The following is a 72,089-nucleotide window of genomic DNA, read 5'->3' as shown; positions in this document are numbered from 1 at the left end:
ATTGAAACTTCCTTACCACAAACAAGATTGCAAAGACCACTTTCTCCATTTCAGTGTATCCCTTCTCGGCCGGAGTCATCACCTTGCTTGCAAAATAGATCGGCCTCATGTATGATGTTTTAGGATCTTTTTGCATCAAAACAACACCAATTGCTTCGAAACCTACACTTGGAGTGACATAGTAAGTCTCCTTTGGATCTGGTGGCATTAGGATTGGGAGAGAGCTAAGAATGCCCTTCACTTCCTCAAAAAATTTTGCATATTCCCTCCCCCATTCAAATGTAGATTGGCTTGCCAACCTATGCAAAGGGGCGATGGCTTTTGCTAGGAGATGGATGAAGCGAGACATGTACCTCACTTTGTGGTTGAAGGTCATTAGCTCCTTAGTTGTTGTTGGTGGAGGTAATGACAAAAGGGCCTCTACTTTAGAGGGATCCACTTGAATTCCTTGTGAAGAAACCACATGGCCTAGAAAAACCACCTGAGATTCACCGATATGACACTTCTCTGGGTTGAGTTGTCCCCCAAATTGATGGAGCCTCTTAAGCCCCTCTTCAACCTTTTGGCAATGAAGTGATCTACAACTATAAATACAGAAATCATCCATAAAGACTCTTATAGATTTTCCAAAGAATGGCTGAAATACAAATATTGTGAATCTCATGAAGGTGCTAGGAGCATTGGTGAGCCCAAAAGGCATTACTCTGAATGCAAAACATCCCCAAGGTGTGATGAAGGTGGTTTTTGGTTGGTCCTCTTCTGCTATTCTAATTTGAAAATATCTTGAATACCCATCACACACAGTGTAGCATTCGTGACCTGCTACTTCATTCAAAATTTCATCTTGGAAAGGGAGAGGGAAGTGGTCCCTCTTTGTCGCAGCGTTGAGGGGTTTGTAATCCACGCAGACCCTCCACTTACCATTCTTCTTGGGAGTGACTACAATAGGTGATACCCATTCGGAGTTGGATACTGGATAGATGAAGCCAGCCTTCAAGAGTTGATTCACTTCTTGTAGGAGAGACTTTTGTTGCACAGATCCTAGTCGCCTTAACTTTTGAGCCACGGGTTTGGTCCCTGGTTTCAATTCAATTCGATGCTCTATTACATCTACACCTCTTATTTAAGAGTAGTCAGTGATAAACAAATTGGGATACCTCCTTAACATATTGATGTAGGACCTCTTCTCCTCACAAGTAAGATCTTTTGCAAGAATCTTCTCAAATCCTTCTTCAAGGTGGTGGCATCTTTCATCCCCTCGTGTGTGATTGTCTGTTGGCTTTTCTTCTACAGGAACATCTTGAGTGTTGGCGTTGAATACAATTCCCATTACCTCCAAAGAAGACTCCTCTTCACTGGTTGATGCACTGGTTGATGCTTCCTCATCACTTGAGTAAGGAATCTCCTCCTCGCTCTCTTCATCTGCCGTGGTTTCATAGTTGATATCTAGTTGCTTTCCTTCTCGCCAATCATACACCACCGGTTGACCCTTCTTAATAATCAAATGACCACTTCCCCATTTTTGATCTGCATTCACAGCAATGAGCCAAGGCCTCCCTAGGATGATGGGATAGCCCTCCCCCTTAGCTGGCATGACATACATATCCACTCGTGCATCTATGTTACATACAGAGACTTTTACATTTTCAATGATCCCCAAACACTTCACACTTGAGTTGTTGGCTAGCCTAGCTTGACAATTAGAGGACTTTGTAATTTCAAGTCCTAACCTATTCATTGATTTTTCCGTAATCACACACATTTGAGCTCCACCATCAATATATACATTAGACACCTTTTTACCCCTTATGTAAGCATCCACAATGGGTTCCACATCTTTTTGTAGCTTTGAGGCCACAACCTTAATGGAAAGATTTTCTTTCTTTTTTGGAATTCTTGTACTTACCAACTTTGGCCATTGCCTTCTTACTTTGGCTGATAGGTGTAGAAGTTGAGGCCATGAAATGTTTGGCTTTTGGGTTTGTAAATCCTCCAGGATGTTGTAGGGCTCTAGCTCCTTTCCCAATGGGAAGTCGTTGATACCAATTTCCCTTCGCCTTGATCTTTTCTTCCTGCTACTTTCAGCTTCTTCCATCTTTGACTTCTTCTTCTTGTCCCTTCTGGCTGAATTTGTTCCTTCACTTCTCATGTCTTCATCCTTATCATGTGCTCTTGTGTGTTTTTCTGCCGGCATAACATCAAAGTTTAGAGTATGCTCATCTATTACCTCTTCTAGATTGATGATGTTGACTCCTCTTTCTTCCTCCTCATGTGGGACGGGAGGTATATTTGCTGGTGGTGGTGGTCGACGAAGGATTTGTGGGCCTTGAGCTAGTTCTTGCTACACAGTGAGAGGAGGCGGTCTGGGGGGATATATGTCTCCCGGAAGTCACCTTGGATGTGGACAATTGTACATGCCATGGCCCATTTCATTGCAATTCCAACATCGCAACTCTTGAGCTTGTCTTCGTTGATTGCGATTCCCTTCTCATGGTTGTCGTTGTTGAGGTAGGCCTTGTACTAGATTCAGAGTGAGGTTCTCAAGCTGTTGAGTTAGCCTTTGTAAAACCTCTTGTTGAGAGTTATCTCCTATTTGTGAAGATTGTGTAAGAGGGGCCCTAATTGGTGCTTCCATGGTTTGTGAAGACTCCCTCTCACTCACTTCATTCAAACCCCTTGCTCTATGTGCTTGGAAGTGTAGTTTTCTAAACTTGATGATGGCTACCTCACGTGCTTCTTCGAAGGTGGATGGGAATTTTAGCTCTACTTTAGCCTTTAAAAGTGGATACAAGCCAACCATGAATCTCTCTTTTTTTAGAAATTTAGGTGCACCACCATGATTTTCTAATGTAGCCTCCCACCTACCCCATAGATTGACAAAGGTTGCTTCATAAGAGGGATAGTCTTCAAGTGATACCTGCTTATGTTCAATAAGACATTTTCATAGTCCTTCAGAAGTATCACCTTGCCCGAACTTGGAGAGGAAGCTTGCTCGCAGTCTCTCCCAATTGGACTTGATTTGGGGTTGCAAGGTCTCATACCATGCTTTAGCTTCTACTTTTAGAACCAACGGGAAGGCTCGTAGCTTTACTTACTCTTCATCCCTCCCGGATATGAGATGTGCCATCTCCAAGTTGTCAAGAAACTCTTGCGCATATTCCCTACTTCTTGCATAGAACGTGGGAAAAGAACTTGACATTTTGTTTAGACTTGTTGAAATTTCTTTTTTTTTATAAAACTTTTCTCTTACGGGCTGCACAAGATTGTTGACACTATAAATCTGATTACATTAAAATGAAGATGTACACATCCATTGTTAATTCGTACTTTATCATAGGTAGAATAAATGGATTAATTGAAGCATTGATTTCATTGAGGAGAGTGGATCCAAATATCCTCCTTATGATAGATAGAAACCTAAACTTAGTTGCAATGATTATATGAATGGATTGCCGAGCAATAGGCCTAAAAGGTTCATTGTTTTGATCGTGATTCATATGCTACTCCTCGTTGTTGGTTTGAAGACCTCGTTCCTTCATATGGCCCTTGAGCACCCCTTCACCACTCCTTGTTCCTGCCTTTAAAACAAAATGAAAACGTGAACATCAAAAGAAGTTTCATAATTGATGATTGGAAGTATAATTGGATTGGGTGATGCCAGTATTTCTCTAAGTCTTTCTGCACCAAACATAAAAACAATGTGTTGCTGGAAAAAGACTTTTCTATCTATGTGAACATTTACTCTAATGTGTTGTGCAAAATGAAATGGATAGATGGGAATTCCATTGTTCATCACTAAAAAATTTGAAGGTAACTTGGAAATATGTTCCTCAGTGGGGGCACCACTTTATGAGGGCGAGCTTTTTGAAATGGGGCCTCTAAACCCAAACCAATGGGCCTACCCTCACAAAATGTTCGTAAAGAGGTACGCACACTACTTGGGGCACCACCTTCTTTTGGGAGTGGAGAAGGAAACCAATCAAAATAACACTTGCACTCACCCACTCAAGCAACACACTTTGAAAACCCCCTTACTCTATATACACTTTGGACACTTGAACACCATCAACGATTATGCAACCCAATGCCGTGCATCAAAATGAAATATGCAATTTGTGGAATAGCATTCACCTTCTCCCCATAAGAATACCCATAATACATCCAAACTCTTCCTCTCTCAAGCACTCATCAAAAAATCATGCGCACAAGACTTGCCTCTCAAACACACAAGAGAATCACTTACATCAAACTAACACACTTTGCATAGAGAGCTCATCTCCATCTATGCAATGCCGTGACACAAATAAAATCACCATGAGACGTAGCCACATGCATATGTAATGAAGCAAAAGAGAGTTGGAGTGAGAAATTTCTTTAGACCAATTGAATAAGTGTGGAGAAACAAACCAATGGTAGATTGGGAATAGAACACTTACTTGATTTCTCGCACACCTTTTAAGGGGAGGACAGACGCTGGCTAACCATCACGAATTACGAAACTTGAAAGTTTTGAAGATGATTTCATGATCATTAACATAACCATGAGAGAGATCATGATGTATTTACAAGTTATTGAGGTGCTAGAAATGATTTATTGGGTTGATGGAGTAAGAGATTGTAGAATGGAAAGAGTGGAGAATAGAGTTGCACTTCCTTCAAAGAGGAGGGTTAGGAGGGAGGATGTGAAAGAGGGAGAGTTGGGGTTTTCTCTACTATTGATCAAGAAAACAACATGAAGTTGAAAATATAGGTGTGTGTCCTTGAGTCTCTCCAAGGGGGGCTATTTATAGTTGTGTAGGAGTGGGATTATGCTACACTTAATTACAGTAAGTGATTAGACCTAATTAAGTGTCCTTTGACCACTCATTGAATATTGGACATAAAAGGGACTATTTATTCACCAAAAATATCATTTTAGACCGTGAAGGCTCCATAGGGGTGCATAATGTAGGTGGGCCCCACCATGAGGCCCTACGGGGGGCTCCTGCGGGGTATCTCCACTTGTCTGTCTTGGCATTTAGAAAGCATCTTTAGGTTGGTCCCATCACATGCAAGTGACCTTGAACACTCATTGCTCTTCTAGAAGACGAGCAGGGGAAAAATAAGATCTCACCCTCTTGATTTACTTGATTTACAGTTCCCTTTTGCTGCGAATTTGACAGATTTACACTATTTTGACCATAACTTTTTACCTGTAGCTCGGAATGACATGCTTCAAAAGGCAAAATTGACCTTCTCAACATGTTTGATATGAATTTGGACTATTCTTCACACCCATGCACCAAGGAATTCGGGGTTGGAAGGTCCACACTAGGCTAGGGAACCTTTTGCTTCCAAGTCTTCTTGTATGGGCCCTTTGCTTGTATGCATCCAAGGGGAATCATGCTTTTTCAAAAGGCTATGATGCTTAAACAAATAGAGGAGGGACCAATATTATTTTATTGTGAAAAGAATATACAATTGGAGTCTTTTTGAAAGGAGAAAAACTATATGTATATTCTTAAGAGATATTGGGCCACCTATGTAGGGGGCATAGAAGACTTGTAGAGAGGGACCATAATCTTTGGTAAAGACAAGTGGAGAGTTGATTTCCATGGGAATTTATCTATATGGGGTGGATTGTGGATATATTATTTTTCTACTACTTATTCACAAGAGGTAAGAAAGTTTGGGGGTATATAGTTGGTTATTATATGCTTATTCTATTTACAAAGCAAAAAATAAAAGGGTGGTAATATAAATATATGACTAAGGTTACATTTTTGGGAAGAGTATAATGTATGTGTCGCCACAAAGGTTAAACGAAGAGGGGGAATTTACTCTAGATAACTTAATAGCGTAGAAAAATATATACACATATGAGGAAGAGGACGTTGAGTAGGCTAACAAATGTTGCAAAAAGATGGTTACCATTTTATGACACTCAATGTTATGTATGCATATGCTAATACAAATCGAGCTCTTGATAGCTCGTAGGTGATGGATTCATGGGTATACTGATAGGAGACGGTTTTGTCTTGGACAAGTTTATGCACTTTTTGTGAGAACTCACAACAATGTCTTGCTTCTATTCATTGTGTTTCGAGAGCATTTGATCCCTTTTGATCGGTGTATGACATTTGTGGATGAGAGGCTTAGTCTCTCGTTTATGCAGAGTGCCTAGTTGGATTAATTTATACTTCAATGATTTTTTGGCATGCCACTTTGAATGACTAAGTTGTATTTGAGATTTTACTGAAAATATAAGAGAAAATCTATTCCCAAATTATTGCCATATGTTGCATGTATTTGCAATTTGATTCTAGGATGGTGTAGTGGTTAATTTACTCCCATTTTTATAGTGATCAAGTATTTACTCTCACTTTTATAGATTTTGTTAGCTTGGATATGGATTTAGTGCTCTTGTATCCACTGTCGTACGAGTGAGATTTATGGTATGCTCATAGTGGCTATAGGTAGATCTATGGTATACATTCTTTTTGATTGACGAACATTCTAATTATATTGTGAGTCTAATGCTTACATTTTACAAATAGTCATTGGTTATAGGTTCTACATGCTTACAAGTATAGATTTATGCAATTGTCAGATTAACATCACTACTTGTGAGATGTGATTTGAGCACAATGTTTTCTCACCACTTGTTCATAAAGTTATGAGTTTTATGCTCAGCTGAGATCTATTTATCTGAGTGTTGAGTTGATACTCTTTGTGCTTGCATTATCCCTTGGCACTTGTTTATGCATGGATTCTAACTGATTCCAACAAGATTCGAATTTCTCAAGGAAAATAGAAAAATCCTTACTTACTTCTTGGTGTACCACTTTCAACTTAGCACCAGCCTCTGTCGAGGCAATCACCTTTCCCAACTGCTCCAAAAATTACCTCCACAATTCGTGTCATGAACTTTGATCATCACCCTTCAAATCATTGTACCAAACCTTTGCTTGTCTGCGCATCAGCAACGACACCATTTGCAGATTTTCCGCATCCATCTCAACATATGAATCAATATCATCCACAATTCAAAATTTGCCAACCAATCTTCAGGGTCTTCAACACCTCCAATTATGGGGCCAAAGCTTGCCTCCATCATCTCTCCTAACTTTAAACACAACTGCTAAATATTTTGACCATCCGCTAACCGTTTGTTGGCTTCCAAACACCACTTTAAACTTCAAATCGGAGCATCAATGCTCCTCTGTGGGGCACTTGAAGATGGATAGGGGGAAGGGCAACACACCCAAAACCCAAGTAATTTGCCTCTCTATAGCCCAAGACAATCACTACACACCCCAATCCACTAGAGTCCACCTTCAAATTAAAACTCACACGACTCACCGACGAACCACCGTTTGCAGACACTCAATATGACACCACCAACAAAGCCAAATCATCTTGTATATCTCGAGTCCATCCCTTCACCGCACACACAACCTCTCTCAACCTTTCTGTGCAGACCATCAGGGGGGCACAACTACCTACACACGCCCGGAACCACATGCACACAACAAAGAAGACAAGGGGTAAGGGGAATCAACACCAGATGCACAATAATGATGGATTTCTTTCAACAAAGACGACTATATACAGCTCTAGCTCCTAACCAACATAAGCATTGGCAAGTAGAACACAAAAATTTGACTGCCCTTCAGCTCCACACCAACTCCATAGCCACACTTTGGCTCAAGAATCCCTTGGTCCTCCCGTCTCACTGACCGCGGGAAAAAAAACCCCCACATGGAATAACGGGTTCCTCTTGGGCGTCGGCACTCCCCTTTTCTAGTTCCTCGTCTATTTTTGGTATACCTTGCATGTGAGGCTGCCCTTCTTTTCTTCGCTTTACTTCCTTTGGGAACCCAAGGCACGACTTGGCCCTTACGGGCGCGTGATCGGCCTCTACCACATCATCATGCCACTGTAGAGTCAACAACCATCGATAACGGGTCTATCCGCCACTTGCTTCAACAAAACCACCAGGTACCGCTCCACGTCAACCACAACAATGTTGTGCGCATTGTGGGCACCATGACGAACAGTCCTCGAAGCTCAACTCCTACCCGACAACACATAAGTGCACGTCTCCCTTGCGCTTATGTACTCTACCAAGTGAACCTCGTACTTATCGTGTGGGATTAACCCCAAATACGTGATAGATCCACTTCAAATCACCCCCCAATGGTCAAAACTTCACCAACTCTTCATTTTAATTGCATAAAAATTCTCCTCCTCTCACCATTTCAATCCGATGCCATTTGGTGCACACCAACCCTGTGATTGAGCCTCAAATTCCAACCAATAGATCTCTTTGTTGGCTACGAACTGTACAAACCTCACTACCATTTTGGCTTTGCTGATCCCTCAAATGATGCGCCTAAAAAACCCGTTTGCTACCACCTGACCGACAACTTCCATCATTATCAAACTTTAATATCTGACCGACTCGGTGCCCGATTGACAAGCCGTAAACTCCCATGGCCTTTACCTGCTGCATATAATTCATAAAAAACCTAGAAAAGCTTCAAAAATCTTAGATGGCACATCTATTGATGCGACCAAACCGACACAGAACAGGCCCTGGACAAATATTTACTTGCTAGAATCTTTACTCGCAAAAATACCTTCAACTTTGAATAGCCATGGCTTTCGCTTTGTAGCTCCGTTTGATGAGCCGTTTGGAGTTGCTCCTTTAGCACTTCAAGATGTAAATTTTTGAGCTAGAAACCATCACCTTGAGCCTCCTTCACCTACCACCTTGTCTGGCCCATCTTGTAGCCTTTAGGGTCTAAAAACCCACATAAAGCATATATCTCTGTTTCCAGCTATCTGTCCAGGCTCTTCCCTTATGTTCTAGCCCTCTGTCATGCATCTATAAGCATACAAATCACTACCTATGTCCTCTGCTAGGGTTGACACACTTTGGGTGCACCAATGCCTACCAATGAAGACACACTCCACACAATTGATAGACAACACACCATCATGATTTTAATTTGCCCGTTTTTAGCAATCTTATAGCACACACCTCTCTTTCTTTCTCCCTCACACAAAAATGGCCCGGGAGGCACACACAACTCACACAGTTGGCACCAAAAACTTTGAGGAAAGGAAATGCAAGAATGGGGAAAGGGGAAAGAAATGGCACAAGATTTGGCTATGGTTTGCTCCAATTATGACAAAAACACCGCTTACAAACACCATAAGACCTGCTACCATCAGCTCCATTAGTACGACCTCGAAGAGCATAATTTTTTTTTGGCAACCCTCAACTTCACACATTATGTCTATTTACAAGGCGGACATTGACGAAGCTCTTCACCAAGCGATGCACTACTTTCTCAAACAACGCCCAATGTTGAAAATGGATGATGATTTTAGTCTTCCACTTTACTTCATTTGTATGTTTGTACCCCAACATTAGATAAGATCCACAAGGAGTTTATCGGATTGGTCTCATGAGATATTTTGGCATTTTGAAGACATTAAATATATCATTTCATTTCATTTCTCTCTCTCTCTCTCTCTCCTTTCTTTATCCCTCTTTTTAACCTCTCTCTCTCACACACACACACACACGCACGCGCGCACACACACACAAACACACAATGTGTGTGTGTGTGTGTGTGTGAGAGAGAGAGAGAGAGAGAGAGAGAGAGAGAGAGAGAGAGAGAGAGAGAGAGAAGAGAGAGAGGGGAAGGGAACATAAGAGAGAGGAGAGGGAGGGAGCATAGCTCTCTCTCCCTCATCTCCTCGTGTGTGTGTGTGTGTGTGTGTGTGTGAGAGAGAGAGAGAGAGAGAGAGAGAGAGAGAGAGGGGGGGGGGGGGGGGGGGGGGGGGAACATGAGAGATAAGAGAGGGAGGGAGCATACTTGGCTCTCCCTCCTCTGCTTGCGTGTGTGTGTGTGTGGGGGGGGGAGGAGGGGGGGGGGGGGGGGGGGACACGTATACCAATTTTGCAGAGAGCACCAAAACTCAAATCTATAGATCTGAGTTTCTGGTGCTCTCAAATTATTTTTAAGGGTCGGCGTCACGATGAACATCACTATAAGCTTCTCTATGAGCGTCTCTATAGTCTTTGTTACATAGCGACGCCTATAGCGAGGCCGAGCTTTTCCCCATATTAGTGTCGCACTACGAGCATCGCTACATTAAAGACGTCTTGTAGTGCTTGTGTTTTACTTGAAATCGGGGAATCTTGTTGGGTCGTGATATCATTGTGGAAACTCACGGTATTTTTCAGAAAACTACCCTACAATATCTACTACCTCTCACCTCATCCCATATTATCCGGGGAGCAAAAATATGGTCCCGAAAGAGCAGATCTTTGGGAGAAATGTCTCCAAAATTGATAGAGGAAAAGTGTCATAACCAATAACAAGCAGGTGGATCATCCCCACTTTGTTCATCTAGTGGGGGGAGTAACATTCCATCATATTCAAACAATCCAAAACCAATAGAGAAAGGCAAGATAGTGGTAGATGGGAATGGTTTCACGACTGCTACCTAGGAATTATTTAAATCAAGGGGCTTCTCCTTGGGGTATATCTCACATAATTATAATGAAGCCCTCATGGCGGACATGCCATCTCGTTAAACCTCAGTAGCCATAGAAAACATCATGTAAACCCATGAGTTAGCCAAGAAACAAAAATATCCAACAATGAAACCGACCCATGAGGCATTCATCTAGAAGTTCATATGCAAGAAACAGATAGTGAGGAGGAAACACACACAATTCATAACAGTATGAAGTTTGCAAACTTTAATGTAAAAGGGTAGAATGACCCCTCAAGGTTGCACAATTTCAAAAAGTGGATGTTTTCTAGTCAGATTGATGGGTATTTAGTTCAAGAGCATAAAAGGAAAGACAAGGCAAGGCAACTTATGCACTATAGAGGTATGGAGTGCTTCTATGGAGGAAAGGAAGGGGGATTCCCAGGAGTGCTTATTTGCATTAAGACATCTCTTCATCCCATCTGGATTCTAGATCATCCAAATGGTCAATGCTCAGTTTTTCAGATATCCACTCAATGGGGCAAAATGATGTTGATTAATGTCTATGCAGACAATAACCCTAGACTTAGGGGTGATCTTTGGCAATGGATAGTAGGCTTGTAGCTATCTCATGGAATTATGGCTTGGGACTTTAACATGGTATGTGCAGGGCAAGATATCACCTCTACTGGCTCTCTTATTAACAAGCTAGAGAGTAATTCTAGGGAGAGGATGGTGAGTGCAAGTAATTTACAGGATGCTTGTCTAGAAACTACATACCAAAACCAAGGATATACCTTCCATTCACAGTCTCATCTGTCTTCTTGGTCCTGGCTTGAAAAAATTATTTTTGTTCTACTCACTGGCTGCCTATTGATGATGATTTGGTTGTTGATTTTAAAATACTCCATGGCAGACCACATCCCTCGTGTATTTTCCTTATTTGATGTGCTTAATTTTGAGTTTAATAATGCTCGTCTCCAACATTCACTTATGGTAAATAACTCTTTGTTGAGGAATCCTATGTTCAAGCTATTTATGAGTAGACTTATGCAGAAAATTAAAAGATATGTTGAGACTGACGTTGTTTATGCATGTTTTTTCTTGACTGATTAAATGCAACATTGCATAAAAAATGTGGAAAATCATGTAGCTAATCAGAAACATTAGAGATTCATAGATGCTTGAGAGTTCATAAAACAAACTGTCTCAAGGGATGTATCTAGAGTTACTGAAAAAGAATTGGGAACCCTAGCTGTTGATGCAAGAAGAATCATTAAGGAATTTGAATAAAAAATGGCCATCAGGGAGAGGTTTCTACGCAGTGAGTTCTTACCATGTAACATTTAATGGCCTAAAAACTTACGTGTAGTGGAAATTAGCATGAGCATAGTGGGCATTTCATTAGAATAGATTCCTAATGAGAATTACAGGAGTGCTTGGGTGGAGAGAGAAACAAAAAGCATAACACCTAGTTAGATAGCATCGACAATACTTTCAAACGAGAGAGAAATTAAGCTAATGAGAACAGTTGAGGACTGGATTTGCATGGATCCGGTCCCGCCTCCAAAAGGCTTTGTATTATGGTTTCTCCCATCAAGAGAGACATTGTACAATACAGTTCTTTGTGTTCCTTCAAGACTAGCTAGTGCAATGAAGATGAAAGATTCATGCACTAAGCAAACACTTAGAAAACACAACTTGAATTATCCCCGTTCTCAGACCCAAGACCTCACACACCTTCGAAGATGGTGAGAGCCAGCAGGGTATGAGAGTAGATTGAGAGGAAGAAGGAGTATCTTACGAGAAAGATGTACATCTCCTCACATAATCACTCATATTAGCATAGCTTAGCTTAGTAATTAGCTTGGTAGAGGAGATGAGCATGCATTGAAGCTTGGCTCTTGGTTGGATTTGCATCCACATGCCAAGAGTGTGTTGATGTAGGCTTCTATCTTACAAGCTTGGAGTAGGTGATGAGCTCTCCATTAAAGCTTGGGAAGAGATAGTCTTCTCTTTCTTCACACATGAGATTGTGTGAGTGTGTGTGTGATAATGCCTTGCAAAAATCAGCCCCCTCTCTCTCTTGGGCGAGCCCCCTTGCTATTTGCTCTTGCTCCTGCCTCATTGGACCTCCCCAAGTCAAGCCAATCACAATTAAGCAGCATAAGTGATAGCCTTTTGACATGTGTCCAACTTTCCCCTTTTGTGAGAGCTTTAGGTAATTAAATAATTAAACTAAACTCTCATTGGACCCCTTTGCCTCCTGGCCAATAGGAATCAGGCAAGCCATTGGGCTCCTGAATGCTCATTGGACCCCTTGGGAGACTGCCCAATAGTCTTCTAGAAGACTTAATTCTCATTGGTTTCTTTTATTAAATGTTTTTAAATTAATTAAACTAGATTTACTCTAGCTTAATTCTCATTGGTCCACTTCAAGGGTCATCCAATAGAAATTGGGCACACCTTGTGGGCATCTGGCCTAGGAAGCTGACATGTGTCCCTCATTCCCTTTGTGTAAAGGGATCCTGTGTGTGTGTGTGGCTTTCTCTCACATCCCCTAGAAGAAGGGCTGGCCCCCTCCCATGTAGGGATGTGTGTTGACTTTGGAGAGCACACAAAGCATCCAATTTCCCACTAAGCTTTAACCCTTTGTACACAACCTTTGAATTTTGGAACCTTAGCATGTTGGAAGTCTTAATGGGCTGAACCTTAGGGTCTTTTTAGCCCATTGTTGCACATGGCTCTTTTGCAGATGGCCCCCCCTTTGGATCCGTATTTTCCCTCCTTTGGATCCCTATTGTGGCCGGTCTGCTAGCTTAACCAATATTCTAGCCTTTTCTCCCCTGGCACTTCCCCACATTAAATGATCAGTTTAATATGAGAAAATCATTTTTAACATTTTATACATTTGCTTACTCTTGGGAAGCATTGTAAGCATTGACAAGGTTTAGGTTATCCTTTAATTTTATGCCTTGCATCCATCTAGCATCTTCAAAAGGATAATTCTTAAACTTAATAAGATATCGTCGGAGAGTCTTACCGCCTCTTAGTACCTTGTCTTCATGTCAAAGAATGGACTCGGGCTACAGCACCTCCTCGTGATCCTCGATCTCTGGTGGGTCTTCAATAGTTGGTTCTTGAGGTGGCTCTCCTTTGTAAGGCTTTAATAGGCTCACATGAAAAGCATTGTGTATGAGCCAATGATTGGGCAACTTGAGTTGATAGGCCATCTCATTGATTGGCCTAAGAATCTGAAAGGAACCATAGTACCTTTTTGCTAGTTTAGCATAGTACTTTTGGTGGCCCGTAGGATTCTTGCCCGTCGTGTGCCTTAATCGAGCCTTGGGAAACTTTAACAAGACCCGATCATTTTCTTTAAAGGCTTGGGCTCTTCTGTGCTTGTCAGCAGCAACCTTTTGCCATTGCTGTGAGATAGAGATAGCATCCTTAATCTTTTGGAAAGATTATTGTAGGTCTCAGCTATACTCATTTGCACTGAAGATCTTCCCATGTATTTTAAGTAGCAAGGGACTTTTTGATCTTCCCTCAATAACCTCTAAAGGTGATTTTCCCGTGGAAGTATGTACAGTGTTATTGTAAGAATACCCCACCAAGGGGAAGTACTTCTCCCATTGGGATCTTTGATCTACTTCCGTTACATAGGATTTTAGTAGATCGAGAATGGTTAGGTTAGCTATTTCACTTTGACCATCCGTTTGAGGATGATAGGCCGAAGAGAAGTTTAGCCTTGTCCCTAAATTCTCAAAGAGACCCTTCCAGAAATTACTGGTCATTCTAGGATCTCTATCCGACACTATGGACATTGGCAAGCCATGGTACTTGAAAATTTGTGAAATGAAGAGGGTTGCCATTTGATGGGCTTTGATAGTCTTCTTGACAGGTATAAAATGAGCTTGTTTACTGAACCTGTCTACTATCGTCCATATTCCCATATTCCCATGGATAGACTTAGGCAATCCAAAGATAAAATCCATGGATATGCTCTCCCATGTTGAATTAGGGATTGGCAAGGGTTGAAGCAATCCAAGTTGCTTCCCTCTATCAAATTTTGTCTTTTGGCATACCACACATTTAGAAACATACTCTTGTATGTTCACTTTCATGGTAGGCCAATAGAAATATGTTTCAATTCCCTTTAAGGTAGACTGAATCCCTCTATGCCCCGCATAAGGTGGAGCATGAGATTCATACATTACTTTCTCACGTAGTGAGTTAGTAACGCATAGTCTATTGACATAGAGAAGATAACCATCTTGTAAGGTAAATGGTTCTTCTTTCTTTCCTAATGCAAGGGCTGAAATCACATCTCTAAAATCGGGATCAATAGCATACTCATCTATCATTGAAGATAGATCATTGTGAGTTTCTATGGAAACCGCAATCACTCTCGGCCGTCTTGAGAGTGCATCAGCTACTTGTTTATGCTTGCCAGCAATGTGAGCATTATGAAAATGAAATTGCGAAAGGAAATTTGCCCACTTCATTTGTTTGTCGGAGAGCTTGGGCATGCGTCATGAAGTACTTAAGACTTTGGTGATCCGTTCGCTGAATGAAAGGAGTCCCCAATAAATAGTGCTTCCATGAGTCTAAGGCATGTAGAACTGCAAGGAGTTCCTTTTCATATATGCCTAGAGCTTGCTCAACAGGGTCGATCCTTCGACTCTCATAGCCTATGGCATGCCCTTCTTGGAGTAAAACAGCTCCAAGGCAATCACCACAAGCATCACATTGGACCTCAAATGGTTTTGAGAGGTCCGGTAGTGTAAGCACAGGTTGAGAGATAAGCTTTTCTTTAAGATTTTCGAAATCATTGTTCTCCTTAGCAGACCATGTATACCTAACGCTTTTCTTTGTTAGGTCATGTAATGGTCCCGCAATTTGTGAGAATTTTTCTATGAAGCGTCTATAGTATGCACACATACCTATAAAGCTTCTTAGTTCATGAAGATTCCTTGGTTTAGACCATCCTTTTATTACCTCTAACTTGGATGGATCCATTTGGATGCCATCTTGAGAGATAATATGACCTAAATACTGAATCTCTTGCAAGAAAAATTCACTTTTCTTTCGATTAACATAAAGTTTATTCTCTCTTAAAACTTGAAATATTACCTGAAGGTGTTGCTTGTGTTCCTCCAATGAATTAGAGTAGATGATAATATATTCAAAGAACACTCCAGTGAAGGTTCGATGAGGCCTGAACAGCTTCTCCATCAAGCGGTTGAATGTGGCTGGTGCATTGGTCAAGCCAAAAGGCATGACATTGTATTCGTAAAGACCAAATGTGGTGCGAAATGCGGTCTTTACAATGTCTTGATCAACTATCCTTATTTGATGATAGCCCCGTTTTAGGTCAATCCTAGTGAACTAGGTCGATCCTTGTAGCTTATGAATAGGTCTTCTACCTGTGGAACGGGAAACCTATTCTTGATAGTGATCCTATTTAGTGCTCTATAGTCGACACACATACGATATGTGCTGTCTTTCTTTTGCACTAATAGCACAGGTGAGCAAAATGGAGATGAGCTTGGCCTAACCATACCCTGCTCAACTAACTCATACACTTGCCACATAATCTCCTCTTGTTGCGCTTGAGAAACTCTATAAGGAGGTTTGTTAGGCGGTGAACTTCCTGGAAGAAGTTCAATTGCATGGTCATCATTACCTCGTTTAGGAGGTAGCTCACAAGGGATGTCGTCAATAAAAACATCTTGAAACCCCTTGAGAAAATTAAATAACTCTAATTCCTTTTTGTTGCTTTTATTTTCTTTTGTTAAAGCATTAGGTTCATTTTGAGAGTCTTTAACAAAAATCATGTACACGGAAATAGAGCTCTTTATTGACTTGTTGAAAGCTGGTGTATGTACAATGGGGATGGTGTTACCCATTTTCTTAGCATCTATATACATGTCTTTTTCCCTGAACTTAAAGGAGATTCTCCTTTCAAGAAATTTAACATCGGCAGCTAGGCGGTCAAACAATGGTGCCCCTAGGATTACATCCTCATGCTTGAGAGGAGAGATAAAGAAGTCCTCTTTGTCCACATAGCCTTGGACATGAAGCCTCAATTTCCCAATTAAGGGAGTGACTGAAGCTTCTTTCCCCTTGAAGGCACTATCTGCGGGTACGACATCTCCCATCTGGTAGGATTGTATGCCTAGCTTGGTGGCTAACTCCATAGATATAAAATTGAGAGTAGAACCAGGGTCAAAGAGAATAAAAGCATCATGTTCTCTTACCTTTCCCCAAGCATGGCATAGAGGAGATCCTTTGTGGTGAGTTTGGTGAGTCTCCTCCTCTTGGATTTCAACCAAGGAAGCTCTAGGAGGATCTTGGCGGTTGTTCTTTTGGGGACAAGCACGATACGCATGCCGTTGTTCGTCGCACTTGAAACACCGGTTATCCTTATGATAACGCTCAAGCTCTTGAGGAGAGAGTTTATTCTTACCTTTGTAAACTCCCTTCTCTTTAGCTTTGTTGGAGTTGCCCTTAGGAGACTTTTGGACATTGTCCTTCCCCTTAGGCTTATTGGAAATCTTGTTTTCCGGGGGCTTATTATTTCTTTTAGCCCCCGTTTGGAAATTGATTCGAGAGGCCACCATAGTGTGGTGTATTACCGCCGATATGGTACGTACGTGGCCTTTGGGAGTTGACATACTCCGCCATTTCTTCGGTTAAGCCTGCACAAAATTGTTGCTTTTGCTCTCCAAAAACTTTTTGAAGACAATGGCTTTGAGTTGTAGGTGTAACATTTAATGGCCTAAAATCTTATTTGTAGCGGAAATTAGCATGAACATAGTGGGCATTTCATTAGAATAGATTCCTAATGAGAATTACAAGAGTGCTTGGGTGGAGAGAGCAACAAAAAGCATAACACCTAGTTAGATAGCATCGACAATACTTTCAAAAGAGAGAGCAATTAAGCTATTGACAACAGTTGAGGACCGGATTTGCATGGAGCCGGTCCCCCTCCAAAAGGCTTTGTATTATGGTTTCTCCCATCAAGAGAGACATTGTACAATACAATTCTTTGTGTTCCTTCAAGACTAGCTAGTGCAATGAAGATGGAAGCTTCATACACCAAGCAAAACACTTAATCAAACACAACTTGAATTATCCCCGTTCTCAGACCCAAGACCTCACACACCTTCGAAGATGGTGAGAGCTAGCAGGGTATGAGAGTAGATTGAGAGGAAAAAGAAGTATCTTACGAGAAAGAAGTACATCTCCTCACATAATCACTCATATTAGCATAGCTTAGCTTAGTAATTAGCTTGGTAGAGAAGATGAGCATGCATTGAAGCTTGGCTCTTGGTTGGATTTGCATCCACATGCCAAGAGAGTGTTGATGTAGGCTTCTATCTCACCAGCTTGGAGTAGGTGATGAGCTCTCCATTAAAGCTTGGGAGGAGATAGAGTATTTTCCCTTCACACATGGTCAAGTGTGAGAGTGTGAGTGTCAATGCCAAGCAAAAATCAGCCCCCTCTCTCTCTTGGGCGAGCCCTAGCTGCTAAGTTAGTCTGGCTTTTGCCTCATTGGACCTCCCCAGGTCAAGCCAATAGGGATTAAGCAGCATAAGTGATAGCCTTCTGACATGTGTCCCCCTTTCCCCTTTTGTGAGAGCTTTAGATAATTAAATAATTAAACTAAACTCTCATTGGACCCCTTTGCCTCCTGGCCAATAGGAATCAGGCAAGCCATGGGGCTCCTGAATGCTCATTGGACCCCTTGGGAGACTGCCCAATAGTCTTCTAGGACACTTAATTCTTATTGGTTTCTTTTATTAAATGTTTTTAAATTAATTAAACTAGATTTACTCTAGCCTAATTCTCATTGGTCCACTTCAAGGGTCTTCCAATAGGAATTGGGCATACCTTGTGGGCATCTGGCCTAGGGAGCTGACATGTGTCCCTCATTCCCTTTGTGTAAAGGGAGCCTGTGTGTGTGTGTGTGGATTTCTCTCTCATCCCCTAGCTTTGGGGCTCGCCCCCTCCCATGTAGGGATGTAGAAAGACTTTTTGGGCACACACTAAGCATCCAATTTTCCCTAAGGTTGACCTTTGGACACAACCTTTGAATTTTGGAACCTTAGCATTTTGGAAGTCTTAATGGGCTGAACCTTAGGGTCTTTTTAGCCCGTTGTTTCACATGGCTCTTTTGCAGATGGCCCCCTCTTTGGATCCCTATTTTCCCTCCTTTGGATCCCTACTGTGGCCGGTCTGCTAACTTAACCAATATTCTAGCTTTTTCTCCCTTGGCACTTCCCCACATTAAATGATCAGTTTAATATGAGAAAATCATTTAGGAGAATTAGATATTGATTATTATGACATTACCTCTCTCTTGAAATCATAGTCGTCCTCGACTATGGTGTAGAGAAGATAAAGCATATGCATGAGTCCTTTTCTTAGCGGGTAGAGGATCCCTATGTTACCCTACGACATCATTCCATAATGGATGACTAGTCCATTTGGCGCTTGAGAGCCTGAGGCTGCCGCAAGCATGTCTGCACATTAGTCCTATCAGTCTTCCATAGTAGAGTGACAAGCTCTAGTTGGTGTTCGGGAGACATCGTCTCCGCAAACTTGATCTAAGCATGCATACTACTTCATTTTTGTGCACAAATAAAGAAAAAGAGAGTCTTATAAGACAAAAATTTTTGTTCATATTTAACATTTTGTACATTTGCTTACTCTTGGGAAGCATTGTAAGCATTGACAAGGTTTAGGTTATCCTTTAATTGTATGCCTTGCATCCATCTAGCATCTTCAAAAGGATAATTCTTAAAATTAATAAGATATCGTCTGATAGTCTTACCGCCTCTTAATACCTTGTCTTCATGTCGGAGAATGGACTCGGGCTGCAGCACCTCCTCGTGGTCCACGATCTCCGGTGGGTCTTCAATAGTTGGTTCTTGAGGTGGCTCTCCTTTGTAAGGCTTCAAGAGGCTCACATGAAAAGCATTGTGTATGAGCCAATGATTGGGCAACTTAAGTTGATAGGACATCTCATTGATTGGCCTAAGAATCTGGAAGGGACCATAGTACCTTTTTGCTAGTTTAGCATAGTACTTTTGGTGGCCCGTAGGATTCTTGCCTGTCGTGTGCCTTAATCTAGCCTTGGCAAATTTTAACAAGACCCAATCGTTTTCTTTAAAGGCTTGGGCTCTTCTGTGCTTGTCAGCAGCAGCCTTTTGCCTTTGCTGTGAGATAGAGATAGCATCCTTAATCTTTTGGAAAGATTCTTGTAGGTCTCGGCTATACTCATCTGCAGCGAAGATCTTCCCATGTACCTTAAGTAGCAAGGGACTTTTTGATCTTCCCTCAATTACCTCGAAAGGTGCTTTTCCTGTAGAAGTATGTACAGTGTTATTGTAAGCATACTCTACTAAGGGTAAGTACTTCTCCCATTGGGATCTTTGATCTACTTCCGTTACATAGGCTTTTAGTAGATCAAGAATAGTTAGGTTAGCTATTTCACTTTGGCCATCAGTTTGTGGATGATAGGCCGAAGAGAAGTTTAGCCTGGTTCCTAAATTCTCAAAGAGACCCTTCCAGAAATTACTGGTCATTCTAGGACCTCTATCCGACACTATGGACATTGGCAAGCCATGGTACTTGAAAATTTGTGAAATGAAGAGGGTTTCCATTTGATGGGCTTTGATAGTCTTTTTGACAGGTATAAAATGAGCTTGTTTACTGAACCTGTCTACTATCGTCCATATTCCCGTATTCCCATGGATAGACTTAGGCAATCCAAAGATAAAATCCATGGATATGCTCTCCCACGGTGAATTAGGGATTGGCAAGGGTTGAAGCAATCCAAGTTGCTTCCCTCTATCAAATTTTGTCTTTTGACATACCACACATTTGGAAACATACTCATGTATGTTCACTTTCATGGTAGGCCAATAGAAATATGTTTCAATTCCCTTTAGGGTAGACTGAATCCCTCTATGCCCCGCATATGGGAGAGCATGAGATTCATACATTACTTTCTCACGTAGTGAGTTAGTAACGCATAGTCTATTGCCATAGAGAAGATAACCATCTTGTAAAGTAAATGGTTCTTCTTTCTTCCCTAATGCAAGGGCTGAAATCACATCTCTAAAATCGGGATCAATAGCATACTCATCTATCATTGAAGATAGATCATTGTGAGTTGCTATGGAAACCGCATTCACTCTCGGTCGTCTTGAGAGTGCATCGGCTACTTGATTATGCTTGCCAGCAATGTGAGCAATATGAAAATGAAATTGCGAAAGGAAATTTGCCCACCTCATTTGTTTGTCGGAGAGCTTGGTCTGCGTCATGAAGTACTTAAGACTTTGGTGATCCGTTCGTAGAATGAAAGGAGTCCCCAATAAATAGTGCTTCCATGAGTCTAAGGCATGTAGAACTGCAAGGAGTTCTTTTTCGTATATGCCTAGAGCTTGCTCAACAGGGTCGAGCCTTCGACTCTCATAGCCTATGGCGTGCCCTTCTTGGAGCAAAACAGCCCCAAGGCAATCACCACAAGCATCACATTGGACCTCAAATGGTTTTGAGAGATCCGGTAGTGTAAGCACAGGTTGAGAGATAAGCTTTTCTTTAAGCTTTTCGAAAGCATTGTTCTCCTTAGCAGACCACGTATACCTAACATTTTTCTTTGTTAGGTCATGTAATGGTCCCGCAATTTGTGAGAACTTTTCTATGAAGCGTCTATAGTATGCACACATACCTATAAAGCTTCTTAGTTCATGAAGATTCCTTGGTTTAGGCCATCCTTTTATTACCTCTAACTTGGATGGATCCATTTGGATTCCATCTTGAGAGATAATGTGACCTAAATATTGAATCTCTTGCAAGAAAAATTCACTTTTCTTTCGATTAACATAAAGTTTATTCTCTCTTAAAACTTGAAATATTACCTGGAGGTGTTGCTTGTGTTCCTCTAATGAATTAGAGTAGATGATAATATCATCAAAGAACACTCCAGTGAAGGTTTGATGAGGTCTGAACAGCTTCTCCATCAAGCGGTTAAATGTGGATGGTGCATTAGTCAAGCCAAAAGGCATGACAATGTATTCGTAAAGACCAAATGTAGTACGAAATGCGGTCTTTACAATGTCTTGATCAACTATCCTTATTTGATGATAGCCACTTTTTAGGTCAATCCTACTGAAGTAGGTCGATCCTTGTAGCTTATCAAATAGGTCTTTTACCCGTGGAACGGGAAACCTATTCTTGATAGTGATCCTATTTAGTGCTCTATAGTCGACACACATACGATATGTGCTGTCTTTCTTTTGCACTAATAGCACAGGTGAGCAAAATGGAGATGAGCTAGGCCTAACCATGCCCTTCTCAATTAACTCATGCACTTGCCGCATAATCTCCTCTTGTTGAGCTTGAGAAACTCTATAAGGAGGTTTGTTAGGCGGTGAACTTCCTGGAAGAAGTTCAATTGCATGGTCGTCATTACCTCGTTTAGGAGGTAGCTCAGAAGGGATGTCGTCAATAAAGACATCTTGAAACCCCTTGAGAAAATTGGATAACTCTAATTCCTTTTGGTTGCTTTTATTTTCTTTTGCTAAAGCATTAGGTTCATTTTGAGAATCTTTAACAAAAATCATGTACACGGAAATAGAGCTCTTTATTGACTTGTTGAAAGCTGGTGTATGTACAATGGGGATGGTGTTACCCATCTCCCTAGCATCTATATACATGTCCTTTTCCCTGAACTTAAAGGAGATTCTCCTTTCAGGAAATTTAACATGGGCAGCCAGACGGTCAAACCATGGTGCCCCTAGGATTACATCCTCATGCTTGAGAGGAGAGATAAAGAAATCCTCTTTGTCCACATAGCCTTGGACATGAAGCCTCAATTTCCCGATTAAGGGAGTGACTGAAGCTTCTTGCCCCTTGAAGGCACTGTCTGCGGGTAGGATATCTCCCATCTCGTAGGATTGTATGCCTAGCTTGGTGGCTAACTCCATAGATATGAAATTGTGAGTAGAACTAGGGTCAAAGAGAATAAAAGCATCATGTTCTCTTACCTTTCCCCAAGCATGGCATAGAGGAGATCCTTTGTGGTGAGTTTGGTGAATCTCCTCCTCTTGGATTTCAACCAAAGAAGCTCTAGGAGGATCTTGGCGGTTGTTCTTTTGGGGACAAGCACGGTACGCATGCCCTTGTTCGCCGCACTTGAAACACCGGTTATCTTTACGATAACGCTCAAGCTCTTCAGGAGAGAGTTTATTCTTTCCTTTGTAAACTCCCTTCTCTTTAGCTTTGTTGGAATTGCCCTTAGGAGACTTTTGGACATTGTCCTTCCCCTTAGGCTCATTGGTACCTTTGTTTTCCGGGGGCTTATTATTTCTTTTACCCCCCGTTTGGAAATTGATTCGCGAGGCCACCATAGTATGGTGTATTACCGCCGATATGGTACGTGGCCTTTGGGAGTTAACATACTACGCCATTTCTTCGGTTAAGCCCGCACAAAACTGTTGCTTTTGCTCTCCAAAATCCAACTTTTTGAAGACAGTGGCTTTGAGTTGTAGGTCCCAAAACTTGTCTACATATTTGTGGATGGATTCATTGGGAGAGAGCTTTAAGCTTCGCCATTCGGTGAGTACTTTGTCTTTGGCATCGGTGGCCAAAAACTGCTTCATAATGGAAGCTCTTAAAGCCTTCCCTGTTCGTGGAGCTTCACCGTTGGCTCGTAGGCTAGACCACCATTGTCTGGCGGACTTTTGAAAGTGCATAGCTACATGGCATAGCTTAGAGGACTCCGTGAAGCCCTCATCTCCAAACGCCGCATCGAATTGCTGGATAAAGGCCAAAACTTTGTCTGTAGCACCGAAGGTGCCATCATAGGTAAGGAAAGAGATGCTCTTCCCTCCCTCTTTGAATTTCTTCAGCTTGGACGACCTCTTCCATGCGGCATAGGATTTCCTATGGCCTCTTCTTTTTGATGGTTCAAAAGTTGCACCATCACTTTCTTCAGAAGATGAAGAATTTGAAGAAGGTGGAGAAGAGGGTGACCTCTTTCTCGCCTTTTTCTTGTCTTGATCTTTGTCGTCTTCACCATAGCTTTCATAAGAGGAAGAGGATGAAGAAGATGGAGAAGAGGGTGTCCTCTTTCTCGCCTTTTTCTTCTCTTGATTTTTATCATCCCTCTTTGAATTATGGCGTGGAGAAGAGTGTGAGGGTCTTCTCCGCTTTGGTGGTGATGGAGAGCGTTTAGCCCGCCGTCTTCGTGGAGCCATCTCCGCCGAGGTGGCGGGAGACTCGCTTCTTTCTCGTTCCTTCGGTGGAGGCTCTTGAGTTCTCCTTTGGGAAGGAGATGCATCATCAAGAAGTAAGTTCTTGAGCCCCTCATATGGATTCTCTTCTTCTTCATGAATCGGAGAGAGACCTCTTTTGGTAGTCTCACAAGGAGGCTTCCTAGGTGTTCTCTCGTCATGGTGATGAACTTGGAGAATCCCGTGAGCACGGAGCTGCCGTTGCACTTCACTTTGGAGAGATGGATTGCCCATGGCTTGTTGAAGCCTAGAAACAAGATAATTAACAAGCATTGAAGCATCATTAGTAGCTTGCTCATGAGCAAAATCAAAGTTATCAACATTAATTTCACTCTCTTTAATATTGTCAGCCATTCTAACAACTTCTAGGTGTAAACTTTTTAGGTGTACTTTGGCACTTCAAGCCCTAGTTGCTACTCCTCTTTACCCCTTTAGAAAAAGCACTCAAGCTACTGTACCCGCGGCTCGAATACCATTAATTGCAAGGAATAGAAGAGAGGGTCTTTCGACACCAAAACAGCACCGGCTCCTGTCAAGCTTCTAATAGCTCAATAGTGGTTAAGCCGTAGGCAAGCCCCGTAGGACTCCACTATTAAGACCATAGCTCTCGACGGTGATGCCCCGTTAACTGCACAAAGGCAGGCGCACTGAAAGGCTGAAAAATCCCTATTCTACTTACTCACAGGCAATTAATAATACCAACCATTTGTAGCTAGCTTGAGGACCTCCCTTCTTGAGCAAGAAAAGAGAAACCTTGAGCTCTGATACCAATGTAACATTTAATGGCCTAAAATCTTATTGTAGCGGAAATTAGCATGAACATAGTGGGCATTTCATTAGAATAGATTCCTAATGAGAATTACAAGAGTGCTTGGGTGGAGAGAGCAACAAAAAGCATAACACCTAGTTAGATAGCATCGACAATACTTTCAAAAGAGAGAGCAATTAAGCTATTGACAACAGTTGAGGACCGGATTTGCATGGAGCCGGTCCCCCCTCCAAAAGGCTTTGTATTATGGTTTCTCCCATCAAGAGAGACATTGTACAATACAATTCTTTGTGTTCCTTCAAGACTAGCTAGTGCAATGAAGATGGAAGCTTCATACACCAAGCAAAACACTTAATCAAACACAACTTGAATTATCCCCGTTCTCAGACCCAAGACCTCACACACCTTCGAAGATGGTGAGAGCTAGCAGGGTATGAGAGTAGATTGAGAGGAAAAAGAAGTATCTTACGAGAAAGAAGTACATCTCCTCACATAATCACTCATATTAGCATAGCTTAGCTTAGTAATTAGCTTGGTAGAGAAGATGAGCATGCATTGAAGCTTGGCTCTTGGTTTGATTTGCATCCACATGCCAAGAGAGTGTTGATGTAGGCTTCTATCTCACCAGCTTGGAGTAGGTGATGAGCTCTCCATTAAAGCTTGGGAGGAGATAGAGTATTTTCCCTTCACACATGGTCAAGTGTGAGAGTGTGAGTGTCAATGCCAAGCAAAAATCAGCCCCCTCTCTCTCTTGGGCGAGCCCTAGCTGCTAAGTTAGTCTGGCTTTTGCCTCATTGGACCTCCCCAGGTCAAGCCAATAGGGATTAAGCAGCATAAGTGATAGCCTTCTGACATGTGTCCCCCTTTCCCCTTTTGTGAGAGCTTTAGATAATTAAATAATTAAACTAAACTCTCATTGGACCGCTTTGCCTCCTGGCCAATAGGAATCAGGCAAGCCATGGGGCTCCTGAATGCTCATTGGACCCCTTGGGAGACTGCCCAATAGTCTTCTAGGACACTTAATTCTTATTGGTTTCTTTTATTAAATGTTTTTAAATTAATTAAACTAGATTTAATCTAGCCTAATTCTCATTGGTCCACTTCAAGGGTCTTCCAATAGGAATTGGGCATACCTTGTGGGCATCTAGCCTAGGGAGCTGACATGTGTCCCTCATTCCCTTTGTGTAAAGGGAGCCTGTGTGTGTGTGTGTGGCTTTCTCTCTCATCCCCTAGCTTTGGGGCTCGCCCCCTCCCATGTAGGGATGTAGAAAGAATTTTTGGGCACACACTAAGCATCCAATTTTCCCTAAGGTTGACCTTTGGACACAACCTTTGAATTTTGGAACCTTAGCATTTTGGAAGTCTTAATGGGCTGAACCTTAGGGTCTTTTTAGCCCGTTGTTTCACATGGCTCTTTTGCAGATGGCCCCCCCTTTGGATCCCTATTTTCCCTCCTTTGGATCCCTACTGTGGCCGGTCTGCCAACTTAACCAATATTCTAGCTTTTTCTCCCTTGGCACTTCCCCACATTAAATGATCAGTTTAATATGAGAAAATCATTTAGGAGAATTAGATATTGATTATTATGACATGTAGGTCCCAAAACTTGTCTACATATTTGTGGATGGATTCATTGGGAGAGAGCTTTAAGCTTTGCCATTCGGTGAGTACTTTGTCTTTGGCATCGGTGGCCAAAAACTGCTTCATAATGGAAGCTTTTAAAGCTTTCCATGGTCTTGGAGCTTCACCGTTGGCTCGTAGGCTAGAGCACCATTGTCTGGCGGACTTTTGAAAGTGCATAGATACATGGCGTAGCTTAGAGGACTCCGTGAAGCCCTCATCTCCAAACGCCGCATCGAATTGCTGGATAAAGGCCAATACTTTGTCCGTAGCACCAAAGGTGCCATCATAAGTAAGGAAAGAGATGCTCTTCCCTCCCTATTTGAATTTCTTCAGCTTGGACGACCTCTTCCATGCAGCATAGGATTTCCTATGGCCTCTTCTTTTTGATGGTTCAAAGGTTGCACCATCACTTTCTTCAGAAGGTGAAGAATTTGCAGAAGGTGGAGAAGAGGGTGACCTCTTTCTCGCCTTTTTCTTGTCTTGATCTTTGTCCTCTTCACCATCACTTTCATAAGAGGAAGAGGATGAAGAAGATGGAGAAGAGGGTGTCCTCTTTCTCGCCTTTTTATTCTCTTTCTTTTTATCATCCCTCTTTGAATTGTGGTGAGGAGAAGAATACGATGGTCTTCTCCGCTTTGGTGGTGATGGAGAGCGTTTAGCCCGCCGTCTTCGTGGAGCCATCTCCGCGAGGTGACGAGAGACTCTCTTCTTTCTCGTTCCTTCGGTGGAGGCTCTTGAGTTCTCCTTTGGGAAGGAGATGCATCATCAAGAAGTAAATTCTTGAGCCCGTCATATGGATTGTCTTCTTCTTGCCGAATTGGAGAGAGACCTCTTTTGGTAGTCTCACAAGGAGGCTTCCTAGGTATTCTGTCGTCATGGTGATGAGCTTGGAGAATCCCGTGAGCACGCAGCTGCCCTTGCACTTCACTTTGGAGAGATGGATTGCCCATGGCTTGTTGAAGCCTAGAAACAAGATAGTTAACAAGCATTGAAGCATCATTAGTAGCTTGCTCATGAGCAAAATCAAAGTTATCAACATTAATTTCACTCTCTTTACTATTGTTAGCCATTCTAACAACTTTTAGGTGTAAACTTTTTAGGTGTACTTTGGCACTTCAAGCCTTAATTTCTACTCCTCTTTACCCCTTTAGAAAAAGCACTCAAGCTACTGTACCCGCGGCTCGAATACCATTAATTGCAAGGAATAGAAGAGAGGGTCTTTCGACACCAAAACAAAACCGGCTCCTGTCAAGCTTCTAATAGCTCAATAGTGGTTAAGCCGTAGGCAAGCCCCGTAGGACTCCACTATTAAGACCATAGCTCTCGACGGTGATGCCCCGTTAACTGCAAAAAGGCAGGCGCACTTCAAGGCTAAAAAATCCATATTCGACTTACTCACAGGCAATTAATAATACCAACCATTTGTAGCTAGCTTGAGGACCTCCCTTCTTGAGCAAGAAAAGAGAAACCTTGAGCTCTAATACCAATGTAACATTTAATGGCCTAATAACTTGTGTGTAGCGGAAATGAGCATGAACATAGTGGGAATTTCATTAGAATAGATTCCTAATGAGAATTACAGGAGTGCTTGGGTGGAGAGAGCAACAAAAAGCATAACACCTAGTTAGATAGCATTGACAATACTTTCAAAAGAGAGAGAAATTAAGCTTATGACAATAGTTGAGGACCGGATTTGCATGGAGCCGGTCCCCCCTCCAAAAGGCTTTGTATTATGGTTTCTCCCATCAAGAGAGACATTGTACAATACAATTCTTTGTGTTCCTTCAAGACTAGCTAGTGCAATGAAAATGAAAGCTTCATGCACTAAGCAAACACTTAGCAAACACAACTTGAATTATCCCCGTTCTCAGACCCAAGACCTCACACACCTTCGAAGATGGTGAGAGCTAGTAGGGTATGAGAGTAGATTGAGAGGAAGAAGGAGTATCTTACGAGAAAGATGTACATCTTGTTGAGATGTCGAGCTCTACACCTTGAGCTGGCATCCACTACGGGTCTTGGCCGCTTACGGCATTTACTCACTGGCGCGTTAGGTGACCGACACGGAGGGTCTCTGCCAGTGATTCTACAGCTGGACTACACTTATAGTGCCAGCCTAGTGCGCTTCTAGCGAGTTCACACTTAGTGACCGCATGTACATATGTGCTACTTTTCAGCTTTAGCACTTAGTCATTTTGTACTCTCTTTTCTGTAATGAAGAAGAAGAATCTTTCCATCTCTGTGTGCTTTGTTCTTGTGTTGTGTAGCTCTCTTGCATCCTCATTCTTTACATGGTATCAGAGCCTGGTGCAGGCAAGAGAGGCTAAGAGAGCAAGAGCATCACAATCCCTTCGTTCGCAATCCATGCCCAGATGCCGTTTTTCGCACAAGTTTATGAACAGGTCTCCAAAGTGCAGTATACAGAGATTTACTGTACAAGTACAGTGGTTGTATGTACGCTTGATTGTGGACACTCGTTGAGTGTAGAAAGTGTTACAGGTACCACGATAGCAGGTTCAACAGATTTGCAGGTTTTTGCAGATTGCAGCTTTTTTGTCTTAGTGCTTCAAGATGTCTGACGGTTTCAGTTAGATTGTTACTGAGAAGCTTGAGAAAAATAACTATCTTGCATGGAAGTTCAGAATAACAAATTTCCTAAAAGGAAAAGGTTATTGGGACTATGTAGAAGGAGACAATGAAAAGGAACCAGAGATTCCCGAGGAAAATGCTATAGCAGAACAAAGGAAAGCTTTGAGGGATTGGCAACAAGGCCAGAGCAAAGTGATGTATTTGCTTTCTATGAGCATCACAGATGGCATGATGGGCTATCTACAGGATGCTGAAATCCCCGCCATTGCATGGAGAAACTTAGGCAGAGTGTTCGAGGTGAACACCAAGGCCAGGAAGCTTCAACTAAAGTCGGAGCTAAATGAGGTTAAGAGGAAAAACCTCTCAATCAATGATTATGCCTTGAAGATCAAGAGTATCATTGAGGCTCTTGCATCTATTAAAGTCTCAGTGGAAGACGATGACATTGTCTGTGCATGCTTGGATGGTCTAGCAGATGAGTATGTACATTTTAGGTCTTCCATGAATGCAAGAGACGACATCCTCGTGTTCCAAGATTTGATTTCTATTCTTATTCTTGAGGAGAAGAACCTTGAAACATCTTCTTCTCATGGCAGAAATCATTCTGAACAGGCCTTCTATTCTAACTCCAACAGAGGTAGAGGTAGAGGTCATGGTCGAGGCCCAAGGGGTTGCAGGGGCCAATTTCTAGAAGGTCAATCAAATCAAAACAATACAGGTGGCAGGGGAAACCATTCTCAAGGCAGGGGGAGTCAAAGAGGTCGTGGTGCAGGATCAACCAGGCAGCAACATACTCCAGATAGCAGAGAATGTTGGACTTGTGGTGAAAGAGGTCACATGTCACATGACTATCCAAAGGGAAAAGCAAGTAGAAAGAGAGAACAGGGCAACTATGCATCTACTAGCAGAGATGCAGATGACAGCAAAAACGAGCGCATGTTTGTTATGCAGCATGTAATGAATACAATGACTGCAGAGAATTCCACCCAAGATGATGTTTGGTATGTGGATTCAGGTGCCTCTAATCACATGACGTCTCATGGAGAGTGGTTTAGAGATATGCGCAAACCAGATGTGTCAGGCTATGTGCAGATAGGAGATGACACAGCTCACCCCATTGCTCATGTAGGGGACATACCTCTAAATACGAAGAGTGGGAAATCAAAGTAGTTAGCAGATGTACTTCATGTCCCAAACATTACAAAGAATCTTGTTTCTGTTGGACAAATGTTTGAGCAAGGTTTGCAGGTTCGCTTCAATCCCAATGGCTGTAAGCTGATCACAGAGGGCAAATGTGTGGGCAGAATGCTTACGCTGAATGTAGACATGCCTGAGGTAAAAGCTGCATTATTTGCACAGGGCACAGGTGTTGTGGCTGATGTTGACATTTGGCACAAACGCATTGGCCATGTCAATGAGTAGAGATGGTATGCATAAAGTGTGTGCAGCATGCCAGTTTGGAAAACAGTCAAAGGGCTCATTTCCACATGAGCGCAATGTATGTAAAAAGCCACTTGAGGTGGTGCACACAGATGTTTGGGGTCCAACCGATACTGCAAGTATACATGGTTGCAGGTATTATGTCTCTTTCATTGATGACCATACAAGGAAAGTATGGGTCTACTTCATGCGTAACAAAAGTGAAGTGTTTGGTCACTTTCAAGACTTCAAAGTCATGATTGAGAAGGAGACAGATATGCAAATCAAGACATTGAGGTCAGATGGAGGGGGAGAGTACTTCTCCAATGATTTTTCAGATTTTCTGCAAATGCATGGTATAGCAGGCAGTTTACATGCAAATATACTCCACAACAGAATGGGGTCGCAGAAAGGAAAAACAGGCACATTGCAGAGGTTGTACGTGCATTGATGAATGAGAAGAACATGCCTCATCATTTCTGGGCTGAAGCCGTAAATATAGCTGTGTACATTATGAAGAGGACACCTACAGTTGTGGTGCATGATGTAACACCTGAGGAAACGTTTACAGGTACAAAGCCTGATTTGGCACACTTGAAAGTGTTTGGCTGCATAGCTTACGTACATGTACCAGATGAGTTGCGTAGGAAATTGGATCCTAAAGCAGAGAAATGTATTCTTGTGGGATATTCCCTTGAACTAAAGGGGTACAGGTGCTACAATCCTACTACACGAGAATTACGAGTGAGCAGAGATGTAGTCTTTGATGAGATGAGCAGCTGGTACAGTAATGCACATGGCACTATTGGGGCTGATGTAAAAGATGATGTGGTTGTACAAAATGTGAGGCCACAGTCACAGGTTTTGAGTGGACCACAAGAGTCCTCTTCTCGTGGCTCTGTTGAGAAACCATGGAATGGTAGACTACGTACGCAGGTTACTCCACCAACAGGTACAGGGAATGTATCACGAAAAGGAAAGGAAAAGGTTGATGAACCTCCCTTTATGGCTGATGCATCATCAGGTTTTTCACATGTAGACATGGATTCAGATGGTTCTGAACAAAGTCTTGATGAGAAATTTGGAATTCCGGCTGTCAGGACACCTGGTGTAAGGAAAGTACAAGAAGATGCTAGAGGGCAAAGGAGTGACCCAGGACCACGCAGATCTAATAGAGTCAGAAATCCAGTTCAAAAATTGACTTATGATGGGTATCTAGTGCATCACCAAGCCTACATGGCTAAGGTGATACAGGATGTGGAGCCCACATGTTTTGAGGATGCAGTTGGAAATGTGCATTGGGATGATGCAATGAATGAAGAGATGGCTGCATTGGAAGCAAACGACACATGGGAGTTGGTGCCATTACCAAGTGGCAAGAAAGCTATTGGCTGTAAATGGGTGTATAAAACCAAGCATAAGGCTGATGGTAACATTGAGCGTCACAAGGCAAGGCTGGTCGTAAAGGGTTATGCACAGACGTATGGCATAGACTATGAGGAGACCTTTGCTCCAGTGGCAAAGATGACGACTGTGAGATCTGTCATAACAGTGGCTGCATCTAGAGGATGGATTATGCATCAAATGGATGTAAAGAATGCCTTCTTGAATGGTGAGTTGCAAGAGGAAGTGTATATGGATCAGCCACCTGGTTATGTCGATCCAGGTTACCCAGATTATGTATGCAGACTTCTCAAAGCTTTGTATGGTTTGAAGCAGGGCTCTAGAGCATGGTATGACAGGATTGCAAGTATCTTGTCAATATTGGTTTTAGGAGAGCTCATGCTGATCATTCACTCTATGTACGTGAGAGTGATGTGGGGATTTTGTTCATTACCATATATGTAGATGACCTTATTATTGTTGGTGACAATGCTATGGAGATTGACCATGTGAAGGGTCTTCTCAAACAGGAGTTTGAAATGAAAGATTTAGGCGAGTTGCGCTACTTTCTTGGCATTGAGGTGATCAGGACTCCAGAGGGTGTATGGCTATCACAGAGACAGTATGCTTTGGACATGTTGTCAAAGTATGGTATGGCTGATTGTAAGCCAATTTCTATTCCCTTGGATGTGAATGCAAAGCTGAGTGCAGAGAAGGGTGATGTTGTTGAGGATGTCAACATGTACAGGAAGATTGTGGGTAGTCTAATCTACTTGACTATCACGAGGCCAGACTTGAGCTACACAGTAGGCTTGGAGAGTGAGTTCATGCAGATTCCGAGGAAGCCACATTTGGATGGAGTACGACGCACACTTAGGTATGTGCAAGGTACTCTTGACTACGCATTGTTCTATGCAGCAGATGCACCATTAGCATTGTATGGGTATACAGATGCAGATTGGGTAGGTAGCATTGTTGATAGGAGATCTACGAGTGGCTTCATGTTCTCTTTTGGGAGTGCTGCTGTTACTTGGAGCAGCAAAAAGCATCCTATGGTTGCTTTATCGAGCACAGAGGCCGAGTACAGAGGTGCAGCAGTTGCGACGTGCGAGGTAGCTTGGCTATGCACATTACTTGAGGACTTGGGAGTGCAGGTGGACCAATAGATTTTCATCCATTGTGACAACCTCAGCAGCATGCAGTTGGCTAGGAACCCAGTGTTCCATGCCAGGACCAAACACATAGAGGTCCATTACCACTACGTTCGAGAGCGAGTGTTGGCGGGCGACATCGACTTGGTCTACGTCAGCACAGAGGAGCAGATAGCGGATATCTTTACCAAGGCCCTCGGAGCTGAGAATCTTCGACGTTTCCAGACTATGCTTGGACTCTGAAACATGCAGAGCTCGAGGAGGAGTGTTGAGATGTCGAGCTCTACACCTTGAGCTGGCATCCACTACGGGTCTTGGCCGCTTACGACATTTACTCACTGGCGCGTTAGGTGACCGACACGGAGGATCTCTGCCAGTGATTCTACAGCTGGACTACACTTATTGTGCCAGCCTAGTACGCTTCTAGCGAGTTCACACTTAGTGACCGCATGTACATATCTGCTACTTTTCAGCTTTAGCACTTAGTCATTTTGTACTCTCTTTTCTGTAAAGAAGAAGAAGAAGCTTTCCATCTCTGTGTGCTTTGTGCTTGTCTTGTGTAGCTCTCTTGCATCCTCATTCTTTACACATCTCCTCACATAATCACTCATATTAGCATAGCTTATCTTAGTAATTAGCTTGGTAGAGGAGATGAGCATGCATTGAAGCTTGGCTCTTGGTTGGATTTGCATCCACATGCCAAGAGTGTGTTGATGTAGGCTTCTATCTCACAAGCTTGGAGTAGGTGATGAGCTCTCCATTAAAGCTTGGGAAGAGATAATCTTCTCTTTCTTCACACATGAGATTGTGTGAGTGAGTGTGTGATAATGCCTTACAAAAATCAGCCCCCTTTCTCTCTTGGGCGAGCCCCCTTGCTATTTGCTCTTGCTCCAGCCTCATTGGACCTCCCCAAGTCAAGCCAATCACAATTAAGCAGCATAAGTGATAGCCTTTTGACATGTGTCCACCTTTCCCCTTTTGTGAGAGCTTTAGGTAATTAAATAATTAAACTAAACTCTCATTGGACCCCTTTTCCTCCTGGCAAATAGGAATCAGGCAAGCCATTGGGCTCCTGAATGCTCATTGGACCCCTTGGGAGACTGCCCAATAGTCTTCTAGGAGACTTAATTCTCATTGGTTTCTTTTATTAAATGTTTTTAAATTAATTAAACTAGATTTACTCTAGCTTAATTCTCATTGGTCCACTTCAAGGGTCATCCAATAGAAACTGGGCACACCTTGTGGGCATCTGGCCTAGGGAGCTGACATGTGTCCCTCATTCCCTTTGTGTAAAGGGAGCCTGTGTGTGTGTGTGTGGCTTTCTCTCTCATCCCCTAGAATAAGGGCTCGCCCCCTCCCATGTAGGGATATGTGTTGACTTTGGAGAGCACACAAAGCATCCAATTTCCCCCTAAGCTTTAACCCTTTGGACACAACCTTTGAATTTTGGAACCTTACCATTTTGGAAGTCTTAATGGGCTGAACCTTAGGGTCTTTTTAGCCCATTGTTGCACATGGATCTTTTGCAGATGGCCCCCCCTTTGGATCCCTATTTTCCCTCCTTTGGATCCCTACTGTGGCCGGTCTGCTAGCTTAACCAATATTCTAGCCTTTTCTCCCCTGGCACTTACCCACATTAAATGATCAGTTTAATATGAGAAAATCATTTAGGAGAATTAGATATTGATTATTATGACAGTTTTGAAGGTAAGTATATGGAGATTACTCTCATCTTTGGCGTAAAAAATTGACCTTTGGCTCATGACATAAAGTTCCACTTGATACTCTATTTCTGATTGGTAAGTATATGGATGCGATTGTTAGTGTAAGCATAGCTACCAAGCTATGGAGAAAACTTGGGAAGTTTGAAGGTAAGTATATGACTGGTACCCTCAAAACTTGGCATATATACCGATATATGGCTCAATAAATGAGGTTCCACTTGAAAAAATGGAGTCTTTTGTTTATACTCTATTGATTAGTAAGTATATGTTTGCTACTATGGACTCAAGCATAGCTACCAAGCTATGGCTTAAACTTTTTGGACTTCACCACACAGATTAGAAGGTGGATTGTACCACTGATTTTTGAAGGAATATGTAAAGACTACTAAAAAAATATAATAACCTAAGCATGGCTAAAGTAGTTAAAATTTATAAGATGGACATGGATAACAACTGATATGGTCCATTGATACCTATAAAACACATCCAAGGCTAACTGATTGTTGTCTTGTTTGGATGGATGTAGGCAAGGACTCTATCTTATCTTACTGTGATGAAATACCCACTCAGGAACGGGGAAGTTTTTTTACCAATTGAATAAGTGTGGAGAAACAAACCAATGGTAAATTGAGAATAGAACACTTACTTGATTTCTCGCACACCTTTTAAGGGGAGGACGGACGCTGGCTAACCATCACGAATTGTGACACTTGAAAGTTTTGAAGATGATTTCATGATCATTAACATAACCATGAGAGAGATCATGATGTATTTACAAGTTATTGAGGTGCTACAAATGATTTATTGGGTTGATGGAGTAAGAGATTGTAGAATGGAAAGAGTGGAGAATAGAGTTGCACTTCCTCCAAAGAGGAGGGTTAGGAGGGAGGATGTGAAAGAGGGAGAGTTGGGGTTTTCTCTACTATTGATCAAGAAAACAACATGAAGTTGAAAATATAGGTGTGTGTCCTTGAGTCTCTCCAAGGGGGGCTATTTATAGTTGTGTAGGAGTGGGATTATGCTACACTTAATTAGAGTAAGTGATTAGACCTAATTAAGTGTCCTTTGACCACTCACTGAATATTGGACATAAAAGGGACTATTTATTCACCAAAAATATCATTTTAGACCCTGAAGGCTCCATAGGGGTGCATAATGTAGGTGGGCCCCACCATGAGGCCCTACGGGTGGCTCCTGCGGGGTATCTCAACTTGTCTGTCTTGGCATTTAGAAAGCATCTTTAGGTTGGTCCCATCACATGCAAGTGACCTTGAACACTCATTTCTCTTCTAGAAGATGATTAGGGGAAAAATAAGATCTCACCCTCTTGATTTACTTGATTTACAGTTCCCTTTTGCTGCGAATCTGACAGATTTACACTATTTTGACCATAACTTTTTACCTGTAGCTCGGAATGACATGCTTCAAAAGGCAAAATTGACCTTCTCAACATGTTTGATATGAATTTGGACTATTCTTCACGCCCATGCACCAAGGAATTCGGTTTGGAAGGTCCACACTAGGCTAGGGAACCTTTTGCTTCCAAGTCTTCTTGTATGGGCCCTTTGCTTGTATGCATCCAAGGGGAATCATGCTTTTTCAAAAGGCTATGATGCTTAAACAAATAGAGGAGGCCCCAATATTATTTTATTGTGAAAAGAATATACAATTGGAGTCTTTTTGAAAGGAGAGAAACTATATGTATATTCTTAAGAGATATTGGGCCACCTATGTAGGGGGCATAGAAGACTTGTAGAGAGGGACCATAATCTTTGGTAAAGACAAGTGGAGAGTTGATTTCCATGGGAATTTATCTATATGGGGTGGAAGATGGATATATTATTTTTCTACTACTAATTCACAAGAGGTAAGAAAGTTTGGGGGTATATAGTTGGTTATTGTATGCTTATTCTATTTACAAAGAAAAAAAGAAAAGGGTGGTAATATAAATATATGACTAAGGTGACATTTTTGGGAAGAGTATAATGTATGTGTCGCCACAAAGGTTAAATCAGGAGGGGAAATTTACTCTAGATAACTTAATAGCGTAGAAAACTATATACACATATGAGGAAGAGGACGTTGAGTAGGCTAACAAATGTTGCAAAATGATGGTTACCATTTTATGACACTCAATGTTATGTATGCATATGCTAATACAAATCGAGCTCTTGATAGCTCGTAGGTGATGTATTCATGGGTATACTGATAGGAGAGATGTGGAGTTTCCAAAGAGCTACTCATGTGGGAATGAGCTTATGCCATGCTTATGGTGTATGTATGCCATATGTGGATTTTTGATTGAGACGGTTTTGTCTTGGACAAGTTTATGCACTTTTTGTGAGAACTCACAACAATGTCTTGCTTCTATTCATTGTGTTTCTAGAGCATTTGATCCCTTTTGATCGGTGTATGACATTTGTGGATGAGAGACTTAGTCTCTCGTTTATGCAGAGTGCCTAGTTGGATTAATTTATACTTCTATGATTTTTTGGCATGCCACTTTGAATGACTAAGTTGTATTTGAGATTTTATTGAAAATATAAGAGAAACTCTATTCCCAAATTATTGCCATATGTTGCATGTATTTGCAATTTGATTCTAGGATGGTGTAGTGGTTAATTTACTCCATTTTTATAGTGATCAAGTATTTACTCTCACTTTTATAGATTTTGTTAGCTTGGATATGGATTTAGTGCTCTTGTATCCACTGTCGTAGGAGTGAGATTTATGGTATGCTCATAGTGGCTATAGGTAGATCTATGGTATACATTCTTTTTGATTGATGAACATTCTAATTATATTGTGAGTTTAATGCTTACATTTTACAAATAGTTATTGGTTATAGGTTCTACATGCTTACAAGTATAGATTTATGCAATTGTCAGATTAACATCACTACTTGTGAGACGTGATTTGAGCACAATGTTTTCTCACCACTTGTTCATAAAGTTATGAGTTTTATGCTCAGCTGAGATCTATTTATTTGAGTGTTGAGTTGATACTCTTTGTGCTTGCATTATCCCTTGGCACTTGTTTATGCATGGATTCTAACTGATTCCAACTAGATTCGAATTTCTCAAGGAAAATAGAAAAATCCTTACTTCTTGGTGTACCACTTTCAACTTAGCACCAGCCTCTGTCGAGGCAATCACCTTTCCCAACTGCTCCAAAAATTACCTCCACAATTCGTGTCATGAACTCTGATCATCACCCTTCAAATCATTGTACCAAACCTTTGCTTGTCTGCGCATCAGCAACGACACCATTTGCAGATTTTCCGCATCCGTCTCAACATGTGAATCAATATCATCCACAATTCAAAATTTTCCAACCAATCTTCACGGTCTTCAACACCTCCAATTATGGGGCCAAAGCTTGCCTCCATCATCTCTCCTAACTTTAAACACAACTGCTAAATATTTTGACCATCCGCTAACCGTTTGTCGGCTTCCAAACACCACTTTAAACTTCAAATCGGAGCATCAATGCTCCTCCGTGGGGCACTTGAAGATGGATAGGGGGAAGGGCAACACACCCAAAACCCAAGTAATTTGCCTCTCTATAGCCCCAGACAATCACTACACACCCCAATCCACTAGAGTCCACCTTCAAATTAAAACTCACACGACTCACCGACGAACCACCGTTTGCACACACTCAATATGACACCACCAACAAAGCCCAATCATCTTGTATATCTCCAGTCCATCCCTCACCCCACACACAATCTCTCTCAACCTTTCTGTGCAGACCATCAGGGGGGCACAACTACCTACACACGCCCGGAACCACATGCACACAACAAAGAAGAGAAGGGGTAAGGGGAGTCGACACCAAATGCACAATAATGATGGATTTCTTTCAACAAAGACGACTATATACAGCTCTAGCTCCTAACCAACATAAGCATCGGCAAGTAGAGCACAAAAATTTGGCTGCCCTTCAGCTCCACACCAACTCCATAGCCACACTTTGGCTCAAGAATCCCTTGGTCCTCCCGTCTCACTGACCGCGAGAAAAAAAACCCCCACATGGAAGAACGGGTTCCTCTTGGACGTGGGCACTCCCCTTTTTTAGTTCCTTGTCTATTTTTGGTATACCTTGCATGTGAGGCTGCCCTTGTTTTCTTCTCTTTACTTCCTTTGGGAACCCAAGGCACGACTTGGCCCTTACGGGCGCGTGATCGGCCTCTACCACATCATCATGCCACTGTAGAGTCAACAACCATCGATAACGGGTCTATCCGCCACTTGCTTCAACAAAACCACCAGGTACCGCCCCACATCAACCACAACAATGTTGTGCGCGCTGTGGGCACCATGACGAACAGTCCTCGAAGCTCAACTCCTACCCGACAACACATAAGTGCACGTCTCCCTTGAGCTTATGTACTCTACCAAGTGAACCTCGTACTTATCATGTGGGATTAACCCACAAATACGTGATAGATCCACTTCAAATCACCCCCCAATGGTCAAAACTTCACCAACTCTTCATTTTAATTGCATAAAAATTCTCCTCCTCTCACCATTTCAATCCGATGCCATTTGGTGCACACCAACCCTGTGATTGAGCCGCAAATTCCAACCAATAGATCTCTTTGTTGGCTACGAACTGTACAAACCTCACTACCAGTTTGGCTTTGCCGATCCCTCAAATGATGCGCCTAAAAAACCCGTTTGCTACCACCTGACCGACAACTTCCATCATTTTCAAACTTTAATATCTGACCGACTCGGTGCCCGATTGACAAGCCGTAAACTCCCATGGCCTTTACTTGCTGCATATAATTCATACAAAACCTAGAAACGCTTCAAAAATCTTAGATGTCACATCTATTGATGCGACCAACCCGACACAGAACAGGGCCTGGACAAATCTTTACTTGCTAGTATCTTGACCTCCAAACTTTCAAACGACAATCTAAAAAGACCAGCAGGCTCCATAAATCAAGCACTACACACACATAGCTCCAAAATGACTTGGAATACCTGGAATCACCTTCTTTGTACATCTCAGATTTGCAAAAATACCTTCAACTTTGAATAGCCATGGCTTTCGCTTTGTAGCTCCGTTTGATGAGCCATTTGGAGTTGCTCCTTTAGCACTTCAAGATCTACATTTTTGAGCTAGAAACCATCACCTTGAGCCTCCTTCACCTACCACCTTGTCTGGCCCATCTTGTAGCCTTTAGGGTCTAAAAACCCACATAAAGCATATATCTCTGTTGCCAGCTATCTACCCAGGCTCTTCCCATATGTTCTAGCCCTCTGTCATGCATCTATAAGCATACAAATCACTACCTATGTCCTCTGCTAGGGTTGAAACACTTTGGGTGCACCAATGCCTACCAATGAAGACACACTCCACACAATTGATAGACAACACACCATCATGATTTTGCCCGTTTTTAGCAATCTTATAGCACACACCTCTCTTTCTTTCTCCCTCACACACAAATGGCCCAGGGGGCACACACAACTCGCACAATTGGCACCAAAAATTTTGAGGAAAGGAAATGCAAGAATGGGGAAAGGGGAAAGAAATGGCACAAGATTTGGCCATGGTTTGCTCCAATTATGACAAAAACACCGCTTACAAACACCATAAGACCTGCTACCATCAGCTCCATTGGTACAACCTCGAAGAGCATAATTTTTTTTTGGCAACCCTCAACTTCACACATTATGTCTATTTACAAGGCGGACATTGACGAAGCTCTTCACCAAGCGATGCACTACTTTCTCAAACAACGCCCAATGTTGAAAATTGATGATGATTTTAGTCTTCCACTTTACTTCATTTGTATGTTTGTACCCCAACATTAGATAAGATCCACAAGGAGTTTATCGGATTGGTCTCATGAGATATTTTGGCATTTTGAAGACATTAAATATATCATTTCATTTCATTTCTCTCTCTCTCTCTCTCTCCTTTCTTTATCCCTCTTTTTAACCTCTCTCTCTCTCTCACACACACACACACGCACGCGCGCACACACACACAAACACACAATGTGTGTGTGTGTGTGTGAGAGAGAGAGAGAGATAGAGAGAGAGAGAAAGAGAGAGAGGGGAAGGGAACATAAGAGAGAGGAGAGGGAGGGAGCATACCTCTCTCTCCCTCATCTCCTCGTGTGTGTGTGTGTGTGAGAGAGAGAGAGAGAGGGGGCGGGGGGGGGGGGGGGGGGCGGGGGGGAGGGAACATGAGAGATAACAGAGGGAGGGAGCATACTTGGCTCTCCCTCCTCTGCTCGTGTGTGTGTGTGTGGAGAGAGAGAGAAGGGGGGGGGAGGGGGAAGGGAACATGAGAGAAAGGAGAGGGAGGGAGCATACTTGGCTCTCCCTCCTCTCCTCGTGTGTGTGTGTGTGTGTGTGGGGGGGGGGGGGGGGGGGGGGGGGGGGGGGGGAGGAGGGGGGGGGGGGACACGTATACCTATTTTGCCGAGAGCACCGAAACTCAGATCTATAGATCTGAGTTTCTGGTGCTCTCAAATTATTTTTAAGGGTCGGCGTCGCGATGAACATCACTATAAGCTTCTCTATGAGCGTCTCTATAGTCTTTGTTACATAGCGATGCCTATAGCGAGGCCGAGCTTTTCCCAATCTGAGCGTCGCACTACGAGCATCGCTACATTAAAGACGTCTTGTAGTGCTTGTGTTTTACTTGAAATCGGGGAATCTTGTTGGGTCGTGATATCATTGTGGAAACTCACGGTATTTTTCAAAAAACTACCCTACAATATCTACTGCCTCTCACCTCATCCCATATTATCCGGGAGCAAAAATATGGTCCCGCAAGAGCAGATCTTTGGGAAAAATGTCTCCACAGTTGATAGAGGAAAAGTGTCATAACCAATAACAAGCAAGTGGATCATCCCCACTTTATGCAAGGACACCTACTGGTAGGCAACCACCCAACCGAAGACCTTTGTTTAAACCTAGTGGGGGGAGTAACATTCCATCATATTCAAACAATCCACAACCAATAGAGAAAGGCAAGACAGTGGTAGATGGGGATGGTTTCACGACTGCTACCCAGGAATTATTTAAATCAAGGGGCTTCTCCTTGGGGTATATCTCACATAATTATAATGAAGCCCTCATGGCGGACATGCCATCTCGTTAAACCTCAGTAGCCATAGAAAACATCATGTAAACCCATCAAGAGAGACATTGTACAATACAGTTCTTTGTGTTCCTTCAAGACTAGCTAGTGCAATGAAGATGAAAGATTCATGCACTAAGCAAACACTTAGCAAACACAACATGAATTATCCCCGTTCTCAGACCCAAGACCTCACACACCTTCGAAGATGGTGAGAGCTAGCGAGGTATGAGAGTAGATTGAGGGGAAGAAGGAGTATCTTACGAGAAAGATGTACATCTCCTCACATAATCACTCATATTAGCATAGCTTAGCTTAGTAATTAGCTTGGTAGAGGAGATGAACATGCATTGAAGCTTGGCTCTTGGTTGGATTTGCATCCACATGCCAAGAGTGTGTTGATGTAGGCTTCTATCTCACAAGCTTGGAGTAGGTGATGAGCTCTACATTAAATCTTGGGAAGAGATAGTCTTCTCTTTCTTCACACATGAGATTGTGTGAGTGTGTGTGTGATAATGCCTTACAAAAATCATCCCCCTCTCTCTCTTGGGCGAGCCCCCTTGCTATTTGCTCTTGCTCCAGCCTCATTGGATCTCCCCAAGTCAAGCCAATCACAATTAAGCAGCATAAGTGATAGCATTTTGACATGTGTTCCCCTTTCCCCTTTTGTGAGAGCTTTAGGTAATTAAATAATTAAACTAAACTCTCATTGGACCCCTTTGCCTCCTGGCCAATAGGAATCAGGCAAGCCATTGGGCTCCTGAATGCTCATTGGACCCCTTGGGAGACTGCCCAATAGTCTTCTAGAAGACTTAATTCTCATTGGTTTCTTTTATCAAATGTTTTTAAATTAATTAAACTAGATTTACTCTAGCTTAATTCTCATTGGTCCACTTCAAGGGTCATCCAATAGAAATTGGGCACACCTTGTGGGCATCTGGCCTAGGGAGATGACATGTGTCCCTCATTCCCTTTGTGTAAAGGGAGCCTGTGTGTGTGTGTGTGTGTGTGTGGCTTTCTCTCTCATCCCCTAGAAGAAGGGCGCACCCCCTCCCATGTAGGGATATGTGTTGACTTTGGAGAGCACACAAAGCATCCAATTTCCCCCTAAGCTTTAACCCTTTGGACACAACCTTTGAATTTTGGAACCTTAGCATGTTGGAAGTCTTAATGGGCTGAACCTTAGGGTCTTTTTAGCCCATTGTTGCACATGGCTATTTTGCAGATGGCCCCCCCTTTGGATCCCTATTTTCCCTCCTTTGGATCCCTACTGTGGCCAGTCTGCTAGCTTAACCAATATTCTAGCCTTTTCTCCCCTGGCACTTCCCCACATTAAATGATCAGTTTAATATGAGAAAATCATTTAGGAGAATTAGATTTTGATTATTATGAAATTACCTCTCTCTTGAAATCATAGTCGTCCTCGACTATGGTGTAGAGAAGATAAAGCATATTCATGAGTCCTTTTCTTAGCGGGTAGGGGATCCCTATGTTACCCTACGACATCATTCCACAATGGATGACTAGTCCATTTGGCACTTGAGAGCCTGAGGCTGCCGCAAGCATGTCTGCACATTAGTCCTATCAGTCTTCCATAGTAGAGTGACAAGCTCTACTTGGTGTTTGGGAGACGTCGTCTCCACAAACTTGATCTAAGCATGCATACTACTTCATTTTTGTGCACAATGAAGAAAAAGAAAGTCTTATAAGACAAAAACTTTGTTCATTTTTAACATTTTATACATTTGCTTACTCTTGGGAAGCATTGTAAGCATTGACAAGGTTTAGGTTATCCTTTAATTGTATGCCTTGCATCCATCTAGCATCTTCAAAAGGATAATTCTTAAACTTAATAAGATATCGTCGGAGAGTCTTACTGCCTCTTAGTACCTTGTCTTCATGTCGGGCTGCAGCACCTCCTCTTGATCCTCGATCTCTGGTGGGTCTTCAATAGTTGGTTCTTGAGGTGGCTCTCCTTTGTAAGGCTTTAATAGGCTCACATGAAAAGCATTGTGTATGAGCCAATGATTGGGCAACTTGAGTTGGTAGGCCATCTCATTGATTGGCCTAAGAATCTGAAAGGAACCATAGTACCTTTTTGCTAGTTTAGCATAGTACTTTTGGTGCCCGTACGATTCTTGCCCGTCGTGTGCCTTAATCGAGCCTTGGGAAACTTTAACAAGACCCAATCATTTTCTTTAAAGGCTTGGGCTCCTCTGTGCTTGTCAGCAGCAACCTTTTGCCTTTGCTGTGAGATAGAGAGCATCCTTAATCTTTTGGAAAGATTATTGTAGGTCTCAGCTATACTCATCTGTAGCGAAGATCTTCCCATGTACCTTAAGTAGCAAGTGACTTTTTGATCTCCCCTCAATTACCTCGAAAGGTGCATTTCCCGTGGAAGTATGTACAGTGTTATTGTAAGCATACTCCACTAAGGGTAAGTACTTCTCCCATAGGGATCTTTGATCTACTTCCGTTACATGGGTTTTTAGTAGATCGAGAATGGTTAGGTTAGCTATTTCACTTTGACCATCCGTTTGTGTATGATGGCCGAAGAGAAGTTTAGCCTTGTTCCTAAATTCTGAAAGAGACCCTTCCATAAATTACTGGTCATTCTAGGATCTCTATCTGACACTATGGACAGTGGAAAGCCATGGTACTTGAAAATTTGTGAAATGAAGATGGTTGCCATTTGATGGGCTTTGATAGTCTTTTTGATAGGTATAAAATGAGCTTGTTTACTGAACCTGTCTACTATCGTCCATATTCCCGTATTCCCATGGATAGACTTAGGCAATCCAAAGATAAAATCCATTGATATCGTTTCCCATGTTGAATTAGGGCTTGGCAAGGGTTGAAGAAATCCAAGTTGCTTCCCTCTATCAAATTTTGTCTTTTGGCATACCACACATTTAGAAACATACTCTTTTATGTTCACTTTCATGGTAGGCCAATAGAAATATGTTTTAATTCCCTTCAAGGTAGACTGAATCCCTCTATGCCCCGCATAAGGTGGAGCATGAGATTCATACATTACTTTCTCACGTAGTGAGTTAGTAACGCATAGTCTATTGCCATAGAGAAGATAACCATCTTGTAAAGTAAATGGTTCTTCTTTCTTCCCTAATGCAAGGGCTGAAATCAAATCTCTAAAATCGGGATCAATAGCAAACTCATCTATCATTGAAGATAGATTATTGTGAGTTGATATGGAAACTGCATTCACTCTCAGCCATCTTGAGAGTGCATCGGCTACTTGATTATGCTTGCCAGCAATGTGAGCAATATGAAAATCAGATTGAGAAAGAAAACTTTCCCACCTCATTTGTTTGTCGGAGAGCTTGGTCTGCGTCATGAAGTACTTAAGACTTTGGTGATCCGTTCGCAGAATGAAAGGAGTCCCCAATAAATAGTGCTTCCATGAGTCTAAGGCATGTAGAACTGCAAGGAGTTCCTTTTCATATATGCCTAAAGCTTGCTCAATAGGGTCGAGCCTTCGACTCTCATAGCCTATGGCATGCCCTTCTTGGAGCAAAACAGCTCCAAGGCAATCACCACAAGCATCACATTGGACCTCAAATGGTTTTGAGAGATCCGGTAGTGTAAGCACAGGTTGAGAGATAAGCTTTTCTTTAAGCTTTTCGAAAGCATTGTTCTCCTTAGCAAACCATGTATACCTAGTGCTTTTGTTTGTTAGGTCATGTAATGGTCCCGCAATTTGTGAGAACTTTTCTATGAAGCCTCTATAGTATGCAAACATACCTATAAAGCTTCTTAGTTCATGAAGATTCCTTGGTTTAGGCCATTCTTTTATTACCTCTAGCTTTGATGGATCCATTTGGATGCCATCTTGAGAGATAATGTGACCTAAATACTGAATCTATTGCAAGAAAAATTCACTTTTCTTTCCATTAACATAAAGTTTATTCTCTCTCAAAACTTGAAATATTACCTGGAGGTGTTCGTCTAATGAATTAGAGTAGATGATAATATCATCAAAGAACACTCCAGTGAAGGTTCAAGGAGGCCTGAACAGCTTCTCCATCAAGAGGTTGAATGTGGTTGGTGCATTGGTCAGGCCAAAAGGCATGACAATGTATTCATAAAGACCAAATGTGGTGTGAAATGTGGTCTTTACAATGTCTTGATCAACTATCCTTATTTGATGATAGACACTTTTTAGGTCAATCCTACTGAAGCAGGTCGATCCTTGTGGCTTATCAGATAGGTCTTCTACGCGTGGAACGGAAAACCTATTCTTGATAGTGATCCTATTTAGTGCTCTGTAGTCGACACACATACGATATGTGCCGTCTTTCTTTTGCACTAATACCACAGGTGACAAAAATGGAGATGAGCTAGGCCTAACCATGCCCTTCTCAACTAACTCATGCACTTGCCGCATAATCTCCTCTTGTTGAGCTTGAGAAACTGTATAAGTAGGTTTGTTAGGCGGTGAAATTCCTGGAAGAAGCTCAATTGCATGGTCATCATTATCGAGGAATCCCAATCCTTGAGCGAGTACTTACGCGTGCACAAGAAACCGAGCGAGCGTATACAATGAAAAATACTTGATCAAGACATCAATCATTACTCTATAGAGGGTAGTGTAGCAAAGTAAACAAAAAACCCAACATAACCTTGGCACAACCCCCCTAAGGTTCAACCTGGATGCGGGGTATTTTTTGCAGCCCCAAAAACATGGTGGGGCAACCCCATGCATAATATCATGTGAGCCATCATTAATGAATCATACATACCTGGTTCAATTCTTCTAATTGCCCATACCGTCTTTGTTGCAACCTGTACTTTGGGCCAAAATTGTGTGTATCCCTATGTGCAGATGCATATCCTCTCCGACCAATGGGTTCAATGACTGTAACAGACTCATGCTTATAGGTATCCTCCTCCAATACCACACTTACGTCCACAAAGATTAGCTATCCTCCTCCAATATCACACTTACCTCCTCAAAGATTAGCCTCTTCTTCTTCACAACTTTCTCCCTTATATTTGAAATATTCATCTCTTGACTTTACAAACCCATTTTTTCCATCGCGATAATTTTTCACTAGTTTTGTAAAAATCTAAGAGGGACTTTTCCTTCTCCTCTTGCTCTCAAGCTGCATTTTTTGCTTCAAGGACTTCCCGTGTGTGTGTGTGTGTGTGTGTGAGAGAGAGAGAGAGAGAGAGAGAGAGAGAGAGAGAGAAAGAGAGAGAGAGAGAGAGAGAGAGAGAGAGAGAGAGAGAGAGAGAGAGAGAGAGAGAGACTATGAGGCACAACAAGGTGAGTACAAATCTCATGATGTGATTCCATTCAGGAGGTAGAGTGGTAAAGTGGTTTGCATCTTAGATTCCAAAGAATCTTAGGGAAAAAGCAATTTTGTCTAAATGTTGCGGAATATGTTCTGACAATTCAATGAAAACCGTCAAAAGGAAGAATCTTGTACATATGCCTTTGTGAAGATCAGCATATCGCTTGCTCCTGGTGCCCACAATTTATATTGCCACTCATGCATGGTCCACGTTTGTCCCAGCGCCTACATTTTATATAACAACTCTCTCTCTCTCTCTCTCTCTCTCTCTCTCTCTCTCTCTCTCTCTCTCTCTCTCTCTCTCTCTCTCTCTCTCAAGAGTAGTTGCAAAGGGTATGCCTTTCTTCATATCACTGTTCAAGAAAAATCATTTTTCCAAACATACAAAATTCCCTACCTTGAATTTAGCAAGAGAAAACTTTAGAAAATTAGGTTTATTTTGAGGCCTTTTACACTTGCCCTCAACTGGCATTTTTGACTAAGTAGATATTGTTGTATCGTAGTCACACTCAAGTAGTACAACTTTTGGAATATTAAAGGGACAAGACCTACTGGATATACCCTCAGTCCATCCGTTTTTATTACACAAAATCTTGATAAATTCCAATTGCATGGTTGAATTGATGCAAAGCTCCCCTGCAGCAATGGACTTCGATCTTGATACCTTTTGGACTCTAGAGCTAAGCTAATCGAGCGCAAAGGCATAGCTGCTGCATAGTACGAACTCACTTAAAGAAAAACTCATCGCAAGCCACCTGCAGCCTTGCTGCACATCGTCCAGCATATGGCACATGCCACCATGCTTCATATCCTCGGTCGCTAGCTTTGCCAGATTACCCACGTGCCCCCAGGTCGCCATCCTGTATCCTCCCCTTCTTCACTATAGTCTGCGTATCCAATCGGCAACACCTCTAGGCTCTCTCTCATGGTAGAGAGAAAGACAACATCCTTCAAATCAGTAAACTTAGTTTCAAGAGAGAGAGAGAGACAGAGAGAGATTCTAGATTGCTATCTCCCTTGCATCAAAAGTCTGACTCCCTTGCAACCTTGTTCTCACACATCCATCTACAATCTGTGTGCGCGTGCGTCTGTGTTTTTTCCTTAGGGCGGGAAGGAGACAAAGATGGGAGCTCAGTGGAATCACAATAGCAGGAAGGGTGAAGCATGAAACGGCTTGGGAGGCAGGTTGATAGGCGTGCAGGAAGGGAGGGGAAAGTATGCAGTGGGTTGGGAGGCAGGTTGCGAGACTTGGATGCAAGGCTCTTCTCTGCTTGATTGTGAGAGCTTAGAGCTCAAATGGAGTGCTGCAGATTGGCGCCTCGCAGCAGGAGTGCAACACGCACAGCTTTCAGCATGACGAGCTTGCAGGTATTAAAAATGCGGCATCCCGGCAGGGATTATTGTTGCAAAGGGTGGTGTATGACAGGAGGAGGCAAGGAGGGCAGAAGGCGGAGAGGGCGACTGTAGGATGAAGAGAGTCGACGATGACGATAACTTTTCCTACTTCAAGGAGCGCGCGCCGGCGCGCGGTCGAACAGAGTCTCCCAAAAACTGATTTTATAAAACTTGACAAGACTTTATTTTTTTTCCCAAAGCAGTGTTCGAGAAAAATATGTCTCAGCATAATACGTTTTCAACTTCAAAAATGCCAGTTGAAGGCAAGGAAAAGGGAGAAATTATTCCTTAAAATAGAGAAAATTTCAAAACTGCCGGTTGAAGGCAAGGAAAAGGGAGAAACTCCACCCAAAATAGAGAAAATTAGTGTAAAACCCGAAAAATAAAACTATTTTTCTAAGATTTCCTCTTGGAAAATTCAAGAAAGGGAATTTTGTATGTTTGGAAAAATGATTTTTTCTTTACACTGGACCAAAACAACACATTCCCCAAAATGTAACACCTCAAAAAGTTTGAATATACCTACTTTTTTTGGAGAGTCGTGTGCACGCCGACGTGCGGTCCTTGCAGCAAGTAATGAAATATTGCAAACTTTGATTCTCGCCCTTGCTATATAGTACTTGGTGCAAAGTTTGACACCCACGAGCTCGTCCATCCTCGTTGTAGGTTGTTTCCTCTCTCTCTCTCTCTCTCTCTCTCTCTCTCTCTCTCTCTCTCTCTCTCTCTCTCTCTCTCTCTCTCTCTCTCTCTCTCTCTCTCAGCCCACTTTAGCCCAAATGGATGCTAAGCACTCAACGAAGAGAAAGAGCCCGTGGAAAATGCCGCTATAGAGGAAGGTGATGATGCAAGATCTGCAATTGAGGAGGAAGACACAGGTGCCGCATCATCAAGCTTGATGCCCTTGCTGTCAGTATTGGCAAGGAGAATGAGAATGTTCTCATTGACCTAAAGGCCAATTAGCTATACCAATTTGATAAGGACGACAACCAGTGGAAAGAGAGAGGTATGAGGCAGGTAAAGCTACTCTAGCATAAGAAGACCAAAAACGTTCGATTGGTCATGAAATCTATGCAAATCACACAATCGTTCCCTTCTATAAGTTGCTTGTAGGAACATGAGGGTAGTGACAAGGCTTGGGTGTGGCATGCTTCTGATTTTGCAGAAGGAGAGTTAAAAGATGAAATGTTTTGCATTTTCTTTGTTGGGAGTGTGGAACACGCTCAAGCATTTACAAAAAGCTTTTGAGGCTGCTCAAAAGGAGATGTCAGGCACCCCAAGGAGGTGGGCGAGTTTATTGAGGGGCTAAAAGTTGGCGACAAGGAGGCCAATAGTGAATAAGTGGAGGAGGAACTTTGCCACTGGCCATCCTTACTCGGGCCATGACACCCAGCCTCAATGCAGAGTTACTCGGGCCATCATTGAGTACTACCATAATTGCGATGATGTCCAACTACATGACGGGCACTGACTAGAGATGGAGATCATATCGCTAACCATGCAGGATACGTAGAGAGAAACAATGTAGCAGTGATGCCTATATATGAGTCCCTCACCTTGCGCGATGCTGAGGTTGAGCCACGTTGCAATGTGCAACATCAATGCTTGTGAGGCCCAATGCTGTGCGACATTGCAAAGGTAGAAAACACCTGAACACCTTTCACTTGTACATGAAATGAAATGTAAAATCAATAGTAAACATAGCACAACATGGGTAGATGCCATTTAGATATTCGCTCGGGTTTTAGTTCGCTCGAGAAAGCTTGCTAGGGTGATGGTAAGACTCAACATTACCTCGTTTAGGAGGTAGCTCACAAGGGATGTCGTCAATAAAAACATCTTGAAATCCCTTGAGAAAATTGGATAACTCTAGTTCCTTTTGGTTTCTTTTATTTTCTTTTGCTAAAGCAGTAGGTTCATTTTGAGAATCTTTAACAAAAATCATGTACATGGAAATAAAGCTCTTTATTGACTTGTTGAAAGCTGGTGTATGTAAAATGGGAATAGTGTTACCCATTTCCTTAGCATCTATATACATGTCTTTTTCCCTGAACTTAAAGGAGATTCTCCTTTCAGGAAATTTAACATTGGCAGCCAGGTGGTCAAACCATGGTGCCCCTATGACTACATCCTCATGCTTGAGAGGAGAGATAAAGAAGTCCTCTTTGTCCACATAGCTTTGAACATGAAGCCTCAATGTCCCGATTAAGGGAGTGACTGAAGCTTCTTGCTCCTTGAAAGCACTGTCTGCGGGTAGGACATCTCCCATCTCGTAAGCTTGTATGCCTAGCTTGGTGGTCAACTCTATAGATATAAAATTGTGAGTAGAACTAGGGTCAAAGAGAATAAAAGCATGATGTTCTCTTACCTTTCCCCAAGCATGGCATAGAGGAGATCCTTTGTGATGAGTTTGGTGAGTCTCCTCCTCTTGGATTTCAACCAAGGAAGCTCTAGGAGGATCTTGGCGGTTGTTCTTTTGGGGACAAGCGCGGTACGCATGCCATTGTTCGCCGCACTTGAAACACCGGTTATCCTTATGATAACGCTCAAGCTCTTCAGGAGAGAGTTTGTTCTTACCTTTGTAAACTCCCTTCTCTTTAGATTTGTTGGAGTTGGCCTTAGGAGACTTGTGGAGATTGTCCTTCCCCTTGGGCTCGTTGGAACCCTTGTTTTCCGTGGGCTTATTATTTCTTTTAGCCCCCATTTGGAAATTGATTCAAGAGGCCACCATAGTATGGTGTATTACCGCCGATATGGTACGTGGCCTTTGGGAGTTGACATACTCCGCCATTTCTTCGGTTAAGCCCGCACAAAATTGTTGCTTTTGCTCTCCAAAATCCAACTTTTTGAAGACAGTGGCTTTGAGTTGTAGGTCCCAAAACTTGTCTACATATTTGTGGATGGATTCATAGGGAAAGAGCTTTAAGCTTCGCCATTGGGTGAGTACTTTGTCTTTGGCATCGTTGGCCAAAAACTGCTTCATAATGGAAGCTCTTAAAGCTTTCCATGTTCGTGGAGATTCACCATTGGCTCATAGGTTGGACCACCATTTCTTGGCAAGTGCATAGCTACATGGCGTAGCTTAGAGGACTTCGTGAAGCCCTCATCTCCAAACATCGCATCAAATTGCTAGATAAAGGCCAAGACTTTGTCCGTAGCACCAAAGGTTCCATCATAGGTAAGGAAAGAGATGCTCTTCCCTCCCTCTTTGAACTTCTTCAGCTTGGATGACCTCTTCCATGTTGCATAGGATTTCCTATGGCCTCTTCTTTTTGATGGTTCAAAGGTTGCACCATCACTTTCTTCAGAAGGTGAAGAATTTGCAGAAGGTGGAGAAGAGGGTGACCTCTTTCTCGCCTTTTTCTTGTCTTGATCTTCGTTGTCTTCACCATCACTTTCATAAGAGGAAGAGAATGAAGAAGATGGAGAAGAGGTTTTCCTCTTTCTCTCCTTTTTCTTATCTTGCTTTTTACCATCCCTCTTTGAATTATGGCGTGGAGAAGAGTGTGATGGTCTTCTCCGCTTTGGTGGTGATGAAGAGCGTTTAGCCTGCCGTCTTCGTGGAGCCATCTCCGCCGAGGTGACGGGAGACTCACTTCTTTCTCGTTCCTTCGGTGGAGGCTCTTGAGTTCTCCTTTGAGAAGGAGATGCATCATCGAGAAGTAAATTCTTGAGCCCTTTGTATGGATTCTCTTATTCTTCCCGAATCGGAGTGAGACCTCTTTTGGGAGTCTCACAAGGAGGCTTCCTAGGTGTTCTCTCATCATGGTGATGAGCTTGGAGAATCCCGTGAGCACGAAGCTGCCGTTGTAGTTCACTTTGGAAAGATGGATTTCCCATGGCTTGTTGAAGCCTAGAAACAAGATAGTTAACAAGCATCGAAGCATCATTAGTAGCTTGTTCATTAGCAAAATCAAAGTTATCAACATTAATTTCACTCTCTTTACTATTGTTAACCATTCTAACAACTTTTAGGTGTACTTTGGCACTTCAAGCCCTAGTTGCTACTCCTCTTTACCCCTTTAGAAAAAGCACTTAAGCTACTCTACCTGTGGCTCGAATACCATTAATTGCAAGGAATAGAAAAGAGGGTATTTCAACACCGAAACAACACGGGCTCCTGTCAAGCTTCTAATAGCTCAATAGTGGTTAAGCCATAGGCAAGCCCCATAGGACTCCACTATTAAGACCATAGCTCTCGACGGTGATGCCCCATTAACTGCATGAAGGCAGGTGCACTGCAAGGCTGAAAAATCCCTATTCTACTTACTCACAGGCAATTAATAATACCAACCATTTATAGCTAGCTTCAGGACCTCCCTTCTTGAGCAAGAAAAGAGAAACCTTGTGCTCTGATAACAATGTAACATTTAATGGCCTAAAAACTTGTGTGTAGCTGAAGTTAGCATGAACATAGTCGGCATTTCATTAGAATAGATTCCTAATGAGAATTACAAGAGTGCTTGGGTGGAGAGAGCAACAAAAATCCTAACACCTAGTTAGATAGTATGAACAATACTTTAAAAAGAGAGAGAAATTAAGCTATTGACAACAGTTGAGGACTGGATTTTCATGGAGCCTGTCCCCCCTACAAAAGGATTTGTATTATGGTTTCTCCCATCAAGAGAGACATTGTACAATACAGTTCTTTGTGTTCCTTCAAGACTAGCTAGTGCAATGAAGATGAAATCTTCATGAACTAAGCAAAACACTTAGCAAACACCATCAATTATCCCCGGTCTCAGACCCAAGACCTCACACACCTTCGAAGATGGTGAGAGCTAGCAGGGTATGAGAGTAGTTTGAGAGGAAGAAGGAGTATCTTACGAGAAAGATGTACATCTCCTCACATAATCACTGATATTAGCTTACCTTAGCTTAGTAATTAGCATGGTAGAGGAGATGAGCATGAATTGAAGCTTTCCTCTTGGTTGGATTTGCATCCACATGCCAAGATTGTGTCGATGTAGGCTTCTATCTCACAAGCTTGGAGTAGGTGAAGAGCTCTCCATTAAAGCTTGGGAAGAGATAGTCTTCTCTTTCTTCACACATGAGATTGTTTGAGTGTGTGTGTGATAATGACTTGCAAAAATCAGCCCTCTCTCTCTCTTGGGCAAGCCCTCTTGCTATTTGCTCTTGCTCTACCCTCATTGGACCTCCCCAAGTCAAGCCAATGACAATTAAACAACATAAGTGATAGCCTTCTGACATGTGTCCCCCTTTCCCCTTTTGTGAGATCTTTAGGTAAATTAATAATTCAACTAAACTCTCATTGGACCCCTTTGCCTCCTAGCCAATAGAAATCAGGCAAGCCATTGGGCTGCTGAATGCTCATTCGACCCCTTGGGAGACTGTCCAATAGTCTTCCAGGAGACTTAATTTTCATTGGTTCTATTTATTAAGTGTTATTTAATTAATTAAACTAGATGTACTCTAGCCTAATTCTCATTGGTCCACCTCCAAGTCCATCCAATAGGAATTGGGCACACCTTGTGGGCATCTGGCCTAGGGAGCTGACATGTGTCCCTCATTCCCTTTGTGTAAAGGGAGCTTGTGTGTGTGTGTGTGTGGCTTTCTCTCTCATCCCCTACAAGAAAGGCTCTCCCCCTCCCAAGTAGGGATTGCAAAGACTTTTTTGGACACACACAAAGCATCCAATTCCCCTAGGGTTGACCTTTGGACACAACCTTTGAATTTTGGAACCTTAGCATTTTGGAAGTCTTAATGGGCTGAACCTTAGGGTCGTTTTAGCCCATTGTTGCACATGGCTCTTTTGCAGATGGCCCCCCCTTTGGATCCCTATTTTCCCTCCTTTGGATCCCTATTGTGGCAGGTCTGCTAGCTTAACCAATATTCTAGCTTTTTCTCCCCTAGCACTTCCCCACATTAAATGATCAGTTTAATATGAGAAAATCATTTAGGAGAATTAGATATTGATTATTATGACATACCATCGTATAAATGTGGTAGTGATGTGTGTGAATGCACTTAGGACAGCCATGGCATTTTTTCCCTCTCTAGGAGGTTTTTTCCCCCGTGCATTGTATATACGTCCATTCATTCTAGGGGTATCTATCTTTCCATTTCACACTAAGTAATATACTCTGTGTTGTGTTCCTTGAGCTTCCTTTGTATTCTCTAAGTTGTGTGCATTCCACTGCAACCCTAATTCCAACAATTGGTATCAGAGCATGTTGCGTCCTCCCAAGCTTAGTTGCCAACAGCTCCAGCACATGCCTGCTCACTTTCTCCAATTTCAGTGAGCTTTGGCAAGCATTCACCAAAGTATTCGCTTTGGCCAGCGTTCGCAGGTTGACAGAATTTTTGGGATAGATCTTAAAGCTTAGTCTACCCGGATTTTTGATTCGCGTTCGTTTTGACCTCCATTAAATGGTGTTGATGAGAGGAAAAAGAGGTCTCTTATGAAGATGGCACGATGTATGGTTAAGAGTCAAGCTTTACCACATTCATTTTGGCTCGAGACTGTCATGTGTGCCACTTATGTACTCAGCAAGTGTCCTGCAAAAGCATTGTAGTCTATGACTCCATATGAAGCATGGCATGATAGAAATCCATCTATTAAGCACATGTATGTTTTTGGCTGTTTGGCGTATGCTTTGGTGCCACAAATACGGCGCAGAAAATTGGATGATAAGGCTATCAAATGTATTTTTGTTGGTTATAGTGCTGAAAGAAAAGGTTACAAGTTGTATCATCCACAAAGAAAGCATTCTGTTCAACCCTTGCTGTCATGTACTAGAGATAGCAATGTAAGCTCACAAGACATTTATGAAACTTTGTTGCCTCTTTTCAGTGGTGGAAGTTCAAATGTAAACTCCAATAAGGAAAATGTATAGCCTATGGGGGTTTCAAAAAATGTTATACGTCATCCTATTACTGATGCAGATGTACATGATGTACTTGATGAGGAAAGGGCTCACAATGAGCAGGATAGAGGTATGCCAAAATGGATGGTGCATACATTGCATGATAGTAAATTGGATGCACCTTTGTCTAGTCGCACTTGTTCAGGCTCTCGCCATGCATCTTATGCATCAGATTGTTATTCTTTTGCTATGTCTAGCTTACATTGTGTTGAGGAACCTCTGTATTTTGATGAAGCACATAATTAAAAAAATTAGAGAACTGCCATGCAATTAGAATATGATGCACTTATAGAAAATGACACATGGACTTTATGTGATTTGCCTTCTGGAAAAAGGCAATTGGAACAAAGTGGGTTTACAAGTTAAAACACAAGCCGGATGGTGAGATTGATCGCTATAAGGCTCAACTTGTTGCAAAGAGTTATGCACAACAAAAAGGTATAGATTATGAAGAGACTTTTGTCCCCAATTGTTCTATGACCATTGTGCATTTTTTATGTGCATTTGGCAACTCATTTTGGTTGGGATGTACATCAATCCGACATTGTTACTGCTTTGTTGAATGGTGACATATTTGAGGAACTTTTTGTAACGCAGCCTCGCGGTTTTGTCAAGAAAGGACAAGAGGATAAGGTGTGAAAATGTAGCAAATCTTTGTATGGATTGAAGCAATCTCCTCATGCTTGGTATGAGAAGACTGACACTCATTTGATCAAACAAGGCTTTCGTAACAGTCCAATAGAAAGCACATTGTATGTCAAGCACGAGGGCAATGTACTTCTCATTCTTGTTCTTTATGTGGATTATTTGTTGATCATTGGTCCCAATGAGGCACATATTGTTGAATTCAAGGCTGATTTGAATGCTACTTTCAAGATGAAAGATTTGGGGTTGTTGCATAATTACTTGGGCATGCAGTTTAAGCAGTGTGATGGTGGTATTGCCTTGTGTCAAAGAACCTACATAGAGACATTGCTATGTAAGTTTGGACTTGAGGATTGCAAACCTATTGCTACTCCCATGGAAGCTGGTTTGAAGTTAAGTCTACATGATGTTGGTGATCCTGTTGATGTCACTCTTTACCAAAATTGTTGTTGGCTACCTCATCTATGTATGCAACACGAGGTTGGATATTCAGTTTGCAGTCTCACAGTTCAGCAGATTGATGCATATCCCAGGGTCTAAGCATTGGTAGTACTTCAGAAGGATTTTCCACTACTTGAGTGGCACTTTATATCTTGGCTAGTTTTATCCCAAGGGGGGATCATTTACGCCAGACTTACATGCTTTTTTGAACTCAGAATGGGCTGGTTGTTTTGACACGCAGGTGTTCACAAGTGGTTTTTATTTCATGCTCGGTAGTTCATGTACATCATGGTTGAGAAAGAAGAAATTTATTGTGGCCACTTCTAGTTGTGAGGCTGAGTATAGGGCAGTCTTCACAACTACGGTTGAGTGTGTATGGCTCAGATGCATTATCGCTAATTTGGGTGTTCGACAGGACACTGCCAACACTATCTTGCTTCCACAACTCTGATGTATATTGAGATTGTATAAAAATATAAACTATATAATTCTTATGTACAGCCCTAGAAAGGGATCTAAAAGTATCCAAGTCATCAAGGTGCTACCCAAACTTTTATGCATCGTATCCAATGGTTGATTTTTTGGCATAATATAGAGAAGGTATGTGGTATTAACAAGCCTTATGTGGAGCTCCTAAGGCCCATTGACACCAAAAAATTTATATAGAGCCCGGGGCACCTTCATTAATATGCAAATACCTAGCTGACGCATCATCAACTTGCTGCATAGACACAGAGCCTTCATCTTTCACGAGGAAGGCATTGTCTTTGAGGATGCGACTCCTGATCTTGGGCTGTCCCGTAGTCAACCGTTGCTTCTCATTATAATAAGCTGTTGGTGATGATGATATACTCGGTTTCTCATGACGTTGCAAGAGATCCTCTTGATTTGCAGACCTTTTGCGTATACCTGCAAGTGTCTGCCTAAGGTTGGCCATGGTGGAGGGATATTGGAGGCGCACAACAACCTTGACGATGACGATGTGAGTAGAAAACACCGATGGGCAATATTGCAACCAACTACTCGAGTTTTATGCCACAAAATGGAAACGGCCACACGGCCTCCTTTTATAACCCTAAACCCTACCTGCTATCGCTAATTGCTTTCCAGGTAAATGCGTTCAAATAGTAGGGGCTACAAAAAGACGTTGGTTGATGTCGTAAGCTAGTAGAGAAAAAAAATAATTTAACCAATTTACTAGATAAAAGGAACGAGTAGCAGGGGCTGCAAAAAGATGTTGGTCCAAATGCGTACACGTTTGCATGGAGCGGCATTTATTTTGGTTCGAAAATTTCAACTACATAGTCAAGGCTCTAATAGAGAGGTCATGGGAGACTTTCAAAATGGTATGCAAACAATTGCTCTCAGGCGACAAGGATAGAGAAGCTTTCCAACAACGTGTTGATTATTCTAATAGAGAAGGTAGCTTTAGAGATCCATGCCATATTGAAGCATCATGAAGGACTGAGCTCTAGCGTGCTGGAAAGAATCTGGGGGAGACAAAGTGAAACTTCAACACATGGCCCCTTGGGTGACCATATTTATCATTTGATCATGCTCCTATGGTAGTAGCCCAATAGGCCTTTTTTTTTTTTGGGAGGGGACGGGGGTTGGCTCTTTTTTTCGTTGGTTGTTGGAACCCCTCCTTGGCCCTTCCAAATCCACACTTCCATTGTGTGGTTTGCTTACCTAGTCTACACTTCGTCTTAATATATCTTGTACACAAACTTTTTGTATGAAGTATACTGCAATTTGATTGTTATTTGGCATTGTGCACTCTTTGTGGATGAAGCATGCCGACAATCACCTTGGCAAACTCTTATGTTCTAGGTTCGAAAGCTTCGATGGTGACTTGCACTTGGCATGTCCAAACACTCTGAAAAGAGTGTTTCCAATCCACAGTGAAGGACAAAGGTCATGGCACTTCTTGTGGTCGAGAGGCTCACCTTGGAGCCCCTCGGGCTCCACATCCTGCACAAAAAAGCAAGATAGTCTCTTCATGCCAAACCTATGGGACTCCTCCTATAGGATGCTTTGTGCTTAATTGTAATCAATTGGTGCCAACATTCAAAATCTAGGTAGCACCCATTTCCTGTCATAGAAAACTATATCAAACCATTCTCAAAGATGAACAAAATCTACAACATTTCGATTCTTGTATAAAAAAAGACTATGCAAGCATTTCCCATGCTTTGTTGTGGGCATTAGGAGCATGTGAGGTGTAAGAGGCTTTGAAGTCACGATCAGTCTAAATTCTTGCACAATAGAACTCTCTCAAACATCTATCATGAAATCCCAACCCTCACATCTCCTATACCATTCAGATCTCCCTACAATTATAATGGCTTTCGGGGCCACAACCACAAGCTTATTGGTCCTATTGCTGGAGTCCATCCTCCATGCTTCACATTCATGTTTCCCACAAATGTGTAAAGATGCTCGTCTATAGTGAACACAATTGTTGTATGCGAAGTAGAGTTTTTTGCATGGTCCATATCTAGCCATTACATTAATCTGAGCATTACAAACGTGTTTCGTCGCTCTGAAACCTCAAAACCTGCTTTGCCTCATGGAAAGCGAAGGACCCATGTGGGATGCATGTTTCAAGGAGGCAAGATAATATTCTACGTGGGACAAGGATCTCTCATGGAAGTGGCACGTGGTGGAAAAAATCCCATGTACGAGTGTTGGGGATGAGGTGTTAGGGTATTTATACGGGGAGATGGTCTTCATTGAGAAAGGGAAGAGAGAGGAGTTATGGCTCGTTCCCCCTTTCCATTTCATGGGCATTGTGTTGGGTGTAGCATGCATGCACACGAGCTGCATTGATCAGTGATGGTGGCATCTCCAAGTGGCTCTGCTCGATGTAAACGGTAGCTTGGTAGGGGTCAATTCACACAGGGTGGGTATTGGGATCTCCAGTATGTACCACGAAGTATGAAATATTCTTCCGAAATACCCTAAGGCCACACGCCTTGGAGATGTAAGCATAGGTTGGGAAAAGGCCTTCTCTTGGTCTCTGCCCAAAACGCTAGGCTGCCCAAAACCCTAGTCTTGCAACATCCTTGCAAGTTAAAAACATATGTAGCTACATTCGGAAACATCCTCTTTATAGAAACACCCGGCAGCTTCCTTGCAAAGAGGAGATGTTGTGTAAATGTCTCATCTTCATAGATTTTGTGGAGTTGCTTGCCTTCTTATGGCCCTATATGGGAGATTTAGCAGCCTCCTTAGGAAAAGTACTCTTTGCCCCAACCATTGATTGCCCAACTAGCAACAAAGTGTGTATTATGTGGCAAACTGACAAGCAAACGACTGAAACTAGTAGAAAGCTTCAATTTTTGTAGTTCGAAATAGCTAAAGTATACTTCTTAATCTAATATTCCTTGTGGCTACATTACTCGAGGCTTTAGATAGTTACTTTGACATGGTAACTACAAACTCTATATTTTTTCTAGATAGCAATCCTAATCATCCTAGTCACTCGTCTAAAATAAAATCCATGAATTGAATGATTTGAAGGAATCCTTCAATCACATACTTTACCTCTCCCTTCTCCTCTACCATGAGACCACACCCCCCCCCCCCCCCCCCCAACCCCCAAAAAATCCTTGTTTGGCTGCTATACATCGACGAAAGCACCACCAAGCACACCACCTTTGATCCGGTAGCACCTCATGGTCTGGTTCTTCCTTGCGGTCATTTACTCCCTCATGGGCCCTTGTGGGGGTGTCCTTGTCTTCATCTAACTTTTCTAATTGCACTTCATAATATATGCCTTGAAATGTGCATGTAGCTACCTCATGCATATCCACATCATAGAACTTACCACCATCTGCCATTTCCTCATCAAACGTATGTCCAACCTTTGAGTGCTTGTCTGCAACATGGTTGTCCGTATACTCCTCTTTGACCTCGTATTCTACATCGTTCAACAACAAACAAACATTTTACGATAAGAAAAAACAAAATTGTGTTCAAAACAAGAACCAAGATGGTTGCTTACTTTTCTGAACATGTCCCTTGTTGTGAGCCCAGGTCTTGGCCACTTCGGAGATGCGCTCGTTCCATCCAACTTTTGCACGAATGTATTTTTTCATTAGAGTGGCAGCGAAATAGAGAGGGTGGTATTGGTGCCTACACCCAGCATGAAAGAACCAACCACATGGACGGAGCCCAAGCACTCCCCACAAGCAACACAAGATCCTAAAGCATAGATTGTCTTGTCTTCATCCTTGATATGGGGCCTTGGAAATAATATGAACCTTCTTCCTTCGTTGACTTTTGCAATTATCATTCTGACAAATTCACTCTGGATCTGAGCCTCTTCACACTCAGTTTCGAGGACACCGCATTCCCTCTGCATGTCACATAGGGAAATGTCATGACGGTGAATATTACCAAAGTAGTGTCCTAGAGAAAAGTAAACAACAACAAATGTAAATGTCATGACAGTTACTAGTACTAAATAGCAGACAATACCAAATGTAAACTGTACCAAATGTTCAGAGTACCTAAAGAACCAACTTGTACCAAAGGACAATAATCTAATAAGCACTAAGTAGTACCAAATAGAAACAGTAACCAATATGGTAAGTAGAAAAACTAGCAGACAATACCTAAATGTACTTGTTAAGTATATACCAAAGCCAACAATCTAGTACACAATAAATAGTACCAAATAGTAAATAGTACCAAATAATCAGTAAAGCTACCATATGTGAAGTATCCAAACAATAAAACTACCATATGTGAAGTATCCAAAGCACAAAAGTAAAAATATAAGTACCAAAAAGTACAAAATGAGGTCTCCAAAGTTCCCAAAAATATTGAAGTACCAAAAGTAAAGTACCTCGGGTCAAAACATGGTACTTAAAGACCTAATATGTACATCACAATTCATAGCACACATATATACATATGATGTTCCTACAGAAAGTACCAAAAGGACCCCAAAGTACCCAAAAATATTGAATTTTTCAAGAAGTACTAAATGAAAGTACTCGTGGTCAAACCAAGGTACTTAAAAGCACCTAATATGTACATGTCAATACACAGATATAAATATTATGTTCCAGCAGAAAGCACCAAATATAAAGTACCAAAAGTACCAAATGTTCCTACAAGAAGTACCAAATGCTCCTACAAGATGTACATAAGAAATATTTAGAATGCACCAAAGGACACTTGAAGAACTAGCTATACACCAAAAGTACCAAAACAATTCAATAGAACTTAAGTTAGTTCATGACATTGTACAAAAAGTATAAACCAGGACAAGTAGCAAAAGTTCCTATCAAGAATATGACACTACATACAAGCACAATTAGAGAAAAATAACATGAAGAACAAGAGGTACCATATGTAAAAATACCTATTCAATTTCCATTTCTAGAGCAAGATTCTTCATCTCCGCAGTGCCTTCGAGTCAACATAGCATGCGTTTCGACGCATTTATATCAGCTTCCACATATTTTATCTCATCAACGTCACAAGGAACTTGCCGATGTAGTTCATCACCGTGCACGAGACCACTCTATAGGTTGTTGACAAACACCTTGCCATAACTCCCCTTGTGACCTTTCCTTCCTCCATTTCCCTCTTCCAACATGAGGACACCAGCCTGCAAATGTGCACCTAGAGCCACACCCAAATATTCTGAAGAGAGGCATTCTAGGATGAAGGGGAGTTCATTCAAAAATCCTAGTAGTAGCTGCATTGAGCCTCATACGAGCAAGAATGAGCGTCGTAGCAGGATTGGTACTACAACCCCCAAAGAGAGGCAGAACATTGATCAATCAGAGATGACAGAGATCATGGGAAAATCCTCTGTTGCACAAGTGAAAAGATCCACAACAAAGGAGAGGGGTAAGTATCGTTACTTTACATGGTTGGCAATGTACCATTGATTGCACTCGGTCTTATAATCTTTGAACTATACCTTTTAAAATGTAAACTTTTAAAAGTTCAAATGCAAGTTCCCTCCTACAACTACCAAAGTTGCAAACAACCAAATGGGTACAATTTTTGTACCACCAAACCCTGCTTTCAGCCAGATAGATAATACTGACTTACATCACCATAACACTTCATGTTGATGTATTACATCATGTATCATATTGCTAAATATGGTGGGGTAAAGGCAGTGTGCCTTGTCCTGAACCGAGCATTCGACGTTTGACTGTTCAATGACTCATTAACCATCAACCCTTTATTATTTGTATATTCTTTATATACAAAGAATAAGGAGATAGAGCTTGCTGCTCCATTCTCCACCTACATAGAGTATAACCTCCTCCCCCACCTATACCATATACGCACACATTGCACACTCACATGTGGTATCAAAGCTTTGATTTCTTGACCTGCTCTCGATGTACATGCAAAATCTTTGAGAGAAGCTAGGGTTCAATACCTTAGCACAATGTAATAGAATCAAAAGGAGGAGGAGGAAATCCACAATCACAGATCTATAGGAAATTGACACCTCAGTAAAGGTATTGGGAGCATTAAACAAAAGGCATTGTAGAGAATTTATTTAATGAGAAGTGTTGAACCTCATAAAAAAGAGCAGCACTAGAGACTCTTTCTTTGCAATAGCGCTCTGAGGCAACAAAAAAACTCCATAGCATTGATGAAAAAAATTGGAGAGTAGGAGCGTTGGAGTTTGTGAAAACTGAAGGTAGGACAACGTTGAAAAATTCAGCGATGAGTACAAAATGCTAGTGAGTTTTTCTCTCTATAGTGCAACAGAGAGCGTGTATGCAACACCACACACACACACACACACACACACACACTATGGTACTTACCTTTGTGATTCTGTAGCACAAATAACAATTGTGAGTACAAAATACTAGTGAGTTTTTCTCTCTATAGTGCAATAGAGAGCATGTATGCAACACCACACACACACACACACACTGTGGTACTTACCTTTGTGATTCTGTAGCACAAATAACAATTGTGTTTAACTAGCTTCCTAATTTACCTTATAGGTATCCACTGTTGGATATGGCTCTTATAAGTATAATAGGGTTTTGAAAAAACCCTTAGCTTGCAAATTAAGTGGTTTACTGCCATCTCTAAAACCTAGCGTGAAGGCGCTATGGTGGTATTTTCCATAACAAAACTGCATGACAGTAGGCCGTGCTTGATCAGACCTGCAGAAGGGGCTTCCTCCACTCAATGCTACCTAAATGCTACACATATTCAAGGATGGCGGCCTTCCTCCTTCTTCTATTTAAGAGGTGAGGGCGCAGTCTGCCCCTCATTTAGCAAGAGTGAGAGAGATGAATGAAGTCTATCTGGCCACTTCCTCAACATAGCGAGAGTGAGAGAGAGTGGGTCTAGGCTCTTTTCCAGTGTTTTGATTTGGTGTTTTAAACAAGAGGAGGAAGAAAGGTTTCCAAGGCTTTTTGTGCCTTTTTTTGGCATTCCCCATAGAGAGAGAGAGAGAGAGAGAGAGAGAGAGAGAGAGAGAGAGAGAGAGATTTTTGAGTTGTTTGATCTTGTTGTAAAAAGGGCACGCATGTTAAACAAGAGGAAAAAGGCATACCAAGTTCTTTTGTGCCTTTATTGGCACTCCCTCTCGCGAGAACGGGAGTATGCATCTAATGGGAGTGTTGATATGGAGGCTTTTTGGGCCGGTGTATAAAGGGCATGATTTTCTCGAGTCGAGCCATGTGGGTGGAAAGAATATTTGGTCTCTCTCTCTCTCTCTCTTTCTCTCTCTCTCTTTCTCTCTCTCTCTCTCTCTCTCTCTCTCTCTCTCTCTCTCTCTCTCTCTCTCTCTCTCTCTCTCTCTCTCTCTCCCCCATTGGAAGGGAGTGCCATGGTTTGCAGAGGCGGAGAGCCAGCTTGTTTACTAAATGGGTCCCTTCATTAAGGGGCCACAATGACTTCCTTTACATTTTGTTTCAAAATGTCTACGAGAGGCTTCACCTTCTGCTGGGCTGCAATAATTGCTAAATATCTTGGGTAGATGCAAGTTCCAAAGTTGGCAATGATGAGGAAACCAAAAACAAGTTGGAATTATTGATGTTTTGACTCGTGCTACGAGGTATGAAGCAACCGGAAGTTCTCATTGTATCCAACGCCAACCATTGGGAATTTTGGCAAGGCGGAAGCCTTAGTCCTTTGTTTTTAAATCCTTGTGTGAACAACTAGCCTCTAGGAACCTTCTCATGATGGCACCAGGAATTGCACTTGCAATTGCTCTTATGCTTTTGAGGACTTAGATGCTTCAAGCTTGATTGTAGAGATTGCCCCCCATCAGGAAAGATTAGAGAATATTCATTAGTTTATGATGGCAGAATGGGAGAGTCCATATGAGTGTCAAGGTTGAAGAAAGAATAAAAGTCCCACAAGTGACGAATATGAAAGGTAAAATAACCAATGCCCGTGTAATTCATGAAAATTTACAAAGTCTTTCTCAATTTGAAAATAATTTTAGAATACACCAATATTTAGGCAAATTTAAACAAGATTTCTTAAAATATGCCAATTTTGTTCAATTCATGGTATGTCCTCTGATTTTGCATACATTTTTAACACTAGAATGGTAACAAGACACTTTTATGTCTTTACTTTTATGTCTTGTTAAGTGACCATTTTGCTTGAATTATTTGAAGAGTTTAAAAATGATTTTCTAGGTGCTATATATCCACAAAGTTGCCTTATGAGATGAAAAACTTGACATTTTTTTAGAATATTGATCTCACCAATGACCATTAACCTTACTCTTGCACAACATTTATGAACTTTAACTATGTGAAAAAACGAAACCTGTTTTTTGCTTTTTTTTCCAAAGTTTTGCAACTACTCTATTCTAAAACTTATGTTTGTGAGATTTTTGCTAGAGGATTAGCCTTAGTTGTTCTCGACATGTTCTGATGCTTCTAAGGACAATTAATGTTAAAGTTGAAAGTTATGACCAAACTACCTAATGACGTAATTCATATGTTGTCTTCTTAGGAAAAACTATATCGGGACAACTACCAACTTGATGCATCATCTTCTTGTTGCTAAGGGCATCTGTAATGTTGTGTGGCTATGATGAAATACTAGGTTTTGTATATACAATTTTTGTGGATGATGGTGCTAGTTCTAACAACCACTACTAGAGTTGATTTGCCTACTACTGAGCACTATGACCAAACACGTTAGGATGCAAAAGATGTGCATATTCATGTATTTATTGCACTTTCTATTAAGCGTTTTATTATTTGATAGATTTTTTCATCACACATAAGAAAGCAACCATGGGATAATGAGTAATTAATTTCCATTATTCCTGATAGTTCTCTTTCGTAGATGGTTTTTGATCCTTTGCTAGAAGATAACTTTTGCCTCCACTTGAAGACTTGAGAAAGAGAACTAGTGTTTCATGTGAAATTTGATTGCCTTATCTTTGTATTGCTACAAGGGGCACACTCTAGAGAAAAAGGGCTTGCAAGAAAGAGACAAGTGCAGTGATTGAAGATGCAGTTCAAGAAATGATGTGGTATTGCGAAAACATGGGGCTTATGTGTGGTGATGTGATAGTGGTGTGACTAAGCACAATACTTCTCATCGTGATTTTTTGACTTCTCTAAGACTGTCCCTAACGAGAGTATTGTCACGTTTGCAACAATGTCTCTTATCTAGTTACAAAATTTGAAAAAGTTATACTTACTACTATGGGTGACAATTCTTTCACACTTATTGATGATTTATATGTACTTGGGATTTGGAAGAACCATTTGCATGTATTTGCACTTGCAAAACTTGGCCTCTTGTGGTCAAGTTTGTGTTTGATAGATGTAATGTGCATTTGAGATAAGGGGACTTTGACACACCTCTAACCTCCCAACCATGAACTTGTATAGAGTGCCCCCATAGCATGCATGCCATCCATTTGGTAGAGCCTTGCCCTATGGCCTCTACCCATGCGGCCATAATTGCGGCCTATCGTTGTCTCATGCTCCCAAGAGGTGAATGATTTCCTTGAAATGTGCATGTGCCAAGGAAGTATGAGTAGCAGGATATTCCTCCACATAATTCTTAGCTACCATAGTTGCAGCATCTACGAATGATTTCCATATAAATCGGAAAGGTAGGATGCCATTTTCTACAAGAATTGCTAATGCAAGTATACAATGGCATTCATTACTAGTGGATGGAATAGGATGCACTTGTCCATCATTTGCATTAGTAGATTGTGGTCTATCTAGTGATGAAATATAAACCTCTGACTCTTTCTCCATACAATTTTGGGCCATCATAGTGATAGCATTTACACTAGCATCAACAATAGGTTTTATCACCATTGGGGTTTTATCCCTCTTCATATTAGCAGTTTCACATGACTACCTTGGAAAACCAATAAAACACATGAAATGGTTCACCTTTGTTGGAAAAAATAGAGCTATGTATCACATTGACATTTATGTGCACTATAAGTATGCAATGACACCCATGCTAATGGAGAGACTACGATCAATCAGTCAAGCATCCAATCAACTAACAAGCACTCTCTCCAGGGAATGGAATGTGGCATCAACACCATGCCACAAAGGATCAATGAGTTGTTGGAACTTTGTGAATGCTGATCTGCAAATGCACCATTGTGTTAATAGCCAAGAAAAATAATCACCGAACCCCACATATAAAGCAAATGTTGTAGTTGTACGAATTTACTTACATTGGAGGTAGTTATGGTAGATGCCTTGATTGGAAGCCCTACATTACCATCATCCTAGAATGGCGCATGCTTCCCACAATCAGACGCCACATGCCTCTCATAAGAACGTGCCATGTGTGCAAAACAAAGAAAGTGGTAGCGACGACCACAAGTAAGTGGTGGCTAAACAACCAAGCCTTTTGCAAAGAACCAAACCCACATCCATTACACGATCAAAAATTTGTTATGATCTTGAAAAAAACACATGTACAAGGTGGCATTGGATGGAAAGTAGTGTTCCCAAGGAATAGCAAAATCTCACCCTCTGTAGGGCATACATGTGCTCTATCTCTATCAAATCCAATCTAGCCTTCAAAAGCCAGTAACAAAAATTGGTTTCAATCTATCAATGAAGAATAATCAATTCATGTATCACTATATTAGAATGTTCATTGCTATACACTATGTGAACTAGCCATTTCAGTACTGCACTATATATTAGTAGAAAAATGATAATGTAGTGGACAATATTATTATTTGAGTGTAGACAAATACATATGTAGAGAACTATATAAAGCAGTGAAGTACACTATATATCTATATGGTGCTTTTTAAATCTATATACTGATATATAGCAATATATAGACATTTATTGCTACATATATGGTGCTATATAAGCATACATCAATATAGTGCAAAGAATTATATTGATATATATTTTCCATGTGGCATTATATAGCTCTATAGTGTCTGGTTCAATACACAACCATACTGTTATACTCCAGTATAGATTTATATAGTGCATACAACTTTGTAGTGTAAATAACTATACACTACCATATACCACTATATAGCACATAAAACTATATTCCACCATATAAGTATATAGTATCTCATAGTTTACTAAATAACACTACATAGCACATAGAGTTAAATAGCTACATTATATTACAAATATGTAGGACACTTTATTAGTATTTTGTACTATGTGAAGTACTTAATGTGTAGCTATATAGTGTATTGTGTAGATGGCTAAAAGCATGGTTTGGTGGTACAATATGCACTGTCAAGGACACTACTTTTTCTTGGGTAGAAAATTAGCATTTTTTGGGGAAGTCTTTTTTATCCACTTTATTGGGAAATTCATTTTTATCTTTTTTTTGGGGAATTCTTTTATGTAAAAAAAATGTTTGGTTTGTATCAGCATAGATCTATGTAATGATTATAGATGAGTCTCTCTCTCTCTCTCTCTCTCTCTCTCTCTCTCTCTTCCTATCTTTCTTCCTCGTCCACAACATAGCCGATTATGTAGTTGTAGCTCTTTAACTCGCTACACTACCCACACTCTTGCCAGCATGGAATTCACAGATTGACCAGAGAATACAAATGGTTATCCTAGCATGCAGAATATGCAGGGCTACGTAAAGATGGATAATCCTCAAGGCATGGAATTCACAACTACTTCTCTTGTCATGGTGAATGAGCAAGGTTGTCCAAACAGGGATTGGACTACTGTGCAAGGCTTCCTAAACAGGGATTGGACTATGGAGCACAATGCAAGTGTTCACAGCATGGACACCTCTTCTATGCGCGAGTATAGGGCTGCTAAGAAATGAGAATAAAGGAGGAAAGAAAAAGAAAGCAGTAGGTTGCAAGGTCCATCTTTAATGGATGAAGCCAAATCAAGAAAGAAGATTTGTTCAGCTAAGGCAAAGTTTTGGCGCACACAGACACTAGGGCTTACAAGAAGTATCCAAACAGAGTTATTCCATCAACACTTGCTCCATCCTACTTTTAAGAATCTGCAAACATCAACAGCTAATTTTGAAAGCACTCTTCTATCTAACGTGTGTAACACTCTCAGCCAGCTCAAGGTGCCCCGCTCAACAGATGAGCTCTTCTTTGACGATGGTAATGAATAATATTGATGGCACAACACAAATGAACCATACAAGGATAGCAGGTATTTTGAGTGTTCATTGGAGAAACATTGCTGCAGCCAGTTATCGTCTTGAGATTAAAGATGATGAGGAAGTTTTTCCATTGTGTGCATGTCAAAGATAATTGCCTCAAGGTAACATTGTCACAGGTGCAGTAAGAGATATAGTTTATGTCTTTTGGAGCTCAGAGACTCTAGTTTCACCCAACAAAAAGGATATATCACTATAAGAGGTTGTGTGCTCTTGTGACGCTGTTAGCGACGGAAATACACTGGGTTTTTATAACCCCCGGCGTCGCTAAAACCGTCGCTAATAGTGTCGCTACGAGAGCGTCGCTATAGGCATCGCTATAAGCGTCGCTATAAGCGTCGCTATATAGAGACGCTCATAGTGACGGTCATAGCGACGGTTATAGCGACATTTACACAGAAGTCTATAGCGACGCTCATAGCAACGCTACAGAGCCATAAATAGCGACGGTTATAGCGATGCCCGAGAAAAAATTTTTTGGTGACATGATTCACTTTTTAAAAAAAGTGCAAGGGTAGATAATAGACCCAAAATAGTCACCCACAAGACGCATTGTTTGCAAAATTGACAAGCGTAAAATTGACAATTGTACACATCATAGGTAAAATGAATTGATTGGCAAATGTAATAATGACAATTGTACAACATCATAGGCATAAAGAATTGATTGGCAAAATGAACTGCGGTGACAAATGTAATAATACACATGGTTCAAAAAGACGTATAAAATCCGTCTCATGATACATAAGCTATGAGAAACCCTAAACTAATGCTATCTAGCTACGGCTAAACTGACATCGTCTAGTCAGACGTCTCATCGCGTCCAAGCGTCATATCTGTCGGATTCTGCAAAAAAAGACAATAAGACAGCTTTCAGTAAGTATAAACATATAACGACATTTATAAAACAATACAAAAAATAGAAAAGAGTAAACCCTAATACTAACCATGCCGCCGCGAGAACTGAGAATGTCCATCAGGGCGTTTAAGCCCTTCCTACCTGCGTACTCGCGCTCGTACGGTGTGGGATCACGTCCTGTCATCGACCACTGTCAAAACATACAAAGATTTCATTATGTTAGAATTAAAAAACTCATAAACCCTAAACTATCGAACATAAAGAGCAATGCGAAAACACTTACAAAATCGGCCTCAAATGATGCCCATCCACCGCTCCCCAAGTGGTGCGAGCTCCCTGCCTCTACTCGCGCTCTGGCTACATCCTTTTGTTGCTTCCACTTGTCGGGATTCTCGCGCGCTGCTTTCTTCGCATTCTTCCAATCTTCTTTGGCTAGCCAATCTGGCCTGTTCCACCCATGCTTGATTGATTTTTGCACTTCGAAACGCTTGTGTTTGCAGTATTCGCGCATTCGAATCTTCATCAGGTCTTTATTGAAGCGTTGATCCCGTGTTGGAACGGGAAACTCATCATGAAGTATGCTGATGACTCTCTTTTTTAAATCACTTGGTACATCACTCCATTTGTTTAGTATGTAGTGTCTAAACAGCTGAGAGCAAAAACCACGCATGCGCGAGATCACCTTCTTGCCGTCATCATCCATGATGATGCCGCCACTGAAGTCAACGGAGTAAGGCAAGCCCTCTGGCCGGTGACGCGTGAACCTGGGTGTCTCGACAGGGGTCTATAGCGGCGTGTCGATGGGGGTAAGGACGTCAGGTGTCTCCACCGGCATCTGGGCCCCGAAGCAAGGAGTGTCGAGTGGGGTGGCTCCTGGCGGAGTAGGTAGAGGTGTGTAGCTGCTAGGAACAGTCAGCCGCGCAAAACCTGGCGTAGATGGCGATGTTGTGTCTGGTGTGGGGGCGGGCAAACAAAGAGGCGGTGTGGAGGCATCGGCGGCGGAATCCCCACAACAACCTCCACCACTAGAGATCCGGTGTCTAGACGAGTGTGAAGATCATCTCGTCGACGCCGAAGCTTCGGAGCACGCCGAATGCTCCGAAAGAGAGGGAGATGCGGATGGAGTAGGAACGCGCGATGATGCGCCAGAGCGATGACGCTCCACGTACCACTGTCTCTGCTGCAGTGACAAAGAAGAAAGAAACTCCTCATCATCCATACCTGCATTAAACACACGAATATTTAAACTTAATATTGAATGAATAGAGTAGACAATGACGCAAAGACCATTAAATACAATGACGTAATGACGCAATGAATTGAGTGATAGAAGAGGCAAGTCGAAAACTCAGAATTTTCAATCAAAAGATGTGAGCGCAAGTAGAAAAGAGCGTTATACACCATGGAAGGTACTTAGAGAGCCAGAGCTTTTACAACACGGAGCAAAATTGTTCAAATACAATATTTGTGGCTTTAAGAGATCTCTCTCTCATCCTCACATAACTCAGTATAACTTCCTATATCTATATAGAGCTCTCCGTTTAAACACATATCCTCTGTTTCATTTTGTAGCTCCTCTGCATGCACCCCATATAGAGTAGTAGCATCTTGATGCTCGTCTGGCACCACCGCAGCGGCTTCTGATTGAGCATCTTCTCTGATCTCCTCCATTGATGCCATTGTGATTGGCACATGGTAGCCTTCATACGTCCTTGCACTACGAGAGGCTACCTCTATGACGTACCACCAGTTTGATGTAGACTTTGTAGGATGAAATATTACCTGCTAGAGCCACATAACTTACATGAGAGCTTTCAAGCACATAACTTGTAAAAGGGGGATGTTAACTATTTACATACTTACTTGTTCACAATGCTCGGGTAGTACGAAAGTGTCTCTTAGGTCAGTCCATTTCTTAGTAGAATCCACCTCAAGAAAACCAGACTCTCCTCTACGCACAGTAGCGTTGCGACCCTCCATGATTATCTTGAACCATTGCACATCGAACAAGTCGACAAAAAATCCTCTGTAATCAATCCTCAAAATCTCTTGTAGCGTGCCGAGGTAAGTGAGTTCCGCCACCACAGGATCTGCATCAGAGGAACGTCGTCGACTAGACTGTTCAAATTTTGCCATGATTCCACAATCTTGAGTAAAACGCTTTTTGTCGATCCGTTCCACCCTAAAATGTCGACCTTTACACCATGCTGCTGTGTATGACTTATACTACAACGAACAAAGATTATGAGTGGCCGTTCAAACGTTTAGAAATAAAGTCACTAGCTAGTCGTACATTGCAAACTTACCTTGGCCGCGCAACCCCGAGAGTACTCCCACTCTTCCTC

The 72,089-nt window shown here is 41.9% G+C and overlaps 1 pseudogene; it reads left to right on the top strand.

Moving 5' to 3' along the window:
- The first annotated feature begins 48,051 nt into the window (after nucleotides 1-48,051).
- Nucleotides 48,052-49,665, top strand: LOC147423569 (ran-binding protein 1 homolog b-like; annotated as a pseudogene).
- The last annotated feature ends 22,424 nt before the right edge of the window (nucleotides 49,666-72,089 follow it).

Source organism: Adiantum capillus-veneris, chromosome 26 (assembly GCF_014529385.1).
Source record: "Adiantum capillus-veneris isolate H3 chromosome 26, ASM1452938v2, whole genome shotgun sequence".
In the NCBI taxonomy this organism is placed as follows: Eukaryota; Viridiplantae; Streptophyta; class Polypodiopsida; order Polypodiales; family Pteridaceae; genus Adiantum; species Adiantum capillus-veneris.
This window is presented reverse-complemented; position numbering and strand designations above follow the sequence as displayed.